Genomic DNA, 72089 nt, shown 5'->3' on the forward strand with positions numbered 1-72089 from the left:
GCACACCTACCCAGGTGAATCGCCGGCTAGCTCAATTAGGAATTTCCAGATTGTTTTCTTTCACCAACTTGATTGGAGTAATGGATGATACATCAAAACAAATCTTGAACGTTGAATCTCGAAACTAAACTCGTATTTTGTCTACTGGTAGTTGTTTCTGCTTAGTTGGAGGATATCCCCGATTCAACTCACATAAATGTGAGGATGATACATATTTATGATGAGTTTGATTTGATACATAACTTTTCTGCGGAGGTTTATCCCATTGTAAATTCTATCGTTCGTAAAAAATGTTGGATTTTGATGTATATGTACAACAATGTCATGTCATTTGGCGATTGAAATGTATGAAAATGATACTTGAACACTATTTTCTAGGGAGCTGTAATCACACCCAGCATTTATCTCTTAACACCAGTCCACTGAACACTTGAAGAGATGTTCGGGGGAATGTGGCTGAACAATTTCACGACGAGCAGCATCAAATTTCACACAGCATGCCACAATTTGATTGTGAGGGTGAAGAAAGAAAATGCAGGTTTCTTTGCACCAAATGTGGAAGAAATATAATATTGACATTAACTGGTAGAATAAAATCAAGAAACCAATTCTTCTTCAATAACTTCAAAACATATTTGTCTCATAATCTCCTTTAAAAAAAATATGGACCAATTGAATTTGAGAAAAAATAATTTCCAAACCTTCATTTCTTCAGCTTTTCATCACTGTAAATTATTAAGTAGCTTGCTTGTTGAGGAATGTTCCATGTTCTCATCCTTACTAGGAAGAGAAACCGAGGAATCAACCCATGGACCCTCCATTGATGTGCCTCGTACATGACTATCTTGTGAGAACATGGAAACGTTGGTTTGACTGTCTTGTGATAGCCTCTCAAAGGCCTTAAACCTTGCATCTTGTTCCACTGGACCGCGCTTCATTGGTGCTTGAACTGGAGTTTTGCCTTCAAGCATGCTTACTACAGAAGACATGGTTGGTCTGAGAGTGGGAGATGGATTTGTGCATAAGAGCGCCAGGTTCAGCATTGTCATCGCCTCCGTTTTAGAGTAGTTTGAACCAAGATCTGGATCCACGAGTTCTAGCATGTTTCCTTGCTCTTGTAGAACATAGGCCTTCACAAACATTTAGCACCTCTTAGAACATATAAATTTTGTTTATTTTAAGGACATTTTGAATGTTCATAACATGAAGAGCGGACCCGGAAGATCTTCTAAGGATTATGGAGTAGAATGGATAAAACTTACCCCATCAAGAAGATACACGAACTCCTCCTTTGGCTTGTAACCCGTGTTGCTCTTTCCACTAACAATTTCTAAGGCAACGATACCAAAACTGTAAACATCTGCCTTGTCAGTTAAGTAACCTCTCATTGCGTATTCAGGAGCCATATAACCTCTGCAGAAATAGCATATAACTCCAGATCATTGAGTGTGGTGCCATAAATCAACAGCGAACAAAGGCTAAGAGAAGCGTATATAAATTAGGGTATCAATATCCTTGGATACATAAACCATGCTGTCTTCCTGACCTTCTGCTAACACTGAATGTTGTAAAGCAATCATACTAATGCATTATAGTGAAGTTCATATATGTGAGAGATAACACTCACATTGTTCCAGCTATTCGTGTGCTGATATGCGTGTTTTCTTCTTCATCCAGCTTAGCTAAACCGAAGTCAGATATCTTGGCATTTAGATCCTTATCAAGCAGCACATTGGTTGCCTTTATATCCCTATGCACAATTTTCAATACTGATTCTTCGTGAAGGTAAGCTAATCCACGTGCTATCCCCAAGCATATCCTCTTTCTTGTTTTCCAGTCCAAATGTAGCCGTTGTTCCTCACGACCTACATATTTACAGAGAAATCAGATACAAATACCAAATTTGACATTCTGCTCAAGATGTTGCAAGTGTTTACCAAAAAGCGCGCGCGCAAGACTATTGTTTTCCATGTATTCATATATAAGCAACAACTGGTTTCCTTCAATACAGCAACCGAAAAGCCTCACGAGATTTGGGTGCTGCAAAGCTGATATCATGCCTATCTCGTTAACAAATTCACGGTTGCCTTGCTTTGATTTGGCCGAGAGCTGCTTAACAGCAATGATAGAACCATCTGACAGTACACCCTACGAATTGAGGAAGGTTATTTCAAATTCACATCTATAGAAAACATATTTCTCTATCAGTCCAACAAGCTCTCTCTCTGGCAGAAGACGGGTTTTGGAGGGAACTATTTCTTGCGCTAATAATCATTAAATTTCACATTCGTGCTATTACTGCCAACACCAAATGTGAAAAATAATATTGTTGAAGTAATCATTACCTTGTAAACAGGCCCAAAACCTCCTTCACCAATCTTGTTTGTAGGATCAAAGTTACCAGTGGCTGCTTTAATTTGTCGTAGAGTAAAATAACCAGTTTTTTGTTCCAACCCACGACGCAGTTCTGCCACAAGGAAGAATTTTAGAAAATAACATACAATGAGGCATATGAAAAAATTTATATGCAGAGATTATCCTTACCTTCATCTTCATCTTTACCCCCTAAGTAACCAGCCTTTCGGAGGATTACCAAAACCAATACAACAGACACAAATGATGCTACTACAATACCGGCAATAGCACCAGCAGATAGCCCCCCAGTATCAACCTTAAAATCTGAGAAGTAAAAGTTCTGATGAAGTTAAGAGGCATGCGAGTAGGGGAAAAAAAAAAAAAAAATCCTACAACACGGGTGAAACTTACTTGGTGTCACAGTAATTGCAGATATAAGAGGCCCATAGACACCTCTGTTGGGAATGGCAGTAGTTCCTTTCCCTGCCCAGTATAAGTGAATCTCTAGAGTGCTGCCGTGGACAATAACATTATCCAATTCTTTGACGACAACCTTACCAACACCTCCTGCTTCCTCCATAATATTGAAATCCTTCCAAACCAAATTCCCCTGCGCAAGAATCAAACTACAACATTACTTGCTAGCTTCCACCGAATTTACTCAATAGCCAAACCAAATCTTGTAAAACCAGCATATAGACGAAAATTCAACAATAATAAAAATCCACTCGTACTCACTTGAATTGAGATGTCAAATATGCGCTTCCCAAGGCTGCTGAATGTCTGGTCATCAGTATACATTATTTCGGAAAAGTGGAGCTGAACTTTGTAACTACCCTTTAACATGCAAAGGCCATAGTACTTGAGTGAGAGAGGAGAAAGGCGAGCCGTTTGATAAAAGTCTGGACCATCCACATTAAGAGAAAATGTGTTTGTTGCGATGTAATCTGCTTTATCCTTGTTCATGTATACCCCTGTACTACTATAACCCCATTTTTCAGATGTTGAAATGAAGTGTGATTGTCCCACAGTGCTCAAGTCCTCTTCGTATTCATTACCCTCGAACTCCATCTTCCTCCCTCCGCAATTGATAAATATGGAATGGTCTATAGGTGCGACAAGAATCGTTTTAGAAATTTATAAATGACATAAGTTGTTGCATGGTCATGGAAGAAGAAAATTAAATGAACCTAAACTCACGTTTCGGTTTTGACGAGCAAGGGAGATCCTTCTTTAAGCACCATCTATGCATTGAAAGAATTAAGGCTTAGTCATACATACATCTTGCAAAGGTTGATGACAAGAGAAGTAAAAGTTTTAGAAAACTTACAAGTTTTCTGAAGACGAATAACTAGAAACTAAATTCCTGTTTAATAATCAAGGGAATTAGCTAGTAAACAATATCCAACGAAGAAAGAGCATGTAATAAGTACATAACGACTTGGGAGAATAACATAGAAAGAATACAGTACTTGGGTTTGGATATTAACAGACTTACACAGTCAACTGTTGGCAACTAACAGAAGGCGATCCTGTAAAATTGTTGTAAGACAAGTCCCTGCAACAGATTTTACATGGGATTGATTACAACTCTAGATTCATAGAGAAGCATAATTGAAATCGAAGTTGGCTAGCATTTTGCACATAAAGAAATAAACACAGATAAACAGAACTTCATAGACTAGTAAAAGATTATAGACTGACAAGCTATATTTGCTGTTTAATATCCAGGTTGGTACTTCTCCGGTGAGTGAGTTGTTGGTCAAAAACCTGCAAGCTCAAATTCTTAAGATCAGTGGACATAACTAACTCAAGGAATAGATAAAACACGAAGCATTTGCTCGAATAAACGAACGCTTCTTTTATTTGATTGACTTACATATAATCTAGAGTGTCAACACGCTGAATCGTTTGTGGAATTTCACCAGTCAAGTTGTTAAAGCTCAGGTCTCTACAAGTTAGACAGAGGAAAAAGCCATCATACTAGCTTACATCAGTGTGGTGACGATAAATTTATGCATCTATAAGTATATTGATTCTAAAAGCACTCACAATGTTTTTAATTTTCTCAGCTCGCCAAAATAATTTGGGATTGTACCACTAATTGAACAGTTTCTCAGAGTCCTGAGTCATAGATGCAAACATAAATTAGCATAATTGCATTACTAATTACACGGAAGTAGAATTTTGATAGGGCTGTGTTATACTCACACTAGCTCGATATCCTTCATATCTTCCAAATTAGGAAACGGTGAACTTCCGTTTAAATCAGATATTCTCCTGATACAAAGGACACATCAGAAATATTTATTTTTTTATTGTTGCAGATTTCGAATTAGCAACCAATCTTTAGATCAATACCCTAAACATGTAATTACAAGATAGAGGAGCGGTGATCTCACAATTCAGTTAAGTTTTTCAACGAAGATATGATCGAAGGTATAGGGCCTTCCAAGGATGTGCCTTGCATATCACTGCAGTAGATTTAATATAATTCTTCAGCGGAAACAGTATAAACATTAACCAACATTCAAAAACTTGATTTAAAGAAGTGAATGATGGGAGATGAATATAATGAGGAGCAGCACGCACAGTCTTTCAAGTTTGGTCCAGTTTCCAATAAAATTCGGTATCTTCCCTGATAATTGGCTCCCATCTATCCTACTGCAGGCAGTAAAAGAAGATGAGAAATTGTCTGTTCAAGAATACTACACATCTAAACAATCGAGTCGTGCCACATCACTTACAAATCAGTTAAGTTCTTTAGGTTTCCATATGAATCTGGTATAGTCCCTGTAAAATTGTTGGCAGAAAGAAGGCTGTGGAAAATGAAAGAGACGGTTATGCATTTATTTCGAAGCTGATAGATTTCTCCGGTATTTACATACGTAACAAGGAGCTGACCCTAATCATATGTACATGAAGAGCATAGTCTGATAGAAAATTTCTGATTAATCAACAAAAGTTTTCTGCATTGTTTGGATAATTAATTAATGAAAGATTTCAACGACGAATAGAAATGAGAATTTTGTCTTACAGTCTTTTTAAGTTGGTCAGCTTTCCGATGTTTTGGGGAAGACGCCCTTCAAACTGATTATCTTCCAACACCCTGGAAAATGCAATTTGGCAGTCAAGGTTATGCACATTCCTTCTCTTTTTGTCAATAAGCAAAGAACATTGCAATACTTACAACTCTGTAAGCATAGTAAAGCCATCAATGGGAATTGAACCACTGAGTCGATTTCCCAAAAGATTCCTGCAGCATACCAACAGTTAAATTACATGTTAGGCCTACACATGCTAAAGGTAGCCACACGACCATTACTTAAGGTCTCGGTGATACGAAGGCATCACTTACAGAGCGCGAAAAGGAGCACGGGAGAGGCTTGCAGGGATTGATCCATTGATGTAATTGCGAGTGAGATCACTGTTTAATACGGATAAACAATAGAAATTCATCTCCACAGTCCGTACTCCAGCTAACGTGCATAAACAAATTCAATAAGCTGAGAGACAAAAAACGTAAAATGTGTATCACTTACATTGCTTCCAGATGTGTAAGATTTCCGAGTTCCTCAGGTATAACTCCAGTTAAATTGAGACCCTTCATCTCACTATAAAACCAACATTTAAGCAAAACTAATAATTAGAAAGGAACAATAGAACTTCAGACCAACAAAGTCATACATGATTGTGACATGGCAAGTGTTGCTTGGAAAGGAACAGTTGCAAGTGACATTGCTCAGAATATCATCAGTGAAGTATTTGTAGAAGCCTGCTCCACCATCTTGGCAAGAACTTTGGCTGATGTTCCAGTGAGTGTTGTGTAACTTTTTGGAAATTGTTTCAAGAATTTTCACTGCAACGTATGCAAATATCGATTAGCGATATTAAGCAAATAGGTTCAGTTAGAGAAACAAAGATTAGAGGTAACTAAAATAACACAATTCTACCACTTCAACAACCAATTAAGCTATTTAGTGCTTTTTATTGCTGCCTATAAAACTACTCATCGCACCCAACTTTTGATGAAATTAGTTTACGTCGTGTTTACGGCTAATCAATACTATTCACCGCACCCATGAATTCACGTCACACCCAACCCAAGCACAAACCCACACTTAACATCATCTTCAGAATCAACATTACCAACCCAAATCACATTACAACACTGAGGTTTTATGGGTAATTTGGGACCCATATCGAAGCATCAAACTGCTCCGGCCAGAAGGTCAAGACAGTATGCCCGCTTGTAACCAAATTCAAATATCCTGACTCATAGTTTAAGTAATTTAAAATATATACAGTCTTGTCATATACAAACGGCTATGAGGTTCTTACGATTACGATATTAAATAGAGGTTATAAAATTATATTTCCGTGGGATTTATTGACAAATTTGAACAAATATTTCGTAATATATTGACGAGTTCTGGTAGAAGACTTTTCAGCCAACACCAAAACAATATAGCAGAGTCTTGGAAGCAACTTGCAGAACATCACGTGGTCAAAATTCAATATGCAGAAAATTAATGGTCAATATTCATATATATTTAAAAATATCCTCTGTTTGGGTCTGACCATTTAGTCAGAAAACTAGATCATGTGCCCCTGTTCACGCTTCCAAGGCATTTACGTAGTCGTCCAACTCAACTATAACCTAATTCCGGTCGACCTAAAATTAATTGTGAAACTCTATCCAGGAAAATAATATAATTCATAATTTAATATTTTAAATAGTATATTGGCCGACAGCCATTTAGTACTACTGTCTAGTGGTATTTCTCTTATAGCTGGTAAGTGAGGTCTTGCGTTCGATTTTCGCCAAAGAGTAATTTAAACCACATTATTGCTAACTCATTGTGAGACTTAGTCCACTTCCTTATCTGCTTAGTGTAAATATTATTGTTTATTAAAAAAATAGTAAATCGTTTGTCATTTTGTTTTGATGGACACATTACGCAATCATTGGTATTAAGAAATTGCCGCATTATGTAATTATTGGACACTTGTGAGGCAATCAACCTACAACATTTTGCTATATGATAATCAAATATGCTACAAACAAAACAGATAAAGATAATTGAATTAAATTAAATTCAACCATGAAGATAATTAAATTAAAATTATTATTTTTTATTTTATGAAAAAGAAAGAAGATTTTGTAGATTTGGAACTGGCCTATGCCCACATATCCCTCAAGGTTTCAAGACATGTAACATCAGTGCAGACAGATGGACTGCCCATTTTGCAACTTGTACTCATGTGAATTATATAAGGACTATTATGTCCCTTATCATCAGAGACAAATAGCACAGAGCCAACTGGGAAGACCATGCATGTGGCATGAAACAGAATTATTGTCCCCGTAGCATTCTGATTTTATATTATAATGTCATGTTGAAAAAATGTTTATACGTGATATTATTTTATTTGACAAAAACGTCACGATAATAATAAACTCGTTCATAAATCATTCCCCTAAGATGAGGATCCTATGTGTAAAACAAAGAAATGGGAATATTTATACAGAAATACGGTTGAAACTGATCTTCTTAAGCCAAAAACAAAAAATGTTCGTTTTAAAATGAAGAAAAGTTGAGTAGAAAGATTTTAAATCTCTGATGCTAACAGTTGCGGTTCCCCAATTATATTTTGGTTTGCAACTGTTTTATGAAAATTCATGGACCAAAAAGAGAAACGACATTGACAGCGAGCCAGAGAAACTAGAAACATAGAGCAGTTAGCACAACACAGATGCAAGGGAATTCAATCTCCTTGCTTTTTTGCAATTTTCTTAGCAACCAAACAGAGACGTTGTCACAACTCACAACACAAAACCAACTGCAATGCAATGCCCTCCTTAATGAACGCTAAACCCAAAAACCTAGAAAATATTTGCAGTTAAAATTTAAAAAAAAAATTAAAGCGAGAATGAAGGATTATAGCACTTACCTTCTTCCAGAGGCAAAAGTTGAGCATTCGATTCGAACTCAGTGAAGCAACTCAAAGCCAGAAACCCCAGCAGAAGAACGAAAACAATCTCGGAACTCGTAAACATGAATCTCATTTTCCCCCAGGACACAATAACTGCTTTTCTTCGATGTTTACAGCAAAACCAAATTCCAATCTTATTGTCTTTACATTCAACAAACGACAACAAAACGGAAATAGAAAGAAACAGAGGGCGTGGTTGGTTTTTGGTGTGGAGGGAAAGAGACAAAGAGGTGAGTGAGTATGTTTTATGAAGAGAGAGAGATAGAGAGAGGGAGATTCTGGTTCATATACAATTTAAGGAGTCAAAAGGAAAGAGATGCGAAAGAGAGACAGAGAGAGGGCCGCCGGCCCGCCCACAAGGAGGGAGAGAAAAATTACAGTGTTTTTGCTTTGTGGTTATGGAAAGCGTCAAATGCATTGGACGTGGCGGTCAATAAAATAACACGCAAAAGTTTTTACAGTTTCTGCGGTATCCCTCCGCCCGCCTTCCTTTAAAGCACCTTGACCAAAATGAAAAAGACTCATGCTATAGAGAGATTAAATTTGTAAATTAAATAACATAGAAGTTGATGATTGGAATATTACTTAAACGTAGAAACGTGCTCATTTCCTATTAGTGACACATTATTTAGTTTACAAATTTAGTCTCCTTAACATTACTCAACGAAGAACTGAGATAATGCTAGGAAGACTAAATTTGCAAACTAAATGATGTGTCACTAATAGGAATGAGCACGTTTATCAACGCTTAAATAATAAATCAATCATCAACTTTCATGTTCTTTAGCTTCTAAAATTTTGTCTACAAATTTAGTTTCTATAACATTACCCAAAGAAATGTGATGTTCCAATACATGTTGTGACTTTTTTTTTTTTTTTGAACAAAACGTGTTGTGACTTTTAGAGACTCATTTTTTAAACTTATTTCTTTTGCTTCAAACTATTGATTTATCATTGATTCGTTCAATTCTATGACTAAAAAGATAGAGTGATGGAAGAAAAAAAAAAGGTGTAAAAATCAATCCGGTCTATGATGTATGGTGTGTAAATTTGTGTTCATTTTGATGAAATTTTTTATGTATTGTCTAAAACTTTCATTCTTTTATACAAAAATATTATTTTGCCAAGGAGTGAGATTTTTGGCCTAAATCACACAGTGAGTCGATCATAAGAAATTATTGTAATTAGTTTTAAACTCGTCATTCACAAGATTCGAACCTGAAAATTTTTTTTAATAGAAAAAAAAATTATCCTGACTGGTAACTACATATTTGACAAAGAAAATTTTTTGCATCTTTGTCCAAAAAAGAAATAAAAAATTTTGCATCCACCCCATGGGATTTACCACATTGTCCACCCGTAATAACAAAAATTATTTTACCATACAAATTTCATAATTACAATCACTATTTTCTTAATTATTATCTAGGCATCTTTGTCTATTTACCTCCTGAACTTATATAGAGCTGACAATTCCCCCTAAACTTTAATTTTATCTGATTACCCTTTTGAACTTTTATAATTAGGCAATTCTCCCATTGAATTATAATTTTAGTTGTTACCCCCTTGAACTTTTATAAATAGCCAATTTCCCCCTGGTGTTAGATTTTAAAAAATTTCATCCAATTTTCCATCCATCTATCTTGGTCATGGAAACAACACATGACAACTGTATGAAGGCAAAAAGGATGAAAAATTGGATTGATGAAAAATTGAATGAAAGTTTTTTAAAATCTAACGCTAGGGGAGGATTGGCTATTTATAAAAGTTCAAGGGGTAACCGGCTAAAATTCAAGTTCAAGGGGGAAATTGGCTAATTAAAAAAGTTCAAGGGCGTAATCAGCTAAAATGAAAGTTCTGGAGGGAAATTGACAACTGCATACAAATTCAAGTTCAAAGGTCATTTAGGTATCCATATTAATTGGACAAAATGATAATGTTGCTACTAAGTAACATATTCATGATGAACCGTCCATGTATTTGATACATATAAATGACTAACGATCTCCAATTCAAACAAATTTTTAAATGATGATTGAGAAATTAAACAATTTCAATTATAAATTCGTACAACTAAAAAAGGTTAATCTTGAGGGCTGGATGAGGTGGTGCACCCCATGAGGTGAATGCAAGTATTTGTCTTTTTACAAATACCTTTTCCGTTTTAGGTATCCTTCAATTAAATTTTCATCACTGTGATTTTAATTTTTTTAATCAAGATTTCAACTTCATTACAATAAAGACATACATACAGGGCTTCCTTGACCTTGCTAAAGTAGGGTCCTTTTAACCTTGATAGGCCGAGAGAACATAGGCCCAAGGAAAGTCAAGGCCCAGAGAACCTGGAAAAAGTGAGGTCGAGCGCCTCGAAGGACTCAGGGCATTCGAGTGTCTAGTATTCGATCACTCCGAGCACTTCCCCTGGAAGCCATTCTTGAGCGCTGAAGGGTGAAGTCATCTCTGACAACTTTTAGGCACGAGGACCTAGGGGCAGCGGAGACATGCCTATTCAGATGTTAACTTTGAGTCAAATAATAGTTACATAGGTGCCAGAAAGCCTACAAAATGGCATAAATGTTGACATATGGGGCTCTCGAGTACAGACTTCCACCAACTACATCGCCGTCGCCGAGCAAGGCGCTCGACCGGCTCATTCCAAGGGAGCAGGATTGTCTCCCCTTCTAATCTTTCTCTCATTTCATTCCCAACGGTTGCGATTACGCTACGTCTACATCTTGTTTTGAATTTTTTTATATAGAGAATAAGACAAAAAGAAGAATGTAAGTAGAGGGGATGGAAATGGATGATAATAAGAAGGGAGAGAATCATACTCCCATTTCAAGATGAGGAGAGATTTTTAAGTGTGACGAGAATACGAGATGGTACACTATGTGTCACTATACAAATGGTAGGATATATGTGTTAAAAAGTTAATAACTTAAAAAAAATAAAAAATTTCATCATTTATATAAAAACACATGGTGTACCACTCGTATTCTCGTCACAATAAAAAACTTTCTCCAAGACGGACACAAGTGGATCTAGGAAGAAGCCACATCGTTGCCACGTGTTGGCCAAAGAAGAGGATGACAACTTGTTAGGTCAAGTCAATGCATTCGTATTAAATGCATGGAAAGTGAGATGTTCAAGAAGAAAAAGGGACTCAGGAGAATGCCTATAATAGTAACTCCACCATGCTCTTTAACCCGATGGACCGACCATTCCACCAACCCAATAGCCAAAGCTAAAAGCTCCAGCCCATGCAAGGCGTGTGGATGAAAGGGGGCCCGAGGGAGAGGCTCGGCAGGAATCGTTGGCCCGAGAACCCGAGGTGGAGATGATGCAAGGCTGACGTCAGGGCGACGTCAACCATGTTATTAAGGCACCTATAGGCCTTGACGCCACCACTTCCGATCTTCTCACCGACGTTGGCGTCCCTCCATCTCCTATTTCTTTGTCTCTGTTTGCTTCTCCATCCTCCTCTATTTTGTCTCAAACAATCGCTATATCTCCAACTGAAATCGATGACACCGACACTGATTCGAAGGCCTACAAGATTCTGACCACCTGTGCGGTGGATCTAGTGGGAGATGGAGAAACAAACAGGAGAGACAAAAAGGAGGACGAGGAGAGAGAATGGAGGACAGAGAGGTAAACAGAGATTGGAATTAAAAATGGCGTCGGCAACGGAATATTGGCCAGAATCAGTGGAGACTACGAGTAGGTGGTTGTGGATGGGTGTGGAATCAATGTGTATTCTTACCAACGACGATCATGATACCTTATCCGAAATTACAAATAAAATTATTTTGTATTATTTTATAATAAAAATATTAATATTTTATTGCCTATTGCCATGGCTATTCAGTGTAGGGGTGGAGATGCAAAAGGCAATTATTGTTCATTAAGGGCATTTACTGTTCACCGGGTGGATTCAATAGTGAATAACCCTAAGGGGCCTTTGCAACGCTGGAGTTGCTCTAAAAGGAGACAAAGAGCCCCTTAAAAAGGAGAGATTTTTCAATGTGACCGTCACACAAGGTGGTACACCACGTGCCCCTGTATAAATGGTGGGTTATGTGTATTAAAAGATTAATAACTTAAAAATTAAAATTTTCCACCACTTGCATAAAAACACGTGTGTATCATCCGTGTTCCCGTCACAACTAAAAATTTCTCCTTAAAAGGGGTTGGACGAATTAAGAGACAGATATATTGTTCTATAGCCAAGCGCTACTTGTAATTCAGTTCATGATAAATAAATAAATAAAAATAAGTGGACGTAACCTAATTTTATGGGGTGAACCACTTAATGTCCATTTCCTTAATTGCAAAAGCCAAAATCCACTAAGGGACCAACTCTTATTCAACATTTGTAAGCCTCACTAGTTTTGAGCTTTAACATGCTTATTATGTGAGGAATGATAAACAAAAAATAGATAAAGACAACAAAATTAATATATGAAGGTTTCCGAGCATATAATTGGGATTAATTCAATTATAATAATTAAATATTCAACGCAAAATAAATAATAAACACGATATTTAATCTCAGTAACATATCTTATTGATTGTAATCGATAATGCAACAAATAAAGAAGGGGACGGAATTACTTACATGAATCATAGTTGTGTGTGCATTACTTTGTAGATCATCATTGTGCTTGTATTTTTTTCTCTTCATAATTATTCACAAGAAAGTTCCTTAAGCGTTGAGCTTTTAAGAGTATCTATACTGAAACACCAGTAACGAAAGATGGAGTGAGGGATTGGATTGTGCTAACAGGATCACTCACTTGGACTAAATCTTTGGCACAATAGGAAAAATGCCTAGGGGATTTTTTTTTCTATTCTTGTCTGAGAGGACTAATCTAATCTTTAGGGACATGGCCATTTGGTAGTGTTTTTGAAAAATTAATTTTAGTATTTTAAAAATGATTTGACTCTATGATATTCATTTCCAAAAGACTTTAATGATAAGAACTGTCACACATGCTATTCTTGTAAGCGGCCAGGTATTACAAGAGAACGAAAACAATCATGGTGAATATTGGTCCCTGGCATCTCCAATTCAAAGGCTACATCATCATTAAGTTAAAATTTTCATATTGTTCTGAATTAGATTGGATAAAAGTTGGCACTGAAAGAAGGAATTTATCTTATTAAAAAAAATAGTTGAAACTAAAAATTCTATTAATATTTATAATTATCTATTAATTCAGTTAAGATAGCCAATAACGGGCTTGAGCCCGAAATGTGTTCATCTATGACTAAACTAGGTCGGCCTAGTCCGCCTACTCTTACGTTGTAACCTTATTTATCAGAAGAAGTGCCTTAAAATTGAATTAATAAAGTTAAATATTGTGTCTTGCACATCACACTACTATTTATATTATACTTATGTGCTCATATTGTACGTAATTTATGCACTTAAGGTTATGGAAAAAAATGAATTTACACGTAACAATTACCATGCTGAAAAACTTATTTAACTCTTCTATTAACACCATGAGCATGCTCACAACTGCATGCATGGTAGGTCTTTCGGCTACTTGATGAGTGATTTGGATCTAAGATGAACTCTTGAATAGTAACCACATATTCAAGCATGCTCACGATTGAAGGCATGGTAGGCCTACATTTTGAAATGGCATTACAATAATGGAAAGCCACATATAAATACACAATACAATGTAAAAATATATATATGAATGTACCAAAGTACAATATACCAATTTTTTATATAAAACGTACCAATTATTTATGTACCAATATTTTATGTACAATGTACCAAATTTTTATGTAAAATGTACTAATTTTTATATGTAAAATGTACAATGTACCAAATTGTTTCTGTAAACTGCACCATATATTTCATGTAAAATGTATCTATATTTCTTTTTGTAAGATGTACCAAATCTTTCAACCATAATGATTTTGCATTCTCTGCAAATTCCAACTTAACCCAGTTTGTGTTGGCCTTATCCAAGTCGTTTTAAATGGCATCACGTACACCCCTCTATAGTGAATGTCTCAAAATCCATGGATGTTAACAACTTATAATCTTTTGTAGCTTCAATTGGCGCACAATCCTTGAAGTGAGGCAATAAATCGTTCTTTGTTAGCTCATCGATCAATTCAGCCTTCATTTTCAATATATAGATGATATTGTCTTCGGCATCCTTGATTGCATTTACTGTGCTTATCTCATTCTTAAGCACATATTCAACAAATTTAAGCTTGCACTACAATATCTTTACCTCATCGAACTTTCAATTGTAATGTTTGCTATATAAATTATCGAACTTTCAATTGTAATGTTTGCTATATAAATTACAGAGAGAACCAATAAGGTACAAAGGTATAAACAAAATATAAACATCAACAATTTTACACTCAAGGTAAAAAATAAACTCACCAATCTCTTCTCGTAAGACACAGGTCATAAAAACTATAAACATTAAAAAAGCTAGGGGTGCGAGGCGAGGTAAGTCTTAAACCATGGTCATTTGGTAGTGTTTTTGAAAATTTGATTTTTAGTATTTTAAAAAGGATTTGTCTCTATGATATTTATTTCCAAAGAACTTTAATACTGGGACCGTCACAAATGTTATTCTTGTAAACAACTGGTTATTACAAGAGATAAAAATTAACCGTAGTTTGCCACCAATTATCCTTTCTTTTGAAAAAAAAAATAATAATAATAATCGTGGTAGTCATTGGTCTATGGCATCTCCAATTCAAAGGCTACAATACATTATTAAGTTACAAATTTTTACAAATTTACATATCGTTTGCATTAGATTGGATAAAGATGGCACTTGCATTGGGAAAGAACAAATTTATCTTGTAAAAAAAAGTATTTGAAAACACTAAAATATATATATTAACAATTATAATTATCTATTAAGTTAAATAAAATAGCTAATGACGAGCTTGAGCCTGAATGTGCTCATCTATGACTAACTTGGATCGGCCCGGGCCACCTATTTTTACGTATTGCTATAATCTTATTTTTCAGAAGAAGTACCTATAAAATTGAATTAATAAGGTTAAATGATATGTTTTGCACAACAAACTACTATTTATCAAGGTATTAAATATCGGTAATATCGGTAGTCCGAAAACACGGAAATATCGATGGAAATATCGGGATAATATCGATATCGATAAAAATTACATGGAAACCACGGAAATTGTAAGAAAAACTTGAAAATTTTTATTGAAACTTTGCAGAATGTTTATTTAGTCAATTATCTATTAGTTTATCACAAAAAATTGGAAGGAAATGCATTGCATGATGGATTTAACATTATCAAGTTGATTATATAGTGAGCTGACAAACATTGTGAGTGTAGAAAATATGTAGTAATTAATGAAAGAAGTCTAAACACACCATAATCATTTATATATAATGAATTAGTACAATATTTTACACTTTAGTACCACATAGAGTTCCTATGAGGTTCAAAATTTTCACTATCTTCATCATCTCTATGTGTAGAGTGAGTGTATTGTGAAGAGTAGTTATCAAATGATAAATCCCCTAAATAGTTTTGCATGTAATTGTTAACATGCCACCCATATGGATCTGAGATTGGTTGAGGTTGTCCATAAGCAAAATCATTTGAAGATTGAGTTTGGGATTGTTTCCATGAGTCGCTCGATTCCATCCCAACAGGAATGTGATATGAAGGGTAGGGAAATGGTTGGTTATAAGTATAACCATAGTTACTACTTCCCACTCCAACAGAGTCCGAAGTTCTAGATAATGAGTCATCTTCTTGACTTGACAAAATCCCCTTGCCTCTTTCTCTACGAGTATAGTCCTTCCCTATGGCACCAATTCCTGGTCCTGCCCGCCTACTGCCATGGTCATCATCCTGTGTTGCATGCGTGAAGTTTGCCTCACCAGTGAAGGGGGTCATAAATCCGGGAGGTGGTCCATAATAGTTTCCATATCCACCACCACTACCTCCAGCTCCATTGTATCCTTCATCATTCCCACCTCCGGTGGTAGGTGAGTCTCCTGATCTTGTACTAGAGCTATCATTAGTATCAGCACGATGTTGTGGTTGTGTAGGATTGGAAGAAGGTGGAATTCCAGTGTTTCTTGGTCTTGGGCGCAAAAGTTCTTCCAAAGAGTCAGTGCTGCTAGATCCCACCTCCTCCTCTAATACTCTTTCTACATTTATCCCTTCATTACGTGCTTCTTCAGCAACTCTGGGAGCTGGGTTGCCTTCATCATCATCTAAATGAAGAGGTCTAATCCATTGATAAAGTTGGTTACCCTCTGTATCATCATCTTCACCAACAATATCAAACACATCTAGTGGGTCACCACGGTCGACATGATCTATTTCTGCTTCCTTATCTCGAATTTGAAGCTTCATGTTGTAGTAGCAATAAACTAATTTTTCCAACCTACTATGAGTCAACCTATTTATTTGCTTTGTGTGTATGAGTGCAAATGTGCTCCAATTTCGTTCACAAGCAGATGAGGAAGCTGTTTGTGATAATACTTTGATTGCTAACTTTCTCACAGTTGGTGCATCGGTCCCATACATGATCCACCATTCAGTTACAATGAAAAACAATGTTGATAAGCCTAATAACTCGAACAAATTCTATTATAAACTTATAGTGAAATATGTTTACACTCACTATTAGACATTGTTGTTCGAGCAGCAATTGATGTTGGTTCTCCAAAAGTTCTTCTTGCATCTTTAAACCATGTTAGCTGAATTCAATAAATCGTGTTAGTTTAATCCAACAAAGTAATTATTATAATTTAAGTAATTGTGTACCTCATTTCTAAATTGGCCAACTTCTGGTGATGCAGGGTCCAATTTAGAGTATACATTATGTACAACACGTATAAGGGCACCATCATCTCCAACACCGGGTCTGTATTGGTATCGAAGATTCAAATAATATACTGTTCAAAGAAACACATACGCTAATAAGAGAAAAAATACTTATGCAACTAAAGAAATGAATTGCAAATTACGACATAATTTATACCTGCTGCATGCAAATCGTGGTATAATGCTTTATACCATCGGTCATCAATTATCTTTATGACCCACCTTGCACCAGGTTTTCTTTCCAATTCCTCCTTCACTACACGCATCAACTCATATGTTGCCCCCATAGTAGGATACACTTCTGTGTCAATAATCCGTAAAACCTTGTAAAGAGGTTCAAACAGTTGGCACACATGTTCTGATTGAATTCCAAAAAGCATGATCAAGCATTATACTTTCCACCATACGACCTGCATTTGAGCGGCTGAAATTGTGGTTGGCCCAATCATCACTAGTGAATAGTTGCTTCAACCTTGCTTTCTTCTTAAGTAGGCTGTCTAATGCAATATAGTTGGTGGCGAATCGAGTGGTAGCTGGACGAATAATTTCTCCTTTGCAAAATTCACGCATCTTTGCTAACAACCAACTGTGGTTGTAAATATAATTTGTGATCGTTCTAGCTCTTTTTACAACATTAGCAATATTCTCTCTCTTCCCCATTGCCTCAAACATGAGATCAATACAATGTGCTGCACATGATGTCCAAAACACATTATGATGCTTCATTAACTTTTTTCCAGCTTTGATAAATGCAGAACCGTTGTCGGTCACGACTTAGACAACATTATGCTCTCCCACCTCCATGATTACATCCCTCAATAACTTGTAAATATACTTGTAGTTCTTTATATGATCTGAAGTATCAACGGACTTAAAAAAAATTGTCTTTCCCTTGGAGTATACCATAAAGTTTATGATAGACAATCTGGTTGGGCCAGTCCATCCGTCACACATGATTGTGCAACCATTAGTTTCCCACTTTGACCTCAACTTGTTAACATACTCGCCAATGTCTTTATGCTCAATTTCCAAATATTTGTTTCTTACCTCATAGGGAGTGGGAGGTTGTACTCCAACACCGGCATGTTGAGTTATATAAACTTGGGGCTATTGGTGGTGTTGGTTGTGATTCTCTAAGACTGCCTCCCCGTCTCATTTGTACACCACCACTTGTCCCGGAACCTTGTCCTCTATTAGGAATTTTATGAAGGTGTTCTCTTTCCCATGCTGACTGTTTGGAGGCACGTAATGTTTGTTTGAAACTGCGCCGTTCTTCAGGTCTCATGTCATCATCACATTCATCCTCATCGTCATCATCATCACTGTCAACCGCTTGGCCAATGCCTTCTCCTCGTAGCCCAGCTCGAATATTTTCCATTCCATATGCTTTTTTTTCCTTCTGGTGTTTTTTATTTTTTAATAATGTGGTGATGAATGCCTTCACTTCTGGGCGGACACTATCGCATCGTTGGACATTATGTCCTGGATCTAATCCACTAAGATGGTGCTTAGGTCGTGTCACTCCGCCACTCTTCATTACATGACCACAATATTTGCAAATTGTGCCATGTTTGTTTCCGTCTATTGGGTCTCCATGTTCCCAAGCTGGATCACGTTTTGACATCTTAAACGTACCTGTATTTATTTTGCATGGAAATTAGGCAATTATTTTTTGGCCAAAAAATATAGTAGTGACGGTTATATAAGAGAACCTAAATAATAAAGTTATTCTACAAAAGAATTAAATAGGAAGTAAACAAAATGATTGTAAGGTGTAGAAATTATAAAAAAAAATATGGAATAATAAAACCTAATATTAATGAATAATAACCATTTTGATAATAAAATAATAAATAACATTAAATGTCACAGCCCGTCCAGGAATTTTAATTCCGAGGACGTGAAAAGACGAAAATGCCCTTAAACGGGACTAAGGGGCGAAAATTTAACAATTGGTTTTACTTAAAGTTCCTAAGTTATTTGGTTTTAGGAACTTAAACTAGGCTTAAGTTTGGATTTTTATGTTGGAATTTATGAAATTGGGATTGGGTTGGACATGTGGGATCCCCACACCTCAAAACCCTCCCCATAACCCGTAACATTGTCCCTCTCTCTCTCCTCCCTCACGATTTCTCTCAGTTCTGTCTCTCTCTCCTTCGAACTCACACGGGCAAGCTCCAAAACCATATAAAACTTCTACCATCGTTCAATTTGAAACCACCATCGAACTCCTGGAACCTCCACGATCACGTAGACACCATTTTCAGGTAAGGAATCCTTCGTTTTCCCGTTGAAAACTCGAGGTCCGAGTTTGGCACTATTCATGAACTTTTTGTTGGTTGATTTTTAGGACAATCCAAGCTCATAGTGAGCTTAGTGAGGTCCCAAGGAAGCTCGGAGTGCTTCGTTTGAAGGATTTGGACGCCGGGATCACGTGGTTCATCTTTGGCCTGTTTTCTTGGAATTTTTCCGGTGATATTTCATGGTTTTTAGAGCTTTAAAGTAGTATATTGTGATTCTACATGTTTGGGGCTTCAATTTGATATATTATACGAAGAAAATGGGTAAGAAACGAAGGAGAACAAGGCATTTGAAAAATGCCCAGAATCCGGCCACCGGAGAAAAACCAGTCCGGCGAACTCGTGAGGAAGAAGGTGCGCGTGGGTGCGCGTGGACCCGTGCCTTCCTTCGCGCGTGGGGGCGCGTGCTACAGTAAAAAAATTATTTTAAAAATATGTCGACGTCCGTGACGTCGAGTAGATCACTGTGGTATATTCATATACCCAAATTGAGCACCGTATGAGAAAGTTATTAAGGATTGTTGGTTAGGTGTTCAAATAACGTTTTATAGTTTTTGCATTTAGGTGAAAATATGAATTGACGATCCGACCGTTGGATCATCACCAAACTTTGATACGTTGCAATACGTAATATTTGAGGATTATAGGAACTTACGGATCGGGAATCCGATTTACGGATCTTCCGGAATTGGAGTTGTAAGTTCATAAGATAGAATGTAAACCGTCACTTAGTTTTGTTAATTGACGGAGATCCGACCGTTGGATGGTGATGAAATTTTAGGATGTTGTCCTAGAGATATATTGTGGACCTCTGGAAGTTATGGATTTAAAATCTAAGTGGTGGATCTTCCGGATCGAACTACGTAGTGACGTATTTTATATAAGTTATATATTCTATCGATATGAATTCTGAGGTTGGAATTGATTATTGTTTTAGGCGCCAATCGTCATGACGCCTTGGCGTATTGTGCTAGGGAGTTGTAGGGCGAACTCCAGGTGAGTGGGCAGTTTTGTTTTCCGTATACATATATACTTGCCGTTTTCCCAGAAATTGAAAATGCATGAAATTATGCTTTAAATGAAAATGTATAAAAGTATATGAGATATATTAGTTGAAATGCCATGCATAGAAGTACGCAAAAAGTATATAGAATTATACGAAAAATGTGAATTGAGATGCTATGCATAAAAGTATATGAAAAGTATATAGAAATGTGAATCGAATTGCCATGCATGAAATGATATGAAAAGCATGAATTGAGATATGATGCATATGAATGAATGGTGCGGCGGACGCACAGGTGAGTATCAGGTGAGTATTTAATTACTGTTATGATGATGTTGATGTATATTGAGCTCAAATCCTGCACCATAGTTTAGTGCTTATAGTATTCACCGCATCGCACGCTCGCCTTGGATCCAAGTAGATGCTGGTCGCACAGTCCACGCGGAGTGGGTGCGACGGGCCAGTCGAAGAGTGTTAGTGAGATTTCGACTGGTGGGTGACCTTAGATTATGTGCACAGATGATTGATAAGAGAAGCACTAGAGCGTAACTTATGTGCAGAAGGCCTTACAGGTCACAGAGGTGACTCCGGCAGAGTGAGAGTGATAGATTTTGAGCTCTAGGTTCAACCGTACAGGGCTATTAGAGGGCCTCCGGTTGATTACTTCTTGCACCTGATATAATTATTGTTGATGCATTCATACTTAACTGTTGAATTCCGACATGGCATGGCATATTTGTACTGAAAAATGTTGAGCTAATGAATTGAAGTATTGAGAATATATATGTATATATTTATATTTTACATTTCTGGGAAAGTATACAGGTTTTACGGAGAGGGGTTACAACGTTTTGAGAAATGTTTGGATTTGGAAAAGAATTGTTTTACTGACCCACTCAATTTTGGTTTTGCGCCCCTCCAGGTTCAGGAATCACAAAGGTGTGGTGACTACGAGGAATTCGACGGTGTTCTGACAGATTGGACAAAATTAGGACTCACCTTCGGGTGTATCAACTTATAAATGGTATCTTAAAGCTTCCGTACTGTGCAAATGGTTACGTCACTCTCACGTGACGGCCAGCATGCCCTCCTTCGGGACGGGGTGTGTCATTAAACATATTAAAATTATCCTAGGGAATAATTATACAACATTACTTAATTACTTCAAAAAATTAACATATTATTTGGTTCTTAGATCACATGCACGGGTCTACACAATTTTTTTTTGTATAATTAACCTCCTTATATATGTACATTATCTATATATCCAACTTAACTAGTGTTTGTATTATATATTATTACAAATTGTTAAGAATTAATAAAGTGTTCTAGACAAACTTCTTTCTTTTTTAGTGTTTTAAAACCTTTTTTTTTTTTTTTTTTTTTTTTGAGAAAAGTGTTTTAAAACTTTTAAAATTGTTTATTCTTTCCTTTTCTTTTCCTTGCCGTTTCTTTTATTTTCTTTGAAAATGGAGACTAAAAGGATTGATTATGGACCCTTTTCGTGGGAGGTATGTAGAAATTGTTTAATCAAAATGGATAATCAGAAGCAAACGAGCTCGAACAAAGCCATAAAGCAAAGTTAGTAAATGTTTTGCCCCTCTTTTGGTGTTGGAAAGTTCATTTACTATAGTGTGCGGATGTGAAATTAAAGAATCTCATGCATGTGTCCACACAAATTTTTTTGTTGTTGTATAAATTACAATAATATAAATGTAAGTTTGTACACTTACCTTAAATGTAACAAATCTGGAACTTTCGATGTCGTACGTAGCAGCAGCAAAACCTCGACGATCATCTGCAGCTTGCCGTCTGTGAATAAATGAGAGAGAAAAGGTTTTGGAAAGGATCTGAAAGGGCTAAGGGAAGAAAAAGAAACGAAAATGTGTAATAGAGGTTTTTCAATTTTCGAAGGGTAAAAAAATGTGTGATGATCTGATACTCCACCTTTGGGACGCACACGGTTTTGAACTTTTGGCAGTGTTTTTTTTTTACACACACATATGGGTTTGACAGTGAGAAACGACTCCACCATACATTTTTGTCTTGTCACTATTTTTTTCACACACGGATATATCTTTTTGTCTTGTCAAGATTTTTTTCACGGAAAATGATTCTCATGTGATTTGAAGGTGTAAGGCTACATGCCTGTATGGCAATATGGGCATATGACAGTTTGGTTCAGTTTCAGTGGGTTTTCTTTGGATTTATTTGCAAAATTATTGGCACACACACACTCACACTAACCTAACATCTCACAGTCACGGGCACATTATTTTCACATCTTTTCACCTCTGGGTGCAAAATTATTTTCACCTATTTTCACCTCTGCAACACTCTGCAACACACACATTCACCTATTTTCACATCTGCAACACTCTGACACACACGATGCAACACAGACACACGCACACGCACACACGCACACGCACACGCAACACGCAACAAGCACACACGCATACCTTTCTGGATCCTTCTCTCTCTCCCTCGGTCTCTCCATCTCCTTCTCTCCCTCGGTCTCTCCGTCTCCTTCACACGCACATGCAACAAGCAGAGAACACAGAGCCTTCCGTCTCCGTCTCTCCCTCGGTCTCTTCGTCTCCTTCTCTCCCTCGGTCCGGTCTCTCCGTAGTCCGTCCAATATGCTGGGTCACCTCATCACCTCAGATTCTCTCGAATCTTGATCTCGATCTGGATCATTCCCTCAGTCTCTCCATCCTTCTTCTTCTCCCTCAGTCTCTCGAACTCGAATCTTCTCCGGTTCTCCCCCCCCATCTCTTCTCTGCAACTCCGTCGAGTTGCTTGGGGGCTTTTTACGGTCTCTCTACACCCTGGGGGACGTGATTTTGCTGTTGTTCAGCTCGTACCCACCACCTGTGGTTTCCTCCTCCCTTTCTCACCTCCCGCCGGCGGCGACGACGACGAATATCGCGATATTATCGCTAATATCGATAATATCGCGATATTAGCGATATTATCGCGATATTTTAAAGATATTTTAATTTTAGTAAAAAAAATATCGGCCGGTCAAAATAACGATATTATCGGCGAAATATCGCCGATAATATCGATTTTTAAGACTATGCTATTTATATATATATATGTGTGTGTGTGTGTGTGTGTGTGTGTGTGTGTGTGTGTGTGTGATAGGATCAAGGGACAAATATTTTGACAAGCATTTTTACACTTCCTTGTAGCCTTTATGACACACCCCGTCCCGAAGGAGGGCATGCTGGCCGTCACGTGAGAGTGACGTAACCATTTGCACAGTACGGAAGCTTTAAGATACAATTTATAAGTTGATACACCCGAAGGTGAGTCCTAATTTTGTCCAATCTGTCAGAACACCGTCGAATTCCTCGTAGTCACCACACCTTTGTGATTCCTGAACCTGGAGGGGCGCAAAACCAAAATTGAGTGGGTCAGTAAAACAATTCTTTTCCAAATCCAAACATTTCTCAAAACGTTATAACCCCTCTCCGTAAAACCTGTATAATTTCCCAGAAATGTAAAATATAAATATACATATATATTCTCAAAACTTCATTTTTACTATCTCAACATTTTTCTTTATCAATCATGCCATGCCATGTCTAATTCAACAGTTAAGTATGGATGCATCAACAATAATCATATCAGGTGCAAGAAAGTAATCAACCGGAGGCCCTCTAATAGCCCTGCACGGTTGAACCTAGAGCTCAAAATCTATCACTCTCACTCTGCCGGAGTCACCTCTGTGACCTGTCCGGCCTTCTGCACACAAGTTACGCTCTAGTGCTTTCTCATCAATCATCTGTGCACATAATCTAAGGTCACCCACCAGTCGAAATCTCACTAACACTCTTCGACTGGCCCGTCGCACCCACTCCGCGTGGACTGTGCGACCAGCATCTACTTGGATCCAAGGCGAGCGTGCGATGCGGTGAATACTATAAGCACTAAACCATGGTGCAGGATTTGAGCTCAATATATATCAACATCATCATAACAGTATTTAAATACTCACCTGATACTCACCTGTGCGTCCACCGCACCATTCATTCATATGCATCATATCTCAATTCATACTTTTCATATCATTTCATGCATGGCAATTCGATTCACATTTCTATATATATTTCATATACTTCTATGCATGGCATCTCAATTCACATTTTCATATAATTCTATATACCTTTCGTTTAAAACATAATTTCATTCTAATTCAATTTCTGGGAAAACGTCAAGTATATATATATATATACGGAAAACAAAACTGCCCACTCACAGATTACATCGACGTCTCGTAAGTCCTTGAGCATCCCTTGGCCATGCCCGATGCCCGCATAAACCTCACCTATACAAAAGTAACCAATTTGACGTTATTTAACGCCTAACCCAAAACTTAGTTAATAACTCCTCATATATTGCTCAAATTGGGTATATGAATATACCATTGTGACCTACACAACCTCAGGATCATCCCCATATTTTTAAAATAATTTTTGGAGTCCTCACGCGCCCCCACGCGCCTGACGTGGCACGGACCTACGCGCCCCCCACGCGCGGCCACGTGCCAAGCACACTGACAGTGTCAATTGACGCCGTCAGGAATATTCCGTTAAAACCCCGGAATATTCCGTTAACTTAACCTTTTTCCGTTACTGCCGTTAGGAATATTCCGTTAAATATAACGGATTATTCCTTCTTCTTCTCCGGTCGTCCCTCGCCGGACTCCGGTCACCGGAAACTGGGGAATATTTCAAATCCACTATTCTCCTTCGTTTTTCATCCAAATTTCTCGAATTTTACACCAATTTGAAGCCCTAAACATCTACTTTCACGTTGGACTAGTTTTAGGGCCTAAAAACTACGAGATCAAACTTTTCAAAAATTCAAGAAATCGGCCAAACTTACAACTCGTGATCCCGACGTCCAATCCATGCCAACGAAGCACTCCGAGCTTCCTTGTGACTTCCTAAATCTCACTGTGAGTTTGGTTTCACCTAAAACAAAGCCAATTCGAAGTTCATGAACAGTGCAATATCACGGGGTCCTTGAAAACTAGGGTTTTCCGAAGTAGAACTTACCTGAAATGGATACCATCGTGCTCGTGAAGTCTTCAGGGTTCCAATGGTGGTCTTAGATTCGTCGTTGGTATAGATTTAGGGTGGTTTTGTGGTTGGTCCGTGAGTTCGAAGGAGAGGGAGAGAGAACTGAGAGTTTCGTGAGGGAGGAGAGAGAGAGGGACAAGGTACGGGAATTGGGGAAGGTTTTGAGGGATGTGGGGATCCCACGTGTCCAACCCAATCCCAATTTCATAAATTCCTACATAAAAATCCAACTTAAGCCTAGTTTAAGTTCCTAAAACCAAATAACTTAGGAACTTTAAGTAAAACCAATTGTTAAATTTTCGCCCCTTAGTCCCGTTTAAGGGCATTTTCATCTTTTCACGTCCTCGAAATTAAAATTCCGGGACGGGCTGTGACACTTTAGATTTTATAACATTTAACGGTCTAAATTAAGAGTGATGTGGAGAGTTTTAAACATTAAATGACTTGAATGATGATGTGGATTATAACTAATGAAGAAAACACTAATATAAATTAAAAATTAATATCTAATAAGATAAAATTGAAAAAAACCAATAATGAACCCTAATAAATAACAAAAAATGAATGATTTAAAAAAAAAAAGGGTTTTATCAAGGATAAGATTAATACTCAGCGGAAACGAAACTGCTATAATAAAAAAAATTGAAAGCACAGACGAATGAAATCAAGTTGTTTGTTTGATTCGAAAAGCTAAAAAAAGTAGAAAAATCATCAATGACCTAAATTGACAAAACTAAAAAGATTTTGCAAAACCTAATTTAATCACCTTACATATATGAACAATTTTGTACGTTTGCTTACATAATGAAGATTCAAGAGACTAATAGCTTGATTCGTTGTAGAATGCATCAAAATTTCATATCAATCCTATGAAAGTTGCAGACCTCATCGGCAAAAAGGGAGATGGAGGTTACAGTATTTCGAATCAATGGAGTCCTACCTCCTTTCTTGTTTGCACGCTTAAAACTAGGGTTTCTTCCTTTTTAATTTTATTTTTAATTACCTTCCATATTTTATGTTTAATATTAGTTAAAATCCACTTAAGCTTCCATGTCATTTAATGAATGAATATGAACCTTTGAATGTTTTGTAATCTAAAGGTTTACAAAAAGTGTAAAAATATTTGTTAAAATGTTTGTCCTTTGATCCTCTCTCTCTCTCTCTCTCTCTCTCTCTCTCTCTCTCTCTCTCTCTCTCTCTCTCTCTCTCTCTCTCTCTCTCTCTCTCTCTATATATATATATATATATATTCTACTTTATGTGCCCATATTGTACTAAATTATGTGCTCAAGGTTATGGAAAGAAATGATTCACACATAACAATTATCATGCTGAAAAACTTATTTAACTCTTCTATTAACAATATTTCTAAACATAAAATATGTATAGGAAGTAAAACTAACAATTTGTGAGCTTGTACGTTTAAGCGCTAGATTTAACAATGTTGATAATCTATCTAATAATGTGTCATTTTCTCTCTTTTTTGGTGTCCCAACGAATTATATGTGTCATTTTTTTCTCTTTTTTTGGGTCCCAACGAATTATATGAGTCATTTTCTCTCTTTTTTGGTGTCCCAACGAATTATATGAGGATTGACGGGATAGATATCATAAAGAATTATAGATGAAGCAATCGATGACCCTTCAATTAATCTAATTTGTATTTTACTCGCGGCCCGTTATAAATAGGATTGAAAATCAACTTCATCATTGGATCCATCTCATTACTTGATTAGAGATTTGGGTCTAAGACTAACTCTTGAACAGTAACCTTGCCTTCAGGCATGCTCACAACTGAAGGCATGATAGGCTTAAATTTTGACGTGACATTAGAGTAATGAGAGACATATTGATTGTAACCATAATCTCTTCTTTGTTGAAGTCTGAGCCTAACCTTGGATCCACTGGGTTCATCAAATTCCCGTCCGATTTTAGAACATGTGACTTAAAACATGAAAGGAATAGAGGCAAAAAAAAAATATTTTCTTAAAAAATAACCAGAGAACTTTCAACAAAAAAAAAAATACAAAAGCAGTATGTGTTTGTCTACTGATGTTAGTTCTTCTTCCACTACTAATGTCCAATACAACAATTCCAAAGTTTAAACATTTTCTTTATCAGTCAAGTAACCTCTAACTGCATATTCCAATTCCATATATCCATTGCAAAATCATAACATCATGAAATTGATTAGCTGAAGAAAATACAAAGAATACTACTAAGCTTACAAAAACAAGGTATTTTTCTCCTAATTAAAAGCTTCACATCCATACAATAGTTATAGAGATATGAGGTAATACAACTATACTGAAAGCAAAAGTATAACAAGATAAGTTAAAATATAGACCCACAAAGTTCTAGCAACACGGGTACCTATGTGTGTTTTAACCTATTCATCAAGTTTGGCCAATCAAAAGTCAAATATCTTTGGGTTAAGATTTTCATCAAGTAGCACATTAAGTAGCATTGATATCTTTATGAATGGCCTTCAAACTTGATTCCTCATGGAGGTAAGCGAAACCTTTCGCTATACCAACACAGATTTTATGCCTTCATTGGCCAATCTAATAACGGGCTTAACCTCGAAACGTGCTTGCCTATAATTGTTGGGTCAGCTTGGCTCGCCTATTCTCAAGTACAATTGTAATCCTATTTTTGGATGAAGCAACTTCAAAATTGAATATTGAAGTTAATATTGTATCATGATGTACACATGACACTAGTATTTATATTCTATTTTATGTGTTCTTGTTGCGTTAGAAATTAGTTAAGAGAGACTGAAACGGAATTAACATGCTCATTGAGTGAAAGCTTCACTTCGAGAAAAAGTGAATCTAATAGAGAATCACTTCCAGTAAACTTGAATCTAAAAGGGTATAGACAAATATGCATATTTGTGCTCTAAATTTACTTCTTGCATTAAACCCATTCTTTACGAATGTTTTCTTTAAAGGTGTTGCATGAGAATAACTATTTAGATCCGAGTCCAAAAAATTGAGCTACTTTCCGATTGAGTCCAGTTCCATGTGCCTTCTCAGTTTAGTTTCAATTAATCATTTTTATGTCCATTTTGCCCTTTTATAATCTAAATGAAAATATATTTAAATTTCTTGATTTATCCAAAATTTGAATCTTCAAAGCCTTTAATCTATTCAATATCCAACGAAACAAATTAAAATTCATGGCACGTTTATCAACAACAAAATATACTGTGATATAAATTCTTGATAAAAGTAGATTACAAAAAGAAAAAACCTATGATATAGGTACATAAATACAAAATATGTGATGAAGATATATGTAAATAATATCTAATTAAACTATGGTGTAGGTAGATAATGCAACTAATCTGGGACGCAGGTAGGCAATGCAATCAATATGTGATGCAGGTAGTTAATTTGCAAACAAAAAAATGTACGATGCATAGGCAATTAATCTCTAATGTAGGTAAAGTACTATAAAAAAACCCTAAACACAATTAATCTTAGATAGATTATCAACAAAACATGTAATATATATATATATATATATAGGTAGATAAATACAATTATTCATGATACAGGTACAATATAATATTAAAAAAAAAGACAAGTGATTTAGGTAGATAAAAACCAAAAAAAAAAAGGGGAAGAAAATTGATATTGAGGGGGGAAACACTAGAGAAAATGCTAATTCGATGGAACTTCAAAATAAATAAAATAATAATAAAAAGGAGAAAGAAGTAAAAGAAAAAAAAAGGGGACGAAGAACCCAAAGCACAAGATTGACTAATGCAATTTAAAAAAAAAAAAAAAACAATCAAATGTATATTGATCATCCTTATGGAAGGAGCTAGGAGAAGAGGAATATTATGGAAGAGTATTCCTGGGCAAAATAACACAGGAAGAGAAAGATATTGTGAGGGAGAAACAAGAAAAGAGAAATGAACGGTTTGGGGAATGAGAAGAAAAAAGGAGATTTAAATCCCTAGTCCTATAATTAAGGATAAGATTAACATTAAACACAAATTAAAAAAAAAAGTAATTACTTAATTAGTCAATTTGTGGGTAAATTTGGCAAGAGAATACAAATAAGCTTATGTGGATAATGAATCACTGGACCTAACCCAAAAATTAAAACAAAATTGGACTATAACTAATAATGGCTCATAAAATTGGACTCATATTAAGTTTCCTCTTGCCCAACCCACTTTAGGGTTTAGGGTTTAGGATTTTTCTTGCCCACCTCACTTTTTTTTTTTTAATTTCTAATTTTCCCTACACCATTTCTCACATATTTTTCACCATTCCATACTATCTTATCTCATTTTATTTCAATTCTTCACATTTCATACCATAGCCCTTTGACCCTCGGTGGAGAAGGTTTTTTGTCATAGGGCTATGTTTGGCATATGGCCCTCTGGCCCTTCGGTTGGAGATGGTAAGAAATAAGGAAAACTAATGAAAAGAGCTTGAAAACTTTAAGTTTTAATGATAAGGACAAAATAAAGGATAAAGTGAATAGTACCAGGATTGACTTTTTAGTGTAAAAATGTGGTTTTCGTTAAAGTGAACAGTACCAGGTGCTTTTCGTTAAAGTTCCCTAAGAAATATGGTTATGCATTGTTCATTAAAATATTAATTTCTAGGAGGACCAAAGGGTTCAAACGAGCCCTCTGGCCCTCCAAGAAATTAATATTTTAATGCATAGTGCATGACCATATTTCTTATCATCTCCAACCGAGGGCCATATGGCTCATTTTAGCATTGTCACAAAATTTCATCCCCAACCGAGGGCCAAAGAACCATAGGGCCAAACATATTATTTAAATTTAAAAACTACAACAACTTAAATTAAATGCACATTTACCATCTATGATAGGAAACTTATATTTGTCACACATCAAATGTGGGAGAGGTTTGAGCAATCAAACATGCTTATAAAAGCAACATCCCCACATAGAACCAATCACCTTTTTGGACCTTAATTAAATATTTTTTTTGGCCCAAAAATAAAACTGTAAAAAAAATATAATAATAATGGCTAGTTGACGTTAGCTAGTGACTGTTGGGATTTGAATTCCAGCCCGGCCCAGGGCCGGCTGGTTGGCCATTTCTTGTCCAGTGGGGCCCAAGAGCCCTTTGGCTTGACCCTAGGTTGGAGATCGTTTTTAGGTTATTTTCGATCATCAGACCATCTAAACCATTCGGTTGAAGATGGCCTAAGGTCATCCTAGTTAACCCGTTTTGCTATTTGGACTGAAGTTTCCCTTTATTTTCTTGCTCTATGATTCCATCCCTGTCATCACTGGAAAGTAATTTTGGCTTTTGGGAATAAAGTTAGAAAATTCACATGTTTAGGGGGATGAATTTAAAATGTGTGAATGAATCAGACGATCACAGGGCTCTTTACACAAGTTGAATATGATTATATTATTATTATTTCTTGGCAAATGCATGATAATTTACTTGTGATATTTGTCGGATTAATTCCCAGTTATGGCATCCCATAACTACTATCCTAAACCGTCGGCTTGACCTCCTGTTTCAGTTCAAAGTCAAAAACATCCAGCTTCAACGCATTGGTTGATTTGGAGACGAAAGATGTTGGGCTAAAAAGTTGTTAATAATGGAAAACAGATGAAAGCTGTGACCTTTTTTGTGGTTTAGGGAAACAACTTTTCGTAGTTACGTGTTTGATGCAGATATGAGAATTAAATAATTAATTGCTGGGGACCGGAAACAGTGTTCTTCCAAAAGTATGGAAAGAGATTTTGAATCAATTCTTACTTGTTCGTGTTCTGTAACTAAAAAAAGTCTTTTAAAATTTAAATTTGATATGTATTTTACAACCAATTCATTGATTAAATTTAATAAATAAAAATTGTTGTAGACATAATTTACTGAACAATTATAGAGGCCTTAGAGAGAGAGGGGGTGCGGCAATAGAGAGATGTGTAATTGTGGGTGTGTGTTATCTCATCCCATTGTGCCTTTATTTATAGTAGTAAGAAGTGTAAAACCTTTCCCTTTAGGATTACAACATTTAATAGATAATCTAATCCTAATAAGAATATAAGATACATTCTCATATTTCCTATGATTTACACAATCACATTCCTATTCTAAATATGACTGCAACACTCCCCCTTGAGTGTGTAAATACTCAAGTAAATGGCGCATCAAATCTTCATTGATGAAGTAAGTACAGTTGATGAAGTCGCCGCCACAATGGGCAAATGCGAGTCTCAAATCAACGGAAAAATGCATAAAAAGTAAAACTCACAAAACCTCGCTATGGTAAAACCCAAGGTGGGAGAAAAACCCATATTCTAAGGAGAAAAATGAGAAGTTGCATTAAGTCAAAACTATACGTCTTTTGGACGCAAGTAGAAGAGCTCTCAAGGGTATGATCAGCTCAGGATGGGTGCCTCTTTAAAACCTAGTTAGGTAGCAAAAACCCAGTGGGAAAAATGCTCCTAATCGTAGGGAAAAAGAGTATATTAAGATCAAGTGAGTATACTTCTGGATACTCCCTCTGAGTTTGACATAACTTCCAAATGAGAACTACAAGCATTGCATATAAGTAGTTAGGCATACCAATTCCTCGGACAAGCTTCTGGAAGGTTGACTTCGGCAGTGACATCGTGTAGAGGTCCACAAGGTTGTCTGGGATCGGTTTGCATGACTTCAATCTCCTGATGCTTTGCTGATGTAGATGTAGACGTAATATGTCTTGGCGTTGACTTCGTTGATGTATCATGGCTTGGTCGGGTTGATACATGTGGCATAATCTTCATGGATCGTCGTTGGGACTCAACGATGGATGAAAATATAACAAGTACTTCGAATATGCTCAACAAGAACTCCTAACCATGTCTCACTTGTGGCATAGTGAAGTAAGGTGAGTCTTGGAACGATTCGAAGATTTGGCAACTAGGATCATATCGTGGCCCTCCAAGATATTGTGATATCCCTAACGGTAAAGACATAACCATTCGGGGATTTTGCCTTGTGCGGGTTTGATAAGTAACCAGCGTCAGCATAACAAACAAGGCAAGCATCATTTCGAGGATCGGGGGGTTAGATCCGCTGAGATGCGTTGGGATTTGATTTGCCCAAATTCATAGTACCTTCAGGGTGCGTCTTTAATACTAATTCAGCGGTTGTGTGTAGGCGCGGTGCTGCCTCTTTACCAAGATCAACAGCGAAGGAGATGTCCTGTCTAAATACAATGAGTTAAGTACAACGAAGCACAAAGTTGAACTTTTAGATATGGAATTTCGGATTCCATAAACTCTTCAAGAGTCTCATTTGCATATAACGTATAGACGATCATGGGTATACTCAAAGGTGACACATTCCTGGTGTAGTTTGACTGGTAGACCAAAATACCGTCAGAACAATGCTTCAACTTCAGGTCAAGGCATAAACGAGTTTTCCTAAGATCCTTCATCTCAAATTTCATCTTCAGGTGCGATGCAGTTTTCTCAAGCTCTTCCAGAGTCTTAGTGAGATTCGTGTTAACGACATAAACTGTAACTCTAGCAATTTGGAATAAGACTTCATAGTTTAACATGCAATGACATAATTCATATCCTTGACTGATCAAATAATCACTTAGACGGGTATACCACATCCGTCGGATTTTTCAATCCATAAGTGAACACCTAAAAACGAGTTAAGAGGGTGTTCCGTGGTTTGGAACTATTTGAACCAGTCCATGTAATTCTTCAGGAACTTACATGTAAATCACACTTCGTAAATTCGATCATCCAAATACCAGCCTGCACAACTCCTCTGCCAACCAGGGTTGCCTGCAAAAACCCTCATATCATGTCGCAACAGTGCCATACTCAAACCGAACAAAATAGAAATTGTCGTCACTCTATCCAGCACCAAGCATCCTATCCTTCTCAGTTCTTTCAAATGTGACCAACTACTCCAGTGTTTTGCCAATAAATAACCCATTTGAAAATGGTAATTTGGGATTCAAGAGAAATGGCTACCGTGTTAGTAGTAGACCCAAAAGCTCAAACCAAGCAAACAGAAAACGATGAGTCACTTTCCCTAATAAACCGTATGTCTAGGGAGCTGTTGCAATACTCAATTCACCTCTCCATTTGCTTAGTTGTAGATTTCTAGTCAAACAAGGCCAAAGTTGGTGGAAAGAAGAACTCGCGAATGATCATCCTAACAACCAAAGAGAGCACGCACATTTCGAGAGAAGTGTAAAGATTATCCTATTCTCGCCTCGACCATGTTGTAATGCCATCCCAGAGTGTACCAAAAAGATCTGCTATAAGTGTTTCGACAACCACATACTCACAAACAAAAGAGTCTTGGAGTAGAGCAATGAAAAGATGCGTTGAGATGAACACATATCGTTGGAAAATAACCAATGTGATGCCTATAAATTATAGTAAGATGGTGATACAATCTGCTGACCTTCTGTACTAAAACCTTCAACCAACTCTTACTAAAAGACCGCTCAAACCTCACGCCCACATGCTCACGAACCGAAAGATCCTGGTGCGAGGTAATGGAAAGCTATGTTGAGGCGAACACATCACATCATCGAAAAAGTCTACTAGAGTACAATATGATGGTTATGAATTGTAGCAAGATAATGAGTGGTGACCATTCAATTCAGCGTGAAGATAGTGATGCAATCTGCTAATCATCTGCACCACAATCTTCACTAGTCTCTTACCAAAAGACGACTTAAACTTCACACCCATGAGGAACTCTTTCTGGTAAGTCTGGTAAGCTTGTGAAAAGGTTATGCTCCCGTCGTTCTTGTCTGAATCGACACGAACTGGGTGCACACTTCCGCCGAATCGATCGATTGTGAAGTCCTCACTGATTGAGCGAGAAACCATGTCGAGAAGGCTGAAAGAATACTCAAGAAATAAGGCCCAAAGGCCTTGGTTTAGGGTCTAGGGTTGGACTTAGTGGTTTAGGGTTTTAGATAAGGCCCAAAGGCCTTGGTTTAAATAAATACAAAAAAACAATTTTAAAAGCAAAATAAACTCAAACTTAGTGAAAATATAATTTAAATTAGGGGTGGGTGTAACACAGAGGGTAATAGGGTGGAAATAGCCCGAAATGACACAAAAACCGACTCCAACCGAGGGCTAGGCCAAAGGGCTTGTGGACCATATCGGGCAAAGCAGCCAATTAAGCCAGCTGGCTGGCCATATCCAGCCAACCCGGTGAGCCATTTCTCACATATTTTTCACCATTTCATACTATCTTACCTCAATTTATTTCAATTATTCACATTTCATACTATAGCCCTTTGACCCTCGGTTGGAGATGGTTTTTTTGGCATAGGGCTATGTTTGGCATATGACCATTTGGCCCTTCGGTTGGAGATGGTAAGAAATATGGTCATTCACTGTTCATTAAAATATTAATATCTTGGAGGAACAGAGGGCTAAAATGAGCCATCTGGCAAGCATTCAGTTGGAGATGGCCAGATGGCTCGTTTTAGCTCTGGCCTTCCAAGAAATTAATATTTTAATGAATAGTGCATGACCATATTTCTTACCATCTCCAACCGAGGGCCAAAAGGTCATAGGGTTCATTTTAGCATTGTCACAAAAATTCATCTCCAACCGAGGGCCAAAAGATCATAGGGCCAAACATATTATATAAATTTAAAAACTACAACAACTTAAATTAAATGCAAATTTACCATGTATAAATGCACATTTACCATCTATGATAGGAAGCTTATATTTGGGGGACCCATTATATTTGTCCCACATCGGAAAAGAATTGAGCAAGCAAAAGCTTGCATGTGTGGCACCCATTATATTTGTCCCACATCGGATGTGGGAGAGGTTTAAGCAATCAAATATGCTTATAAAGGCAACATCCCCACATAAAACCAATCACTTTTCTGGACCTTAATTAAATATATATATTTTTTGGCCCAAAAATAAAACTGTAAAAAAAAAAATAATAATAATGGCTAGCTGACGTTAGTGACCTCCTGTCAGCTTAAAACCGTCGGCTTGACCTCCTGTTTCAATTCAAAGTCAAAAACATCCAGCTTCAACGCATTGACTGGTTGATTTGGAGACGAAAGATGTTGGGCTATAAAGTTGTTAATAATGGAAAACAGATGAAAGCTGTGGCCTTTTATGTGGTTTGGGCAAACAACTTTTCGTAGTTACGTGTTTGCATGCAGATATGAGATTTAAATAATTAATTGCTGGTGACTGGAAACAGTGTTTTTTCAAAAGTACGGAAAGAGATTCAATTGCCTTGGTGGAAGAGATCCGGATAAGAAGCTTTCAAAAAAAAAAGCTTTCAAAAAAAGAGATCGGATAAGATCTCTTTCCCAGGAGTACCATGGAAAATGAAAGGACAAAGAATTCCATGATGAAAAGTTTTCCTGTCCCTGAGTGGATGGTGACCTGGGATTTTCCACACATAATATTGGTCGGAGAAAACTGCATGCATCCGAGTTATTTCTACATGCAATCATGCAGGTTTAGATCCTATATCACAATATAAAAGCAAACAAAGAAGCAAAATCAAAGTAAAAAAGTGCAAGCGAATAATTGCAGAAAAAATATCCTAAAATCGTGTGGTACATTACAATAAAAAAAAATTGTAACATTTCATTTTTACAGACCTTTCAAATCGACTATTTTTTATGTATCGCAACAGACGATCCCAATGTTTATTGTAGAAAAGAATAGCCACACTAGGCTTTTCAAACCAGAAGATGTCTCTTTATAAACCAAAAGAGTAATGCTAGAGATATCAAATTTTTAAATCAAATTTACAAACCAAAAGATGTGTCACCGATAAAAAATAAGTATGTTAATTTAGACATAATTAATAATCAAATCATATACAACCACATCATTTAATTTGTAAATTTAATTGAAAAAAAAAATTGATCTTCTAAGCATTATTCAAACCAAAATATTCCAAGAGTATAATGGTATTTGAAAAAACATTAAAAGCACGTCTTTAGAAAGAAGATAAATCAATGACAAAATCCAGCATATCAGAAGGTAGATCCCTATAACCTAGGGAGAAGACAAAACCTTGCAAGAGGCAATAAAGAACGGGCCCGGCTTCTCTGCCCTGCTAGTTTTCATACATTCTCATTCTTTTCTATTTTGTGATGTCACGGTTAAACCACATTAATATTTTATATTAATTTTTTTATAGAGATAATAAGACAAAAAATAATAGTAATATAAAATATTGACGTGGTTTAATCGTGATCGAACAAATAGGAAAAGATGACAGTGTATGGGAACTGGGATAGAGAAGCCAGGTCTCGTCTACATTAAGTAAATGAATGGCACAGAGTACCAGAAGGCTAAATAAATGGGAGCTGAATTATCAGCCCTCCCATTTCCATACTCTTCTCATTTCCTCTTGTTTGTGTGATCACGGTTAAGCCACGTCAATATTTTATATTTATTTTTTTATAAAAATAATAAAATAAAAAATAATAGGAATATAAAATATTGACGTGACTTAATCGTGACCATACAAAACAAAAGAAGATGAAAAAAGTATGAAAATGGAAGGGCAAACAATCCACCTCCAAATAAATGTAGTTCGAAATTAATCTTACAGGACTTGGACTTCTTCACTGACACTCAATCAAAGCAAAGGTTGGTTGGTGTTTGAATACGATCAATTGACTATTCAGCTGAGATCAAGAACTATATTCCGTATGTACGGCAACCCCAAGTAAATCAGAAACTTAAAAAATTAAAAATTACGAAGCTCTGTCTCCTTTTGGGAGTAAAAACTTGTAAATTTAGAATTACAGACCAGTTCGTAAATGGTTTCTCAGATGTGTGCTATTTACACATTATTTTTTATTTTGAATAAATTGAAGAAAATAAAAAAAAATAATAATAAAGGTGTGTGAGAAGTAAAAAATAGTGTAGATAGCACAACCCTTCTTAGATACTACTGAAAATAAAATGTAATTAAAAGAGTAGATATTCATTATAAAATAAAAAACTATAACATATATATTTGGGCCAAATTTGTAACACTATTTTTTTACACAATTTTTTACAACTGTTTTGTGGCTTTCACTACATAAAATACTTTTAACGATCTAAACTGTTTATTTTTGAGAAAATTATTCATAGATCATTCTTGCAAAAAATTAACCAAATATAAAACCGTTAAGACATTCAACGGTCATAAGATTTCATATTTAGGTGATTTTTGGTAGAAATCGTATTTGAAGAAAAACTTAAAAGATAGACAGTTTAGATCCTTGAAATACATTATAAAATGAGCCTTATGAAACAAGTATCAAAAGTTGTGTAAAAATATGGTGACATGAATCTGGCCCTTATATTACTTTTTGCTATATAGGTATAAGGTGGGAGTTATTGAATTGATTATCATGACCTAATTACCAAAAAGTATTGGATCATACTGTGGAATATTAGCATATGGCCATGCACAAAATGTGTGTGAGAATTTTTTATTTTTGTATTTGAAATGGAAGGAGAGAGGAAGAGAGGGAGAGAGAGCGTGTGATGTGGAGAGAGAGGAGAGAGCTTTATTTTTTATTTTTTTAATAAAAAAATATGTTAGAATCACATATAGGAGAATTTTTTATTTTTGTATTTGAAATGGAAGGAGAGAGGAAGAGAGGGAGAGAGAGCGTGGGATGTGGAGAGAGAGGAGAGAGCTTTATTTTTTATTTTTTTTAATAAAAAAATATGTTAGAATCACATATAGGATAGGCTTGGAAGAAAAAAAACAAAATTTTGGTTGTGTAAAATTACATTACTGCCCACATTTCTTATATATATATTCAGTTTTAATTAAAGGTTTAGAATGACAATTTCATGAATTTTTGGTTGACAATGAGAATTTTATTAATATGTAGTTGAGATAATCAGTACGAAAATTTGTATGAACTATGTATTACTAAACAGTGAACGCCTGCCGAGGTCAAGTTTGGAAGCTCTCTCGAACATATTCCATGCAAAATACTAATTAAAGACAAATTCTAGTAGAAAAATATCATAAAAAAGATTTTGAAAACCTGTTATTTGACCGATACCGGTGGGCGGCCAGATGCAGCTAAAGATATGCATACACACCCAAGTGACACTCTTTCATAAGGATCCAATTTCAAGACTTTAATATATGAGAATTTTCCATTTTAGACAATTTTAACATAAATGGTTGATTGAGACGTAGGTGAAATTTTAGTCATGTGATCATAAATGGATGACTGAGATGTATGTGGAATATATTTTTTTAAGTAAAACTGCAAATAGTTGAGATGGATGGATTATAATTATCGCAATTGTTTTTTTTTTTGTTGAATAATTATTTCAAATGTTTGATCAAGTGGGAATTATATAATATTGGAAAGCCGTTTTTTAACAACAAAAACAAAGAGCTTTTTTTTTAGTTGACAAAGGAAATGAAAATTTTCATAAAAATATTACGAGGTCATGGGACTTGAGCTATATTTGTAACTAACAATCGACGATAAAAAAATAATTAGTTGTAACTGTTTTTTTGTTGTTGAAGTAATTGGTATTATTTGCTCAATACACCAATTTGTGGCAAAACAGTGTCGACGCATATTATTTGCAGCTCATAGTCAGCTTAATTAAAAAACCTTTCCAACAGCCGAACTCACGATATTGACAACAGTATATAATAAGCTATTAGTTTTCTATGATTATGAAATTTAAAATAATTAATCAGGCATAATTTAAAGTACACCCACTGGTAATTAATATTGATTATGAAATTTAAAATAATTAAGTAACAGTAATTTAAAATACACTGTTGACTTATCTGCTATTTTCAACTAAGCCAAGCATGGGAAATTTCCTACATGCTTTCTTAATCAAGTTGTTGGAGTTTACTACTGAAGCTAATTGCTTGCAAGCAATATACAAATGTTCTGTATTTTTGTTTTCATACCATAAGCCAAGAGTTATGATTCCAAGTGATACTATTTAATTGTACATTGATCAGCATTCCATGACTAAAGTAATACTCAAACGTTTGAGAGATACTACATTTTAGAATTAAGCACTCATCACAAGTGGCCTTCTGCCACGTTTTTGTTTTTTTTTTTTTTTTTTGTTTTTTTTTAGAAAATTTCAAGGTACAAAGGAAATTTATTGATATGAAAAAAAAAAAATTATACCTAATGCTACACATCCTTAAATGTGTGTGCGTGTATTTTGACACAATTTTTTGTAGTTTTCATTTCATAACTTTTTTTTTTAAATATTTGAACCGTCTATATTTCAATTTATCATTCATAAATCATCACTGCAAAAAATTCAAAAAAAATTCATTTATAATTAAAAACATATATGGTCCTAAAAAAACAATGCTAAAATTACTTGTATATAATATTAATATTTAGTTTATCAGTTAGTCGACTGTACAGGTTGGAATGGAACATCATTAATTGTTGGGTAAATAGCCAAAATGGTTTCTCAGATTTGCATAACTTATCATTTGATCCCTAACATTTCAAATCAATCAAACTGGTCCCTGAGATTGTTCACCATCCATCATTTTGGTCATTCCATTAAAAACTCCGTTAAGTGTCCCGGAGCTCTTGACCGGAAGTTTGGGCAATTTTCAAAGCTTCGTAACTCAATCGTTTCATAACCAAATTCGACCCATAATATATCAAAATGAAGATAGGAAAGTGTAGAATAATTTATACCTATTTAGAAGCCCAATGGTTGCCGAAGATGGCCAGAAAATAGCTTCAATTGATTGGTCCGAGAGAAAACTGGAAAACTCGCCAAAAACTGGGTAAACTTTAAACGTTCATAACTTCTTCAATACTAAATGAAATCAAGTGATTCAAAAACAAAAATCATAATTCTCGATGAGACGAAGAGAATGGTGCCTTTTTAGATGGCTGACTCGCCATGGTTTGGCCGGAAAACGGCTCGAAAGTGGCTGTCTATGGCCACTTTTGAGCGGTTTTTCTGCCAAACCACAGCGATTTAGCCATGTAAAAAGGTACCATTCTCTTCATCTCATCGAGAAGTATGATTTTCGTTTCTGAATCACTTGATTTCGTTGAGTATTGAAGAAGTTATGAATGTTTAAAGTTTACTCAGTTTTCGGCGAGTTTTCCGATTTTCTCTCGGATCAGTCAACTTTAAGGTTATTTTCCGGCCATCTCTGACAACCATTGGGCTTCTAAATGGGTATATCTTATTCTACACTTTCCTATCTTCATTTTGATATATTATGGGTCGAATTTGATTAAGAAACGGTTGAGTTACAAAGCTTTGAAAATTGCCCAAACTTCCGACCAAGAGCTCCGGGACACTTAACGGAGTTTTTAATGGAATGACCAAAATGATGGATGGTGGACAATCTCAGGGATCACTTTGATTGATTTGAAATGTTAGGGACCAAAGTGATGAGTTATGCAAATCTCAGGGACCATTCTGGCTATTTACCCTTAATTGTTTTGTGTGTGTGTGTATTAGAGTTTATACAAATAATTTTAACATAGATCATTTTGGGCTACTTTGTTTCCTAAATTCTTCTAAATTCAATTCATATAAAAAAATGAAAAGAGAGTGCAATGAAAAGAAGTATATAGAATTCACTTCTCGTAATTTATCTACATATTAGTATCTACACGAGCGCATGTGACAATAATTCACTACCACACAAAAACTTATGTCAATTGTAGTATTGTTGTCTACTTTATTTGGAGGGTGCGAGTCCTCTGAGCGATGTTTGGGGGAAGGATTCTAGCCCTGTGAACTTAAGACCAATTTAGTAAAAAATGAATTATAAAATACTATATACGAGAGATTATAAAAACACTGTATAAGCATTGTAAAAACATGTAAAAAAGATTTGTAAATGACTTAAACCATATAAACAGTTTATGATAATTTCATGACCAATTGTCCTTCAATCCCTTCTGAAAATCGGAACTGGATCTTCTCTGGATCCAAAATGATATAAGCCCACTGAGCAAAGCATCCGGATCATTGAAATTTGATCAAACGATTACAATTATTATAACTTTAGAGGGGTTACTTGTTTATGGCCGTTGAATCAAATTTCAATGGTCTGGATGCATTGCTCAGTTGGCTCAGATCTCTTGGATTTGGAGAGGATACAGTTCCCTAAAAATCACTCACCCAAGCCTAATCTTGACAGGTAGTCCTAGGACTGTAGGGCCTGTCTCTCGTATTTATGTGGAAAGCTTGTGCTAGGCGTGTTCTTTATGGACATGGCTTCTCTGCCCTCCCAATTCTCATACACTCACATCTCCTCCTATTTGTGCGGTCACGGTTAAGCCACGTTAACATTTTATATCATTATTGTTTTTTGTCTTATTATCTTTATAAAAAAATCAATATAAAATGTTAATGTAGTTTAACCGTGACCGTACAAAATAAAAGGGGATAGAAATGTATGGGAATTGGGAAGGTAGAGAAGCCGGATCCATGTAGACGTGCACTTAATTTCATGCACGGTTTTTTTTGAAGTTTTTCCTTTTTATTTCTTTTATAACATTATGTAAGTGTCGGATTGTCTAAAGAATATGACTTTTTTCTTTAATTTATTTTGTCGCCGGTTTAAACGCTCCGATCTTCGTAGTGTAACTTAGATTATTAATTTTGACAAAAAAAAAACTTAGATTATTAATAATAAGACTGATTGTAATAAAAAAATAAATATATATTCTCAAAACGGAAAAAGGGTTATTTTTTAGGAAAACTAATGAAAATGTTTTGAAAACTTTGAATTTTAACGATAAGAACGAAATAAATGGTAAAATGAATAGTACCAGTATTGATTTTTTAGCCTAAAAAAATGATTTTTCAGTCTAAAAAAATGATTTTTCAGTCTAAAAAAATGATTTTTCATTAAAGTGAACAGTACCATGAGCTTTTCGTTAAAGTTCTCTTATTTTTTTTCATTTTCAAATGGTGTTGGACACAATTTATTTCTTTAGAAACATGACATGAACAGCACTGTTAAGCTAATAGATAAAATTTGAGACACAAATATGGATTTCTTTTCTAGAAAGTTCATCCTTTAGACATTCTGCATAATTAACATTTAAATAGGTGGCCAAATTATATCTTAAAGATATTTATTGTATTAATATGTAAATATTGTAGTCAAATTCATATTTTTATCACAGATGGTCCCTGAAATTAACAAACGTATCAAAATGATATATGAAATTGAAAATTGATCAATGTTATCTATAAATATGGAGATTGTTGTTGGTGGCTGAGTTCAAAAAAGAAGGAGAAGATGAGGATTTTTAGTTTGTTGTTTTTCTTCTTTTTACCTTTTTAAATTTTTGAAACACTTTATTTAATCCATGTGTCATCATATTATTGGAGTGCAAAGTCTTATGTTTGTCACATCAACATATAATAGATTTTTTTTAACAAAATTCAGCCAGAAGACAACATTGATTTGCAACACTCATATTCATGGACCACTTATAATAAAATTCTAATATAATATAATAACTTAAGTTTAACAAGTCATTACCCGCAAAACCAATCTTTTTAACATATTACTAAGGCGTCTATCCATTGTCAAACAATAAGATAATTATATTAAATTTAACTAAATTACAGTAAGCGGAATTCAAACTTTGTGTAAGATAAAACACAATGACGCAACTAGCTTGGCTAAACTCAAATTATGTAAATGTATCTTTAATTATATAAATAATTAAATAAAAATAAATATAGTAAGTGGTTGGGAATAATATTTTTTTTCCTTTCTTGTTTGGTCTTTGGTTTTAAGGGGCAAGTAAGGTTAACACAAGTCATTGACTTCCGTTTGTGTCCTTCGAGGTCCACTCCTTCCCTCCCCTCAAGCGAATAAAAAGCTGTAATTCAGACTCATTCTCCTCACAAATCTTTCTTTCTTTCTTTCTTTGCCACTCTCACAACTTTTCATACATACAATCCAACAAATTCCATCCAGCTAGCTGCACAAACTGATCCTTTTGTCTCTGGTTTTCTCTTCAAATGTGAAAGACTTTGCCTAGAAAATTGATGAATATGTTCTTCCCTCGACTTCTTCCTCATTCTCTTTTCTTTGTAGCTTGCTTTGTAACTTTTGCCTTTGGAGCTACTCGATTGCCAAATGATGAAAGTACGAGTAATTCACCTCAATATCTTTATGTCAAATATCTTCCTTAGTTTCCTTTGTATCGTTCTATAAATGATGGTTTTAAGTTCGTTTGATAATCTTTTAGTTTTCAATTTTTTTGAGTTTTCAAAATTTGGTTTGGGTTGATTTTGGTTTTCAGTTTACATTTTTCCGAGAAGTGAAAACAGTTACCAATGAACGAAAAATTAAAAATTAAAAATTAAAATAGTTATCAAATGAACCTTAAGTAAACAGATATTTGTGTGAACTCAGTAGATTTTTTCAATCGTATGATGCTGAGGTGCACTCTGTAGTTCTTGTCTATGCATCAATTTTTTTTTTTTACTATTTTGTTGAGCACGATGTTAATTTGCTGCCTTTTATTTTGCGTATATGTAGTGCAAACTTTGGAAGACATAGCAAAGAGACTGGGGAAGACGGACTGGAATTTCGGTGGAGACGCAGATCCATGCAGCGGCCAACTTCCATGGACTGATCTAAACGCACTCAAAGGATCTGAGAAGGCCATCAACTGTAATTGCTCCTCCACTGTCTGCCATATTACCGGAATGTAAACCTCTCTCTCTCTCTCTCTCTCTCTCTCTCTCAAAAACAAACATGCCCAACTCAGAATTAAGTGAGATTTTTTAATTTGCCTGGAATCATTATATAAATTGTAAGTTATTTATGTTAAAAAATTAATATAATTTGAAAAATAAAACTTTCTTTTACTTATATAATGACACGTGTTCTATGTTTTGAATTTTTCCACATCTCACAAGCTGATACCAAATATTCTTGTCGGCTTTTTGTGATTTAAATTGATGTGTATTTATTGGTGCCACCGACAAAGGTTTTTCCGGAATATTATTAGATCGTTGGGGATATTTACTTCGATTAGAATTAAGAAATTAAAATACTACTTGTTTTTTTATTAACGGGGAGACAAATTTGAATTTGGTACATCTTTTAAATCTAATAAGAGAAGTACCATTAGACCATCAACTAGTTAGTAAAATCTAATAAGAGAAGTACCATTAAATCTCATTCTACACTCTTTTTTCTGTTTCACCATAGAGAACATATCGTTAATATATATATATATATATATATATATATATATATATGGAAGTGTTATTAACATTCCAAAAATCTCATTCTACATGCACAAATGTTTTTTTTTTCCTAATATAGAAAGTTTGGAGTGTAATGAGAATTTTGAGATGCTAATAACAATTATATATATATATATATATATATATATATATATATATCTCTCTCTACTAATTAATAAAACACTTATTGTCAACCAAAATCTTATGAAATTACCAGTTTAACCCTTTAATTAAAACAGAACATGAATAAGAAATATGAGGTAGAAATGTAATTTCACACAACCAAATCTTGCTGTTTTTTTTTTCAAAACATCACTTATATATAATTCTAACATATCTCTAATTAAAAAAAAAAATTCCCATGTTCTCTATCACTCCCTTCCTCTCTCCTATTTCAAAAACAAAAAAAAAAAAAAAAAATTCCTTACACTTTGTGTGTGCCCATGTGCTAGTGTGTGTGTATATATATATATATAAGAATAGTTTTATGTTTGAGACACCTTGTGACTATAGAATGTTACTTTACAGTGAAAAGAGTTGGAAAGATATATATATATATATATATATATATATATATATATATATATATATATATAAGAATAGTTTTATGTTTGTATAGTTCTCTTGTTTGAGACACGTTGTGAATATAGAATGTTACTTTATAGTGAAAAGAGTTGGAAAGAAGTTGTTAATAATAGATTACCGAGATAAATAGGTGATTCTTTGTTTTCAATTTATTTGACACATAATATGCATATAAGATTATTGCGTTAATAAACACCAATTTAAGTACTTAATGTGTCACTTAGCCTTTTTTTACTTGTAAGTGAGATGTTTTAGGTTCGATTCTCACCAAAGACGTATTGGAACCATATTATTACTAACTCATTGTGAGGTTTAAACTACTCTCTCATGCCTTAATGTAGATAATTGTTTATTAAAAAAAAACTTAATGTGATAAAGAGAACATAAGTTGGAAAATAAACGTTGGGTTATATAGAATTGTCATTGATTGACTTATTTCTTAAGCCATTAAAAATTGCTCATTAAAATTTTCTTTTCTGGATAAATAGTTTGCTCGTTGTGTTTTGAACGAGTTCCATCTCATGATATATAGAACTATTAAGAGAAAAATAAAGAAAGAGTTGAGAAAATAAAGAAAAAGCAACGTATAGATTAGGCGCCTTTTGTTGTGAAAGGTTGAGAAGGATAAGATCAAAGTTTTTCAGTGTTTGTTATAAGAATAACGTTAAAAGAAAAAAAACAATAAAGGTCTACGTCCACGTAACATCCTGTTAGATTGTATAATGTCTACACAAAGACTTTTTTAGGTCAATGAATCTTAATGAGCAGAAAATTTTGTAATTATCAGCGAATAATTTAAGTTATAAAATAGGTGAGGGAATACGAAAAAAATATATCATTTTCTCTACGTATAATATGATATTTAGTGTGCCGCTTGAAAAAATCCCTTCTCAATGAGCATTTTCTCCTAAATAAAAAAAAGGATCTTTAGATATGGGTTAAAAGTAACTAAAAATTGGATCTATTTCAAAAATCAAAAGTCACTAAAAATTGAACCTATTTCAAAAGTAGACCTATAAAATTGGACATATTTCAAATTTTTCCAAAAAATTAACTACGCATGTAAGAGAGGAGAATAACTTGTATTAAACAATTTTTTTATTTTTATTAAACAAAGCTTCATATCAAAAGCGCTTTATAAAATTTACGTTGAATCATATATTAATACGTGTAAATTTTTCTTAACGTGACATATGTTATTATATTAAAAATATTGAAAAAAAAAATTCATTTTATGTAATCTGCTCATAAATGTGCGAGGAGAAATGTTGATTAGAAGGTTGGAAATCGGTTTTGTGGACCCCACGTCTATATGCGAAAAGTATCAATCAACTTTTCACTGAATGTCCCCAAACCTATCCCCATGCCCATGAAACCTCCAAAATAAAGTAGGAATTATAAGGCCTAGTGTGGGCCTCTTCGAGTTGTCTATTGGCAACTTGGCACGTCGTATTCACTCCTTCAACCTTACGTCGGGCAAAGTAGCTAGGCCAATTGATTCCATTTGGATTTGAGGGGTGTTAGTTTAAATTAATAGCACAGTCGAGCTCCTTTGTTTCTTTGTGATTTTCTCACGCCCCGACCCTAGCTTCGAAGAGATTTTTTTAGTGCGTTGTGAATACGGTTCGGTACACCAAGTATCGGTTGGATACATGAAAATTTTTTTCAACCACTTGCATTCTTGACGTGCAAGTCAAGATTGAAAATTTCGATTTCGACCAATTCAGTTTTTGTTGGAACAAAATTATGAAGAAAATTGGAATATATCTTAAAGTTCCCAAATGGGCCATGGCCACCTTACACTAGAACGGGCTTAGCCATCCTTACACAGTTATTAATTTTGCAGTCCAACCTAATTCTGATATCTATAGACTAGTTGGGTTTCCATTTCCCAATCCTTTACCCCTCCAGATTTTTTTATTTTTTCTTCAACCAGCAACCAATTGGAAGTTTTTGATGGTCTAATAAGAATTTGTTGTGCCTTGAAATTCAAGAAAATGCAAAAAGAATAATCTATTTTTTATTGAATGAACAATGAAACATTCAACCCTACCATGTATAGCAATTCAACTTAACTTATCTGCAAAATCGAGTTCTAGGATGTGACTAATTTGCTCAATTACGATAACAATGTGTTTATGATCTGGCTATGAGCCAGCATAGATGTTCCATGGCATGCTGTGTTGGTTTTTCTTTATTTTTAATTTTAATTTTTAAATAGGCATGCTGAGTTGTTAGGACTTGGTATTACTGCTGTGCTGTATTTAGGCTTGATTCTTGCATACTTGATCAGCGTACAATTGTTCGTAGTCACCACAATTCTTGCGTACTTATTATACACATACAACTCTGTATCGACATAGTTATTAGTTACAAAGCTAATGAAAGAATGACTCACAGTGTGCTTGTGACAAATGCACATTTACTGTTTGTGTAATTGCTCCAGTTCTATTCTTTTTAAAGGACATTGGACTTTTTCCTTTGGTTTTCAAGTCAGAAAACCAATTCCTTCTGCCTATTTAACTACTTGACCAAAAGTAAGTATTTTCTGTGATTAATTAGTGTTTTACCTCTTTGGTCTCGCTTTTGAGGCATCTTTTCTTTTTAGTCACAATATAGATGCGTAATAGGTTTCTGTTAATTTGCGACTAACTTTGAAACATGTTTACCGATGAAACACAGAATTCTAAAAGCTCAGGATTTGCAAGGAACACTCCCACCAGAGCTGGTAAATCTCACCTATCTTCAACAAATGTAAGCACATTTTTACCCCTCCAAGTTTACATTATTTAAAGTAAAAAGAAAATAACTTTGTGTCGTGTAATGGTTTATTCTAATTTCATATATAGCTTACCTTTATTTCTGTTGTCAATGATACACTGGTTTCTTTCTTTCTCCTTCAGCGACCTTACCCGCAACTACCTGAGCGGTACCATCCCTCCAGAATGGAGCTCTCTTCCACTTGTGAACATGTACTATCTTCTCTCACACTGCATACATTTTTGTTTTTGATGTTCATGTCATGTTCTTGTTACTTTATTTGGTCACTCCAATGTTCTTCAGCCATTTCTTTCTTAAACTATGAATCTACTACATTGGGTTTTGTTCATGATAATGAACTTCCGTGGCCATGAGGCGTTTGAATCATAAGTATTGAATCGAACACATGGGGTTCATTGCCTTCTTATTGAAGTACATGTTAATGTTATGGAGCCTCTTGCTTGATAAAAGTGATCTTAAAACTATAGTTTTGAATGCAGATCCCTTGTTGGAAATCATTTGACGGGTTCTATCCCCAAAGAGTTCGGGGACATCACCACCCTGAAAAGTTTGTGAGTGTTGATTGCGCATTTGTTTCTTGCTTAGCCCATTTGATTTTATGGAGATCCTTAATGATGTTTTTTTAATCAATGGAATTGAATTGAATTGAATTTATTTTATTTTTGTATAGGGACATCAGTTTCAATAATTTCTCTGGACCCCTCCCTGAGGAGCTTGGGTCTTTGGCCAACATAGAAAGGATGTAAGAGTCCTTTTCAAATTTTACCGTGTTAAAAAATATTTGGTTTATGGGTATTTTCTTGTAGACAAATTCTGGATACTTTCACCAGTAAATCATCGACTTCTTTATCGTTGATATAATTGTTATATCTACTTCATTTTTAGGTTGCTTTCCTCAAACAACTTTAATGGGGAGTTGCCAAAAACATTTGCAAAGCTTACCAAAATAAAGGACTTGTAAGCTTTTGTGTTTATTTCTTCTTAAAGGTTTCCTGAGCACTTTAGACATTTGTTTTACTGCTTTCTGATACAACTGGTACTATTTTCCCTTTTCCAATCATTATGCAGTCGGGTTAGTGACAGTAACTTTTCTGGGCGGATACCTGATTTTATTGAGAACTGGACAAATCTTGAAAAACTGTGAGTGTTTTTCTCTCGTGTGTCATCTTTTCTGTTATTTGATTTGAATATTATCACTAATTCAAATGTTATAACTCGTTAACAGATTGATTCAGGCTAGCGGTTTGACAGGGCCAATTCCTTCTGGCATTTTTCTTCTGACAAGCTTGACTGACTTGTTAGTATATCTGGTCTCTATTTATAAATACAAAACGATTAGCAAAATCCGTAGTTTATGTTCATGGCTCAATTTTAACATGCAGGAGAATCACAGACTTGAGTGGACCTGAATCACCCATTCCTTCGCTCGATAAGATGAAAAACATGAAGATACTGTGAGTTAATGGTTCCATGACAGTGACACACAATTTCTGTCTGTACATAAAGTCTTCTGTAAACTCAAAGCTTTGGTCTGTTGCAGGATGTTGAGGAGTTGCAACCTTACTGGACAACTACCTCCAGATCTTGCGCAAATGAACTTGAAAACTTTGTAAGTACAAATGTCTTAGTCCCTATTTTTTCCATCTTCAAATAAAAAATTTCTTCTAGAAGTGATTCTACTAATTCAAGGATTATTGAAGTGACTTTTAGACGATTTTGGGCGGACTTTATATTTCTGTATTTATTAAGAGAACATCTCTTTCAGATGTCATTTCCCTCTCTACAGTGAGCACATCTAAACCGCATTTGCTATTTGTTTGTGCAGAGACCTCAGCTTTAACAAGCTGACCGGAGAAATTCCAAACACCTTCGCTAGTCTAGCAGATACGAATTATATGTAAGCTATTGGAATGACCAATCTAGTCTTTCTTACATGAAATTGAGGCAGACATTCTTCAATGGTTTTGTTACACCCCAGCCTGACAAGCTGGAAGTATTTCCAATCACGATTACTATAATTATAAGTCACAGGTTATACTACAATGAAAATGAAAACGGCTCTTCTGCTGAGAAATGAAATGTTTAGTTTATTCATTAGAGTCATCACTACTCATGCAATTAACTGACATAAGGTGATCACCCTTAGATGTGTCTTTCGGATGGAAGTACTGATCTAATGCACTCAGAGTTGGCAAACTCAAATTTTCAAATCTTTACAAAGAAATTCCTAAGAACAAACACTATATTCCTTACTGAGTTTTTCTGTATTCATTATTTTTAGGTTCTTAACTGGAAACTTGCTGACTGGACCTGTACCTGATTGGCCGAAAAAACACGTGTAAGCTTCTCTTCCAAATGCTTACTCAGGAAATTTATGCTGTTTTTTTTACTACATAGATATACAACTATTATATCAAAAACTTAATTCGAACCATGTTAATGTTTTGTTTCCTTTTGTACTGAAAAACTACAACTGGAAAAGAATTTGTTAATGCTTCTTTGATTCTAGTTTATGAACCCTCAATGAATATGAGGACTGGAGAAGATAATTAATACTGAAAAAGAAAGGATGAAGAAAATCACAGAGAATGTATGTTCTCGCTGCTCTGCCAAATGCAGCAGAGGAAAATTCTTGTTCATTCAATATCTCTCACTCTCTAACAAGTCGTGCAAAGAGAATATTACCGTTAGCCAAGCACAGCTGGATCCTTAGACATCACAAAGTGATCTCAGCCACACATCTAACTATTTTCTAAGATCATCACACATCTTTGAACCTCACACTTGGCAATATTACAACAGAGTGAATACACAATTAAGCTCATAACTTATTTCACTAATTCTAATCAGCTAGAGACTTACAATTCAACAGAATTTGCATCATAGCTCTTTTTGTGCAGGGATCTTTCATATAACAACCTCACCATAAGGGATGCAAGTTGTCCACGAGTCAGCAGTAGCATGTAAGAATGTCTCCATTAGCTTGAAGTTAATCTGTTTGTGTTATTTGGAGCAAAGCTTAGCTTAACTTTTCATTTGTGTTAATTTCTGCAGTAACTTGTTTGCAAGCTCGTCAAAAGGCAATAGTTCGTAAGTTCAAATTAACCGTCTCAAAGCATGCACCTATAAATTTACTTCGGTTTCCAATGGTGTATTCTGTACTATTTTTTTTTCCAACTTCTCATTTATGATTGTTGACATTTTCTGTACCCTGAATTACTCTATCAGGAGATTTGTTACATGTTTAAAAACTTCAGAGTGTCCAAAATGTAAGCCGAGTTTCTACACAAATAATTACCTGTATTTTTTCAGTTCATTCTTTTTTAGTTTTCCTCCTCAATGGCTACTAATCTCCATTTTCTTTTCTCATAGATTTGTACTACTCGCTCCATATAAATTGTGGTGGGAATCAATTTACTGTCCCTGGAAAGAATGGTACACAATATGATGATGACATATTTTCAGCTGGACCATCATTTTCCGAGAGCAAAACAAATTGGGCATTAAGCAGCACCGGTTATTTCCCTGATGATGACCGCACTACGGACTCCTTTATATGGACTAATGAAACTAGACTCTCTATGGCCAATCCCCAACTATACATGAACGCACGCCTTTCTCCCATCTCTCTAACTTATTTTGGGTTTTGTCTGGGAAATGGAAACTACACTGTAAGCCTCCATTTTGCAGAGATAATGTTTAGAAATGGCAAAACATATAGAAGCGTGGGAAGGCGCATATTCGATATTTACATTCAGGTAACTATCGCATCAACTTCCATGTATACTCACCAGTGATTATTCTAATTTTCAACAAGCATTGTTTATATTTTGGTCGATTTGAATGTTAACTTTCACATTTATGATCATGAAATGTTAAGCAACTAAATTAGCATATATACATATATATTGCAGGGAAAACTAGTGAAGAAGGACTTCAATATCATGGATGAAGCTCGTGTGTTTGGTGATGTAGTCATAAAGAACTTTACTGCTCCTGTAACTAATAATACATTGGAGATTCGTTTATATTGGGCCGGGAAAGGGACGACAGGCATCCCTGTTAGAGGAGTCTATGGTCCTCTTATTTCAGCTATTTCAGTAGTCCCAAGTAAGTTTTCACTGATCTGAGCTTCGTCTAATTACCATGCGTCAACCACATGCATTGATATATCTACTAAATTACGAGATCCGACTTCAGTTCTGCAAGGTTCTTCAATATTTCATTTCCCTTGTATTTTCATAAAAATGCTTCTGCGCTTTTCTCCTGTTTTACTTAGTTTGAGCCAAGACTTGAAGAAATACTCTCTTAAATTTTCTTAAATACAACAAAATTCAACTTCGAGGATTTTTAATTATTCACATGAAAACAATCCAGTTCACTTAAGAAAACATGTATATAATATTTACAACCATCCAAACAAAGTTTGTTCGAGGGATTACTTCATATCTATCTACTATTTAAGGATACCCCAGAGACCGGGTTCAATCTTCTGTTTTTGTGTGCATTAGATAGCTGGTTGAATAATCCACTCTCATATCAATTACATTTACAGTTACTCTAATTTAAGCTATATTCTTTCTTCGGACAGACTTTGTTCCCCCGCCAAAACCTGTAACTGACACATCAACTGGTGGAAGTGGCGTGCCTGTAGGTGCCGTGGTTGGAATTGTAGTTGGAGGAGTCTTCATTGTACTACTGATATTTGGTATTCTTTGGAAGAGAGGCCTCCTAGGACAACAAAAGACATTGGAGGATGGTATTAATTTGCAGTTTATTCTGTTATACTGGTTTTTCCTTTTTTGTTTCTCCATTACTTTTTCTTATCGAAATTTTTTCTTAACTAAGAACAATATTTATGCTATTTTGCATGGTTCTCACGCATATTGACGTGCACGCACAAAGATAGTAATTATTTGGATATTGAGCTTTCCGGCACTTTGATGTTGCTATAATATATTTATCGTCCAAACTCATGATGCAGAGTGGCTGCCTATAGATTCAGTTACTAGTTAAATTCAAGAATCGGGCACAAAACATTAAGAACTAAGAATTCTATCCTTCTGAAAGTTTTCTTAGACACAATATCTTATGAGTTTTACTTGTTATACAGATTTGAAGGGTGTGGACCTGCAAACTGGTAAATTTACCTTCAAGCAACTCAAAGATGCCACAAGCAACTTTGACAAAGCCAATAAGATTGGTGAAGGTGGTTTTGGATCTGTTTATAAGGTATTCTTCGGAGCCAATATTTATTAATGTATTACATTTTTTTCTAATTTGATACTGTCCGTTCCTAATGAAAGCTAATTTGCTCCATAGTGATGTAAATTTGACTATCTTTCTCAAATGCAGGGCGTTTTAGCAGATGGCACCGTAATAGCTGTTAAGCAGCTTTCTTCCAAATCAAAGCAAGGGAATCGTGAATTTGTTAATGAGATTGGCATGATTTCTGCTCTGCAACACCCTCATCTTGTCAAGCTCCACGGATGTTGTATTGAAGGAAATCAACTATTGCTTGTCTATGAGTACCTGGAAAATAATAGCGTTGCTCATGCTTTGTTCGGTAAATATCAGTCTCATTTGCCAAAAGTTCATTTCATTCATACAGTGGGCATAAAAGATCTTATGCACTAAAAATATGTCCTTTACAACTAATTTTGTTTATTTTGGCAAATGGAAGGGGAAAAAGAAAGTCATTTGAAGTTGGATTGGCCAACAAGGCACAAGATTTGTATTGGTACAGCAAGAGGTTTGGCTTATCTTCATGAGGAATCAAGATTGAAGGTCGTTCATAGAGACATCAAGGCTACTAATGTTCTGCTTGATAAAAATCTTAACCCGAAAATATCCGACTTTGGATTGGCCAAGCTTGATGAAGAGGATAATACACATATTAGCACTCGTATTGCTGGAACTTAGTGAGTCCCTACACTTTTATTTATCTTCTTATTCTCAAGTTTTAATCTTCTTCCACCGTGAAAAAAGAAGATAGAGCCAAAGGAAAGTCTCTAACTTACTTAATTTTCAACCCAACCAAATCCTTGTTGTTCAAGAAATTTGAAGGGCAGATTTGTTCTTTGAATATAGTTGTATTACTTATTATCTATCTAACTATTGGATTAATCTTAAGTATTCAATTAGCAATATTTTTACTAATTATTTTAGCTCAATTTGGGTTAATGATATGATTTCATGATATTACAGTGGATATATGGCGCCCGAATATGCAATGCGGGGTTATCTTACTGATAAAGCAGATGTTTATAGTTTTGGTATTCTCGTATTGGAAATTGTTAGCGGGAGAAACAACACAACTTACCGGAAAAAGGAAGAAAGCTTTTATCTTCTTGATTGGGTAACATGAATCTACTACTTCCTAATTTAACTTCAAATTTTCTTAATATGCCTTATATGTGTGTAAGTACGTTTGAATCGATGAAGTTTAATCCAAAGACAAAATTTATATTGCTTTTGTTACTTCCATTTTTTGTAGGCACGACTTCTAAAAGAACAAGGGAATTTGATGGACCTAGTTGATCCAAGGTTGGGATCAGACTTTAATAAAGAGGAGATGATTGTTGCAATCAATGTGGCTCTCCTTTGTTGCAATGTTACTTCGACAGCTAGGCCTACCATGTCTTCGGTTGTGAGCATGCTTGAAGGAAAGGCTACTGTTCATGAGTTGGTCTCGAATCCAAATGCTCAGAGTATTGAGATCGATGCAATGAGGAAACATTTTCAATCTAGTTTTGGTAGGGGCACAGGCGAGAAACAGATAGAAACGGGGTCAACTGAAGGGCCATGGACTGCTTCGTCTGCGTCTGCTCACGATCTGTATCCCGTCAATCCTGATTCAGATTACTGGGAGAACAGAAGCGGGAGAACTTGAGCTGCACGGTTATCAGTTTGACTCAACCTTAGCACACTCAAACATATCAGCTAATTAATCATTTGTATTTCCTTTATAACTATTTGTTGGCGTGAATCAACCATATAGTTTGGGAATGTGATCATGTGATTGATTTCTTGTATAATTGGGATTCTTATTCCTTATTTTATAGGACCTCTTGTACCACGATCATTGGGTGTGGTACTAAGAGGAGAGGATTATGTTATGTGGATGATGTGGTACTAGGCCAAGTCAACCATGTCTGCAGTGGTCACAATAACAAGATCAAGCAAATTCAGCTATGGCATCGTCGACTAGGACATGCATCCTTTGGTTATTTAAAAAAATTACTTATGTCCTTATTTAATGGCATTTCAGACTCTGATTTTCAATGTAATGATTGCACTTGCAAAAAGTCATCGTACTTCTTATCATTTGAGTTTCAATAAAAGAACAGTGCCTTTTGAGATAATTCATTCAGATGTTTGGGGCCTTCACCAATAGTAACGCACCATGGAATTCATTAGTATGTTACGTTTGTCGATGATTGCACCAGAATCACTTGGCTCTATATTATGAAACAAAAGAGTGATGTTGGGCATATCTTTCAACAATTTTATCGCATGATTGGAAGTCAAATTTCTCTTTTGTCCTATCAAAGTTCTTCGAACTGATAATGGTGGAGAATATCTTAATTCAAAGCTACCACAATTTTTCGCGGCGCACGACATACTTCATGAGACTACTTATCCTCAAACTCCTCAACAAAACGGTGTGGAAGAACACAAGAACAAACATATCTTGGAGACTACATGAGCTATTCTCATTAGAGCTCATGCCCCTCCTGCTTATTGCGCAGATGTAGTTATGTATTCCGTTTATCTCTTTAATCGAATGCCTTCTCGAGTTCATGACTTTTGAACTCCCATGGAAGTCTTAACAGATCATGTTACTTTACCATCCTCTCTCCAATTATCACCTCGCATATTTGGGTGTGTGGCCTAAGTGTATCTTCACAAGAATCAACGAAGTAAATTGAATCTGTGTGCCGTTCGTTGTGTCTTGTTTGGGTTTAATAGCCAACAAAAGGGATACTGGTGCTACCATTCACCCACTAAGCAATTTTATGTCACCATAGATATCACGTTTTTCGAAACAGAGATGTTCTTCATCACTAATCAAACCCACTCTACCCTTATAGGGAAGTTGCATGGTACAAATGAAGAATATAGTGGGTTTGATGTCCCACTTGAACGAGACAGCTCAGGTAGCCCATTTGATGGATCTGGGCCCAAAAACAGTTCTGGAGAGACCGAGATGGCAGATTGAGACTTCAGCAATAATTCAGGCCGAGCTTCAAGAAGAATGGGCCACGACATCAGTTCATGCAAGCCAGCATACAACCCAGTAATGGACCATAGCACACCGAACTAAATAAGTCCACAAATGGGCCACGATACGACTAGTCAAACAGGGCAAATTTCAATGGCCTCTGACCTTGACTCACGTGACACACCTAAGCAACAATATGCAATGGACCTATACAGTTAACGTAGGCAGAATAAATTAATTGGTCTTCGAGCGATACCAAGACCATGCAAATGGAAAATAACCCCTCATCCTTCTCCATCGGTACACGCTCATGTCCTCGTAGATATTTTCTCACACTTTGGGTATGGTTGAAAATTCTTTTATTTTACCTCTAGGCAAAATTGTGGGAAACCACCTAATAGGTTTTCTCCTGATGAAAAAGTGAGATGTGCGATTGTACAGTATGTGTCCAATTATCAACTATAGCCCAAGTACCAAGCCTTGGTGAATGAAATGGCTAAGATTAAAATTCCAACAAAAGTGGAAGAGGCCTTGTGAGATCCTCGTTGGACATAAGCTATGAAAGTAGAAATGGAAGCTTTACAGAAGAATGGAACGTGGAATGTGGTACCACTACCACGAGGGAAGAGACCCGTGGGATGTAAATGGGTATTAACCATAAAGCACAAAGTAGATGGATTGATTGATAGATCAAGGCAAGATTGGTAGCAAAAGGGTACACGCAGACATTTGGGGTTGACTACTAGGAAACGTTTGCTCTGGTAGAAAAAATCAATACTATTCGAGTTCTTTTGTCCTTAATTGTTAACTTAGATTGGTCATTGAAACAGTTTGATGTGAAAAATGCTTTCTTACATAGAGACTTGGAAGAAGTATACATAGATTTTTCACCAGGACATGAAGTGCCAAATGGAGCAGGAAAAGTGTGTAAACTTTGAAAGGCTCTCTATGGACTCAAACAATCACCCAGAGCGTGGTTTGGAAGATTCACTTAAACAATGAAGAAGTATGGCTATAGACAGGAAAATACAGATCACACCCTGTTTATCAAACGCATGGGAGGTAAAGTTACTTTCTTGATAATCTATGCATATGATATTCACCAGTGACGATACAAAATAGATAAAAAGGTTGCAGGAATATCTCTCTTCAGAATTTGAGATGAAAGATCTAGGGGGAGAGGTGAAAGATCTATGGGGCTTGAAAGACTTCATGGGCATTAAAGTTGCTCGTTTTTTGTGATGGTATTTATTTGTCTCAGTAGAAGTATGTTCTTGATCTTCTTTCTAAAACTGGAATGTTGGCTTGTAAACCAGAGGAAACTCCCATTGTGCAGAACCATCATCTGGCAACCTACCAAGATCAAATTCCTACCAATAAAGAAAGATATCAAAGATTGGTAGGACAGTTGATTTACCTGTCGCTTACACGGTGAAATATTGTTTATGCAGTCAGTGTTATTAGCCAGTTTATGCATGCTCTTAATGAAGATCACATGACAGTTATGATACGTATACTGAGTTATCTTAAAAGAGCACCAGGTAGAAGATTACTCTTCAAGAAACATAGACAAATGGAGGTAAAAGGGTATACTAATGCTGATTGGGCATGAAATATTACTGATTGTCGCTCCACATCAGGCTACTTTACATTCGTGACATGAAATCTAGTAACTTGGAGAAGCAAGAAGCAAAGTGTGGTGGCTAGATCCACGACAAAAGAGGAGTATATGGGGATAGTACATGGAAGTTGTGAATTGTTATGGCTCAAGATTCTCCTTAATGAGATTAGGTTTAAACCTCAGGGGGTTATGTTGTTACAATATTACAATCAAGTCACTAGGGAAATAACCAATAATCCAGTGCAACATGACCATACAAAGCATGTGGAGGTAGATAAACACTTCATCAAAGAAAAGTTAGACGTAAAGTTGATTGATATTCCGTACTTGAGGTTTGAAGAACAATTGGCTAATGTGTTAACTCATGCAATGCCAACAAGGATGTTTCAAGACTCACATAGCAAGTTGGGCTCATGAGATATCTACGCACCAACTTGAAAGGGAGTGTTGGCATGAGTCAGCCATATAATTTAGGAATGTGATCATGTGATTGATTCTTTGTATAATTGAGATTCTTATTTCTTATTTCTTATTTTATAGGACCTCTTGTACAACTATATATTTACCTTCTAGAGAGAAGAATAATAAATACAATTAAAATCAATGTGTACATCTTATGAGGAATTGTTAAGAAAAAGGACATTGCATGTGCTTATAAGTAAGTTTGGATACTCCTGTGAGATGGTCTCGGGCCTGATGTTTGTGGACTTCTTGGATCTCTGCGGAATAGGGCTTGTAAGCCCATAAAGTACGACTAATGTACGTAGTCTGTTAAGGGTAGAACAGTTATATTGAGTTTAAAATACATGTGGCTTGCTCTAACAAATCGGGATATTTTATGTCCCGACAGAGATGTGCCTTGATAATCATATGAGGTCAGTTTAATATAATTATTTAATTGGTCATTAGAGTTGTCAGTTGTGGATAATTACAAAAGAGTATAATAAATGTACACCGAGTTACACATAGTCCTAAATTAGTACTTAGTTCAAAAACGCCAATAAGACATATCCAGAAGATTCAACTTCTCGTCCTTATCATATCAGATCAACCTATTAAGCCACCATTACCAATACCTCCACAATTTGTAGATCGCAATGGATGCTTAAATAAAACAAATCCATCAAGGATCTGTAGAAGAAAAAAGACAAATTAATGACAAAACCTAATATATCAGAAGATAGATCTGGAAAATTTATGACCAAACTCGCCTGATTCAAAGCCCTAGAAACCTAGGGAGAAGACAAAACCTTGCAAGAGGCAATGAAGAATAAGCCTAGCACAAGAAGGCTAGGGAGCAAAAGCTCTCCACATAAATACTGGAGAGAGGCTCGATAGTCCTAGGACTCCTTGTGAAGATTGTTGGAAGCTAACCAACTCCTGGAGTCGAGGGGTCGAAGGCAGCAAGGAGCTCCCGAGCAAAGGGTGTTGTCTGCATCAAAGAAGGAAGAAGAAAAAATGAAAGGTTGGCCTCAAACCGGCTAGTTTTGTTTAAATGTGTGAATGACAAATGTACACTCCAGATTAGATCACTTAAATCCCAATGAATTACACATTTTCCCTAATTTTCCCTACTTAATGAAGTATGACTGCTGCATTTTTTGCACAACCTTGAAGTTGAAAACAACACTCCAATATTCTCTCAATTCTTTGCCATTCTAAACCCCAAGAAACCGATCCCAAAATTATAACCAAAAACACCACAAACAAATCAACTTTAACATGGCCTCAGAGCTCAGTTTCTGATCTAAAAAGCTTTCTGGGCGTAATCTGTGAAAGTTAAGACTTTTGGGAGCACCAACGAAGTGTCCTTAACAACAACAACCAACAAACAATTCTGAAAATGAAGGGATCTAGCAGTAGCACTGAGCTAAAAGCTCTAGTCTTTGATGGGGAGAATTATGATTTTTGGAGAATAAGAATGACAACCATTTTCAAATCCTATAATCTATGGGATATGGTTCAACACGGGTATGAACTACCTGAGATGAAGATCGATGCTCTAGATGAGGATCTCACAGAAACATAACTCAAAACACTGAAGCAGAATTGGATGGAGGATACTAGAGCACTTGGAATCATTCAAGGTGCTATCTCAGACATCATTTTCCCGAGGATAGCAAATGAAGATACTATAAAGGGAGCTTGGGAAGTTTTACAGCAAGAGTATAGAGGAGACACTAAAGTTAGAAAGGTAAAACTTCAGTCCCTTAGAAGAGATTTCGAGTATACAAGAATGAGGGAAAATGAGCTGTTAAAAGACTATTTTACTAGGCTGTTTGATGTTGTAAACAAGATGAAAACATATGGTGAGGAACTGCCTAATGAAAGAATTGTCCAAAAATTGTTGATTAGTTTGACTAAACCCTATGATTCAATAGTAAGTGTTATAGAAGAAACCAAAGACACTGAAACTCTTAGTGTGCAAGATGTGATGGCATCCTTAAGAGCTTTTGACCAAATACTCAAAAGGCATGCTGATTTTGCACCTGAGAAAGCCTTCCAATTACTCAATGTTGGATCTGGTAATCAAGCTAGTGCAAGCAATCATAAACCACAGTGGAAGGGCAAGAATAAGAAATGGGAAGGAAAATGGTTTCACAACTTTAGACCTAACCAAGGCAGCAACATTAATGCAGGTCCAAGAACTAAACAACAATGTAAACAGTGTGACAAATTTCATCTTGGAGAGTGTTGGTTCAAAGACAAGCCTAGGTGCCACAAATGCAACAGGTTTGGGCACATTATGAAGGAATGCAGATCAAATAATGTGCAGCAAGTGAACTGTGCAAACCAAGTGGAGGAAGAAGCAAATGTGTTATGTGCTTTTAGCGCAAAAGTGGAGAAAAACAATGAAGTGTGGTACATTGATAGTAGCTGCAGCAACCATATGACTGCATATGAGTCATTGCTCATTGATATTGACACAAACTTCACTGGAAAAGTGAAAATGGGAGATGGAAACATTGTCAAGGCCACTGGAAGAAGAACTCTGGTTATCAACACCAAGAAAGGAAGAAGATGCATAAGGGAGGTGATGTTAGTGCCAAGACTGGATGAAAACCTACTTAGTGTGGGTCAAATGATGGAGCATAGGTATTTCCTACTCTTTGGGGGAAATGTGGTTGAGATCTATGATGACAGATCGCTATCAAATTTGGTGACCAAAGTAGAAGTGAAAAACAGAAGCTTTCTACTTGTGTTGAAGTACTTAGAAGAAGTGGCAAGGAAAGTAAGTGTGACAGGTTCTATTAAACTATGGCACAAGAGGTTTGGTCACTTAAACATGACAAGCCTAGAAAATCTACAAAAGTATGAAATGGTACAAGGGATACCTATGATGGATCACTGCAATGAAACATGTGAAGGATGTGCATTTGGGAAGCATCACAGGGATCCATTTGAAGTTGGCAAGGCTTGGAGAGCAACAAAGCCACTCGAATTGATTCACACAGATGTGTGTAGACCAATGAAAGCAACAACAATAAGTGTAAACATGTATTTCCTAACCTTCATTGATGACTACTCACAGATGTGTTGGGTGTATTTCATAAGGTTTAAGTTTGAGGTATTCACAATATTCAAGAAGTTCAAGGCAATGGTGAAATTGTAAAGTGGATACCAAATCAAAAGACTAAGAAGTGATAGGGGAGGTAAGTACACCTCACATGAGTTCAATGCATTCTGTGAAGATGTGGGGTTAGAGAAGCAACTCACTATGGCATATTCACCACAACAAAATGGGATTGCAGAAAGGAAGAATAGGACTATAATCAAAATGGCTAAGTCTATGTTGCATGAGAAGAACATGCCCTATACATTCTGGGGTGAAGTTGTGAACACCTTAGTGTATCTATTGAATAAGTGTCGTACTAAAACACTGAACAAGAAGACATCATTCGAAGTGTTCAGTGGAAGGAAGCCCTCTGTGAAGCATCTGAGAGTGTTTGGCTCAGTGTGCTACACTCTCATCCCTCACTAACTAAGGCACAAGTTGGAGAAATCAAGTACTAAGGGTGTTTTTGTAGGCTATGGTACCAATGAGAAAGGATACAGAGTTTATAATGTGTTGACTCAGAAGATAATTCTATCAAGGGATGTTATCTTTGATGAAGACTCAATGTGGAACTGGGAATCAAGGGTAGAAGAAAATGACAGTGTCTCTCTACAACTTGACCTAAATAAAAGGCAAACAAGTGAGCCTATAGAGATCTCAGTTCAAGAAGAAGTCACAGATAATGGTGACATACAAGAGACTCCACAACAAGTTACTATGAGTCCACAATCAAGTCAATCACAAATAACAACTCCAAGTTCAACTCCAGTGAGATTGAAAAACCTGGATGAGATTTATGCATGTAATTACTGTGTAGTAGAACCAGAAACATATGAAGAAGCTGAGAAAGACAAAGCTTGGAAGAAAGCAATGAAGGAAGAGCTTGAAATGATAGAGAAGAATGACACTTGGGAACTTATAAATCGACCAAGTGACAAGCCTGTGATTAAAGTGAAATGGTGTACAAAATGAAGCTTAACTTAGATGGTTATATACAAAAGAACAAGGCCAGGTTAGTGGCCAAAGGTTACTCACAGAAACCAGGTGTAGACTTCAATGAAACCTTTACTCCAGTAGCAAGGTTAGACACCATAAAGACCTTGATAGCCCTAGCAGCCAAGAATGGTTGGAAGTTACAACAATTGGATGTCAAATATGCATTTCTAAATTGAGTGCGAAAGGATGAGGTGTTTGTAGAACAACCTCAAGGGTTCACAAATCAAGAGTTTCCAGAGAAGGTGTACAAGCTAAGGAAGGCTCTCTATGGCCTAAAACAAGCTCCAAGAGCTTGGTACAGTGAGATTGATTCCTATTTCACTGAGAAAGGATTTCAGAAAAGTCCTAGTGAAGCTACACTCTACACCAAGACAGAAAGCAACAACAAGACATTCATTGTCTCAATCTATATGGATGATGTTGTCTACACTGGAAATGATGCTGCAATGATTGAAAAGTTCAAGGAAGAGATGATGAAGAGGTATGAAATGACTGATATAGGCCTCTTGCATCATTTTATTGGCATTGGGGTAATTCAAGAAGCAAGTAGCATATTTATTCATCAAAAGAAGTATGCTGAAACTTTGCTTGAGAAGTTTGGTTTAAAGGGTTGCAAACCGATCTCTACACCCCTAATTGCAAATGAGAAGCTTAAGAAGGAGGATGGAAGTGATTTTGTAGATGCTAGTCTCTATAAAAGCATTGTTGGTAGTTTATTGTATCTAAATGCAACAAGGCCGGATCTAATGTTCTCAGCAAACCTACTTTCTAGGTTTATGCATAATCCTATTCAGATACATATAGGCACAGCTAAGAGAGTGCTAAGATATCTGCAAGGAACACTAAATTATGGGATCAAGTATGAAATGGGGAAGTCAACTATCCTAATTGGATTTTGTGACAATGACTAGGGTGGCAGTGAAGATGATAGCAGAAGCACATCGGGCTATGCTTACACCTTTGGTTCATGGGTGTTTTTGTGGGCCTCTGTGAAGCAACAAAGTGTTGCACTGTCCACAGCCGAGGCGGAGTACGTGAGTGCATCAGAAGCAACGGCTCAAGCTATTTGGCTAAGGTTTATACTCAAAGATTTTGGCGAGTTACAGGTTGATGCCACACCACTCTTGTGTGACAACACCTCTACAATTGCCATGACCAAAAACCCAGTTTTTCATCAAAGAACAAAGCACATCAAAAGAAGATATCATTTCATCAGAGAGGCATTACAGGACAACATAATCAAGCTAATCTATTGCAGCACAGAAGATCTGATCGCAGACATATTCACAAAAGCACTACTGAATGAAAGATTCAATTACCTGAAGGGTTTGCTCGGAATGACTCCTAGAAGCAGTATAGAAGGGAGTGTTGGAAGCTAACCAACTTCTGGAGTTGAGGGGTCGAAGGTAGCAAGGAGCTTCCGAGCAAAGGGTGTTGTCTGCATCGAAGAAGGAAGAAGAAGAAATGAAGGGTTGGCCTCAAACCGGCTAGTTTTGTTTAAATGTGTGAATGACGAATGTACACTCCATATTAGATCACTTAAATCCCAATGAAGTGCTAGGATTTAATCTGGAGTAGTAAGGTGATTTAGTGTTTAAATATTGTCTTATCACCAACTCTTTTACACAAGTATGGGTGATGGAAATGTACCATACTCTTACACATTTTCCCTAATTTTCCCTACTTAATGAAGTATGGCTGCTGCATTTTCTGCACAACCTTGAAGTTGAAAACAACACTCCAATATTCTCTTAATTCTCTGCCATTCTAAACCCCAAGAAACCGATCCAAAATTATAACAAAAAACACCACAAACAAATCAACTTTAACAAAGATTAGACTTGGGTGATTGGTTTTCAGAAGGGATTAAGCAAAGTTAGTCATGAAATTATCATAAACTGTTATGTAGAAGAGATTAGAAAATCACTATATGAGCATCTGAAAAGCATGTGAGAGTCAAGAGTGATTTGCAAATCTTTAATTACTTGGTTTCAGTCTTTACAAATCCTTTTTACATGTCTTTACAATTCTTACACGGTGATTTTGTAATCTCTCATACCTAGCATTTTATAGTCCATTATTTACAAGCTTGGTAATACATAGGACTCTGGAATCCTTCCCCAAACATAGTTCAAAGGACTCACACCCACCAAATAAATTAGACAACAATACTAGCAATTGACATAAGTTTTAGTGAATTATTGGAAGTAAATTCTATATATTTCTTTTTGTTGCACTCGCTTTTTATTTTTTATATCTGAATTGAATTCAGAAGAATTCAGGAAACAAAGTAGCCCAAAATGATCTATGTGAAAATTATTTTCATAAACTACATATATGTGTGTGTGTACAAAACACTTAATGTTCCATACCAACTTATATAGTTAACCAGCTGATAAACTAGAAAAGATGATGATAATGATAGCATTAATTTTTTTTTTATCAATAGAACTTTCATTATATTAAAAAACTAATACAAGGGCCAAAAGGAACCCGATAAACAAACAACAGATAAGATAAAAGGCCCAAGCAAAATGAGAATTGCAACCCAAGATACAACTGAAGGCCATCACAAACTTAGACCATAAGGCTGCAATAACAAACAACAAAAGAACCCTAATCTCAAGCTACATAAATTCGACCACTGTCGCAGTCACATCGTCGGAGGAAGCTAAACTCCGAATAGAGAAGGTAGACACCAGATCCAAATCCCCTTCACGAACCCCTATAAATATATACGAACAAAGTATCATATGGGTAGAGAGTAAGGCTAAGTGGGTATGTCAAAAGCCTAAGATTTGGCCTCGATGGGAATCTGGCATGTGCATGCTGTTTGAGGGAGGGGAAGTGAGAGAGGGCAGTAGATTTGGTATCCAATTTCTGATCGGAGCTCGTCTATCCGAGAACATGGTGGGATGTGGATGGAGTGTCACAGCTAAGAAAGAGGGAAGATAGAAAATTAAAAGACAAAGCAATAAAAGTAGGCAAAAGACGCCGGATAAGGAGCATGAAGCCCAAATATGAGACAAGCTTAAAGGATAGTTGAGATTCGGCTCAGGAAAAATTGAGATAAACTCAGGGAGAACCGGGGATGAAATGAAAGAAGGAGATTGGAAAAAGGAGATGAAAAAGATGTGGATGCATGGAACGTGATGGAGCAGGGGAAGTGAGAGGGCAAGAAAAAGAAGAAAAAGGCAAAAGAGAGAAGGAAGGAAGAAGAAGTAGTGGGCTGTCGCTTATCCCGAGCAAGAGCAAGAGGTGGCGGCTGAAAGTTGAAGCTGGAGAAGAGGCTCTGGATCTGAGCTTCTAAAGAGAGAGAGAGAGAGAACACGGTAAGTGCGCATCCAATTCTTATCAATAACTTTATATTTTGAGGCTTAAAGATTAATATTATATACAAATAATTTTAGTATTGTTTTTTAGAACCATATATGTTTTTAATTATAAATGAATCTTTTTAAAATTTTTAAATTTTTTGTGATGAAGATTAATGAATGATAAATTGAAATATAAACGGAATTCAAATATTAAAAAAAAATTACAAAATAGAAACAAAAAAATTGTGTCCAAATGTGTGTCAAAAAATATATATACACACACATTTAAGGATGTGTAGCACTAGGTATAAGTAGCAACAGGCCACTTGTGATGAGTGCTTACGGTGTTGATTATTATATATGTCAAGTACGAATTAGTCGATCATACATATGGTTTTTGATTATTAAGTTTTGAACTTGATAATTATAACAGAGAGAAAAATATATGCTTTGAACATGATAAATTCTTATATGCATATAACAGGCATATGTAAATATGCATAAATTATTTTACTTGTTTTTTGAGACTATATTCTGTCAATATAGTCTGGGTGTTTTGGCACTAGTAGTTTATTGCTCAGTTTTTCATGGGTGAAATAAATTCATGGAAATAAATTTTGAATCAGTTATGTTACATGATAATGTGAGGAAATATATATAGACCGAATGTAATTGCCATGTCATTGGTTGCTGTGGGAAGTAATCAATATGGATTAAAATTTTAAGTTTTGCAAATATGTAGCAAAATTGACATATGGCATGTTTTATTAAAGGGATTGGATTGTCCTACATTGCTTTAAGCTTGAGATGATCTTATGTAAAGACACAAATGTGTTGATTAGTAGTATACTAGCACTTAAGTATGATTGAGGATTAATTCAAGTACGGTTTATAATGATATTAACTCCATAAGGAATTTGCATGACTAATCAAATTTGTTTTGTCTACAATTTTGCTTTTATATCTCAGTATAGTTAATTGTACATGACTAGTAAATTATGAAATTGATGCATAACTTGTGAATTGACTGAGAATGACAAAAAGCATTTAGTGGCAAGAACAAGGACATTATACAAATAGAATGAGGTTTGTGGTAATTATGTGACAATTCTCATTTGTATTTTATCTATTTATATGAGAATTGTGGTTGGTTATGTGATTATAAATATGTTTATAAAGAAGTGGTGAACATATGAAGGCATAAGGGATGTATTCCATTCAGAGCATGTGACTAAATTGATAAGCATAAGTCTTCAAACTTGTATTTAGTTTGTTAGTTTTTCCTATGCTTAAAGAATTTAAACAATGTTTTGATCAGTCAATTGTTTTGTGCCATAAGGGGAGAGGAAAAGAAATTATTCAAGGCTAATGTATGGCATGTATTGGAGATGTTTCTTTTGGAAGAAAATAATGTAGTTCCTTTATTTAATTTGGTATTTACAAGGCTAATGCACGATTTTGATGCTAATGTTTTAGGAGCCTTGTACTACGGAAAGAAAGGTACAAAAGAAAAGGAACCCGTTTAACTTAAGAAAACATTTGAGCAATTTAGTTTTGAAATTAAAGGAATGTATTGTTCTTTTGCATTACATAAAGTATTTCTAATTTAAGTAATTGACTCCATAATGATAAGTATTGACATTCTTGTGGTGGAATAAAACTTGTTCTATATGTGATTAATCTCTTTCAAGTATGTTGTTAGGTTTCTTGAGATTAATTTAATGTCAAAGGGAGTCATGAAGGAATTAGTACCATTTGTTGGCAAGACTTGAAGCTCGAATTAGGTTATCATAATTTTGTCACTTACAGTTAATTAATCCATGTGACTTCTTGTATTGTTTCAGGGTAGAGTTGATCAATGTCTTTTTCAACTTAAGCAAGCCGCAACATTTTAGTTGATGATGAGACTATGTTTTGAGTTACTTCGGTCAACTTTACATCTTAATTAGAATAAAAGGGATAATCTTCTTGTCTACAGGGTGTGGATTACTTCTTTTAGTTTAATTAAGATGGCATAATATGGGTTTTATTTCACAGAAGTTGTGAAAACCTTCATCTTGCCTACAGGTGTTGAAGTTTTTCATGAAGGAACTTTTGTGACATAAAATCTAGTACTAGAAACTAGTTAATTTTCTTGCCTACATGTGTAAATTAATTTAGTTTCATAAAGTTTATTGGGATAAAGTTCCATGCCATTAGTTACAAATATTTCCACAATGAGCCCTATAAAAGGTTGTGGTTTGAAGGCATGGAAATCGGTTGCATCGTGACGTATTTTTGTGTCTCTTCATGAGACTTGTTGATGCAAAGTATTGGACCCATGAAGATTAATCAAGGATTGCTAAGGTACGCATTGTTTAAGTCTTATGTTTGTAAATATTTTCAATTTGAACTATGATGTCGGTTTAGATGATGAAATTTGACTACTAGAGTTTCCTTTGGACATCGAAATTGAAATGATATGAAATTGAATTTGTTATGGATGCATAAATTCATGATAGATGCACATAATTGTTTCTGGCAGATTGCGTGTCTTGATTTAAATCGGGTCAATGACATGTCTAATGGTCACCAAATGACCTGAATTTTGGATATATTTAACATATAAATTTCTAATATGTGTCTGCAAAATTTCGTAATTTTTTGCCATGTATTTTAATTATGGTGAATTTACTAGTAACCTATGCTCGTATAGGCAGTTTTACTAGCAGATTGTGTTGGTCTTTTTGAGACATGACTTTAGACTACTATTTTGACCCAAAACGGCTCTATATTTTTATTTTATGAAGATTAGTATGTCTATTTTAATCAGTATAACTTTGGTAGCAATCAAGCTTGTGAATTAATTATGATAAATTCTAAAGTAAGTGTAACTCATTGCTGAATTCTGTTTGACAAGTTTATGTTGGTTGAGATGTCTATTTTATTATGCCTAAAATATAGAGCAATTTTCTTTAGGAACATCTTTGAAAGAATATATTAACAAGTGTTTGCCCAAGTGGGAGAATTAGGGTGCGTTTGGTACGCAGACGGGACGGGACGGGACATGACGGAACGGGACGGGACGGGACTGGACGGAACGGGACGGGACGGAACGAAGGTGTAATTTTTGAAAAAGACATGGGGTATATTTGTCTTAAAATGGTAAAACATTGTGTTCCACAGACGTGGAACAAACCCGTTCTAGGGGGGGAGGTGGGACGCAAAAACACCCAAAATCTGTCCCGTGGAACAGCCCGTTCCACCCATTTTTGGCGCACCAAACGCGGGACGGAACGCCTCGTCCCGTTCCGTCCCGTCCCGTCCCACGTACCAAACGCACCCTTAGTGAACGAAAATTGGGCTTCACACCCATTAACTTATTTGCAAGTATAAACTCTGAAACCTTAGTGGGAGTTTTTGAGCATTAAGTAGTTTTGCATGAATTTATTAAAGTGTTATTCTATCTTCCATGAATTTGTGTTACTCGAATAACAATAATATGTTTAAGTTGCCCGAATGGCTATTTAGTACATGTGTACATATTTATGTTACTTGCAATCATTTAGATTTCTCGATTGATCATATTGTTTTGGGGCTCATAAGGACTTAGCATAAATGTGGACTTATTAATACATATAAGATGGTTGTTGGATGCACGTTTTTGTGTAAACAACAGTGAATGCTTTCAAGCTTAGTTGTACCTTTCATTGAGGTAATATGCATTCATTGACTAAGTAAGGCTATTCCCAAAGGCATATTTTCAAAAGTATGATTTAAGTATTAATTTGCAAATTAAGTAACGATGTTGCAGATCAGTGGGAGTTTGAGTTTTGTGTTAGTAATGCCTTACATTTGTAGATAACCTATAAAGTATGTATAGAATCCATGTATTCATTTTAATCTCCAGTTGGATTCATTAAGTCACATTTTTTGTGTGCTAGTCAATTATTTGATGAAATATATATCAGATATCAAGTTGTTATCAAATTGCATATTAAATGGCATGACATGGTTTGTGTACTACCTCAGTTGTGAGGATTTCCATCTTGCCTGCAGGTGTTGGAAATCACTATGAAAGTAACTTGTATGGTGCATAGATCAGTGTCAAAAACATATTAATTCATCTTACTCACAAGTGTTGAATTAATTTGTTTTATGAAGTTTTTGGGATATTTTACTTGGACATGTGCCTATTTAGTATTTTCAGTTATGTCCGTTGGCTACAAACATCGTTTGTATTATTATTGATCTAATGAAAGTGATGCATGATTGTTTTGGAGATGTATTCACACCTGCATGTTATGGTGGTTTCATTAGATGAAGGATATCTGCATTGTCAGATTTAAGGCTTCGAAAAAGCATAAAGTGTAAAGTGTGAGTTACAATAAGGTGGACTTGAGATGATATAAAGTAAGACATTTTGGTTAATTTAAAGTTAATTTAAAGTTTCATCTCTTGATCATAATTTGTGTTTCATGTGAATGAGGATCTTAGCATGTGTGATTATGAAGGTTCTGGGTTGTGTCAATCCTACAACCTTGTTAGTTCCATGTTAAGAAATGCATTTGACAGAAGCTGCATTAAGGACGAGATGTAATCACTTTTACATGGCCACTACAGTGACATTGATCTCCAATCTCAAGTATAAACATGAATATTACATTTTGTAGACCATGTGGGAGAATGTTGGATTTATCCAATATAAAAAATCGACCTTTAAGTGGTCTACTATATGTAATAGAATGTAATATTGGAGAATAATGTCGATTGTGATTTGATCCCTTAAGGATATCAATCCTATATAAGGTGTCTTATATTGGAAATAGGATTGTTGGAATCCTTAATTGAATATGATTATGATACTTGACTTGGAGGTTAAGAAAGTAAAGTTTGGGTTTCCTTTATGGATGGAAACCCTAGCTTTTAGCCTATATAAAACATCGGTCCCTATAAGCCCTAAAGCACACAACATAATGCTTCCCATAGAGTAGTTGTGTCCAGTTAGGAGTTTAAAGAAGATCCTGGTGTTGTCGTGCCCTACTACTTTTGTGTTCGATTTCCATGGCCGTTATTGGAATCAGGTCAGTTACTTATTCGTTTGTGTTTTAATTGTATAACCTAATAAGGCTAACAATCAATGCCCTTCAAAGGGATTTGACAACTCCATGCAATGGTGCCTTTGGGCATATTTTGAATGATACCCGACATATTTTGAAGTCTTTTCCGCATTGGAAGGTCATGTTTGGTCGACGGGAGGCGAACAAGATTGCACATCATCTTGCGAGATTGAGATTTTATCGAGGTTCATTGTTAACACCCTATCCTCTTTGATTGTACACTTTCTTTATTTTTCAATGAATATTATACTTAATTTGAAAATAAATATATTTAGTAAAATTGGAAATCATTTGTGGAGGATTTTTCTGTATCAATATATTGCTAATATATAAGGTAATGCAAGATTCAAAGGATATGCATGAAAAGAAAAATGATACTTGACGTAAATCATTGCCTAAAAAAGGGAACCGGATCCCCTCCAGATCATTAAAAACTGAGCTTGCTGAGTAGGCGATCTGGGCCGTTGAAATTTGATCTGTTGAAATTTGATCTAACGGCTACAATTATTATAACTTTTAGAGAATCATTCTATTTGTAGTCGTTAGATCAAATTTCAACGGTCCCAAGCACATGCTCAGCATGCTCAATTTTTAATGGTTCGGAGATGATCCGGTTCCCTAAAAGAGAAACAAATTGCCAAGTTTTCTTAAATTTAGTTTTGGAAGCTCTGAAATTTCTTATTCATATACCAACCAACCCTTGCTTTTGATTGAGTGTTGGTGAAGAAGTCAAAGTCGTGTAAGATTAATTTCGAACTTCATTTATTTGGTAAGATTAATTTCGAACTTCATTTATTTGGACCAGGATCCTTGCCGGATCCATTCCCTAGGATCTTAGGGATTCTGCAATCATGTCCGTTCATCGTATATCGTGCGGTTAAAAATATTTAAAATTTAAAATTTAAAATTCAAATATAAATAGTATCTAAATAAAACTAATTGCACGATATACGATGAACAGACAAGATTGCAGGATTTCTAGGATCCCTAGGAATGGATCCAGCAAGGATCCTGGTTCCATTTATTTAGCCTTTTACTCT

General features: G+C 35.6%; 3 protein-coding genes and 1 long non-coding RNA gene across 8 annotated transcripts; 2 read left to right on the forward strand and 2 right to left on the reverse strand.

The window, feature by feature from the left end:
- Positions 1–556: 556 nt before the first annotated feature.
- Positions 557–8740, reverse strand: LOC126589994 (probable LRR receptor-like serine/threonine-protein kinase At1g53430). The gene is made up of 24 exons (XM_050255464.1): positions 8311–8740; positions 6043–6214; positions 5898–5969; positions 5714–5782; positions 5546–5611; positions 5393–5464; positions 5103–5174; positions 4948–5019; positions 4758–4829; positions 4567–4635; positions 4408–4479; positions 4235–4306; positions 4060–4125; positions 3854–3913; positions 3686–3721; positions 3556–3599; positions 3094–3461; positions 2767–2965; positions 2545–2679; positions 2346–2467; positions 1938–2148; positions 1628–1865; positions 1263–1413; positions 557–1130 (listed from the first exon to the last, which is right to left on the reverse strand). The coding sequence occupies exons 1-24, from the start codon at positions 8423–8425 to the stop codon at positions 723–725; spliced, it is 3033 nt and encodes a 1010-aa protein (XP_050111421.1). The 5' UTR covers positions 8426–8740; the 3' UTR covers positions 557–722.
- A 6994-nt stretch (positions 8741–15734) lies between these two features.
- Positions 15735–22509, reverse strand: LOC126589996 (uncharacterized). Of its 4 annotated transcripts, none has more exons than XM_050255470.1 (4): positions 22259–22509; positions 17377–18854; positions 17160–17259; positions 15735–17092 (listed from the first exon to the last, which is right to left on the reverse strand). In XM_050255470.1, the coding sequence occupies exon 4, from the start codon at positions 16917–16919 to the stop codon at positions 15792–15794; it is 1128 nt and encodes a 375-aa protein (XP_050111427.1). In that variant the 5' UTR covers positions 16920–17092; positions 17160–17259; positions 17377–18854; positions 22259–22509; the 3' UTR covers positions 15735–15791. The 4 variants fall into 4 exon arrangements, with proteins under 4 accessions (XP_050111427.1, XP_050111425.1, XP_050111426.1 ...); XM_050255468.1 differs by having other exon boundaries at positions 17160–17290; XM_050255469.1 differs by having other exon boundaries at positions 15735–17259.
- Positions 19307–22250, forward strand: LOC126590006 (uncharacterized). 2 transcript variants are annotated; one of them, XR_007612024.1, is made up of 4 exons: positions 19307–19486; positions 19570–19691; positions 20457–20515; positions 21448–22250. It is a non-coding gene; the product is annotated as an uncharacterized LOC126590006 (long non-coding RNA). The 2 variants fall into 2 exon arrangements; XR_007612023.1 differs by lacking the exon at positions 21448–22250 and having other exon boundaries at positions 20457–21038.
- A 20926-nt stretch (positions 22510–43435) lies between the features above and the next one.
- On the forward strand, positions 43436–55600 carry LOC126589989 (probable leucine-rich repeat receptor-like serine/threonine-protein kinase At3g14840). Its single transcript, XM_050255455.1, has 25 exons — positions 43436–43758; positions 44155–44326; positions 48138–48209; positions 48359–48427; positions 48716–48787; positions 48907–48978; positions 49122–49193; positions 49305–49376; positions 49462–49533; positions 49619–49690; positions 49777–49845; positions 50062–50133; positions 50518–50574; positions 51137–51199; positions 51291–51326; positions 51465–51505; positions 51609–51994; positions 52151–52346; positions 52828–52995; positions 53350–53468; positions 53592–53802; positions 53920–54157; positions 54444–54594; positions 54733–55136; positions 55301–55600. The coding sequence occupies exons 1-24, from the start codon at positions 43659–43661 to the stop codon at positions 55126–55128; spliced, it is 3048 nt and encodes a 1015-aa protein (XP_050111412.1). The 5' UTR covers positions 43436–43658; the 3' UTR covers positions 55129–55136; positions 55301–55600.
- The last annotated feature ends 16489 nt before the right edge of the window (positions 55601–72089 follow it).

The sequence above is a fragment of the Malus sylvestris genome, chromosome 11 (genome assembly GCF_916048215.2).
Source record: "Malus sylvestris chromosome 11, drMalSylv7.2, whole genome shotgun sequence".
Taxonomy (NCBI): Eukaryota; Viridiplantae; Streptophyta; class Magnoliopsida; order Rosales; family Rosaceae; genus Malus; species Malus sylvestris.

What these genes read in the sequence shown, in the direction of transcription:
- LOC126589994 (XM_050255464.1), bottom strand. Translation starts at nt 8,425, where the DNA reads ATGAGATTCATGTTTACGAGTTCCGAGATTGTTTTCGTTCTTCTGCTG. An exon ending in GTTTTGGGCCTGTTTACAAG is followed by an intron (nt 2,149 to 2,345) that starts GTAATGATTACT and finishes CTCAATTCGTAG; the next exon opens with GGTGTACTGTCAGATGGTTC. An exon ending in TCTTGCGCGCGCGCTTTTTG is followed by an intron (nt 1,866 to 1,937) that starts GTAAACACTTGC and finishes GTAAATATGTAG; the next exon opens with GTCGTGAGGAACAACGGCTA.
- LOC126589996 (XM_050255470.1), bottom strand. Translation starts at nt 16,919, where the DNA reads ATGTATGGGACCGATGCACCAACTGTGAGAAAGTTAGCAATCAAAGTA.
- LOC126589989 (XM_050255455.1), top strand. Translation starts at nt 43,659, where the DNA reads ATGAATATGTTCTTCCCTCGACTTCTTCCTCATTCTCTTTTCTTTGTA. An exon ending in ACAAAAGACATTGGAGGATG is followed by an intron (nt 52,996 to 53,349) that starts GTATTAATTTGC and finishes CTTGTTATACAG; the next exon opens with ATTTGAAGGGTGTGGACCTG. An exon ending in CGTTGCTCATGCTTTGTTCG is followed by an intron (nt 53,803 to 53,919) that starts GTAAATATCAGT and finishes GGCAAATGGAAG; the next exon opens with GGGAAAAAGAAAGTCATTTG.